Raw genomic sequence first — 72,089 nt, 5'->3', positions numbered from 1 at the left:
GTAGGAAAAACACCTTTGTAAGTCCACCTTGAGTCTAAAAAAAAAAAGTTATTCAAAGCCACTTTGGTGTCTTCATTATCTTCAAAAGTCCTGAGGTTGAAGATAGCTGTAATTGCTTGATTGTTTAATCCAGAACTTCAATCTCTATTTGTTTTAACCATTCTACATGCATATTATTTCTAATTGATAAAAAGACTGTATCAGAAGAACCTCCAAAATTAAGACAAATAATAACAACAGCAACATACAAGCTTGTCCTGATTCTTTGCTCAGTACAAAATAAGTGGAGATTATAGGAAAGACAGAAATATTTTTTCCTAAGAAATCCATATTTATGTTGAATAGTCATTGGAAGGGTTAAGCACAAATTTCTGAGACATAGTGAGAATTTATTGGAAAATTGAGGTTCAGGAAAGTGGAAAGCAAAGAATAATGTAGGCAAACCATAGATATTGGATATGATACCAGTAATGCAGAGTCAGGTGTAGGAAGTAAAGAGAAAGAGAAGTCAAATAAGATAATAGAGAGTTGGATTTGATTAGGAAAGATGGCAGTATCTGCTTACATAAAGATCCTGCAAATTTAGACAGACCGCAATAAAACAGTCTTTCTTCTCCAGTATTACCTACAAAATGAAGCATTTCCTTGGGGGAGAAGTAATGTGATAGACGTGAATTTCTTCACAGGTTTTCAGTGCCTTTTTCCTTTCAGTATCATTTTTAGTCCATAGAGAGCTGTCTGATGTTTGATGAAGTTTTTGTTATGAGTACAGTTGTGAAATGAAAAGAAAGAACCTTGATAATCATTTTGCAAGAGACCTGTGTGTGACAGTTACATGAAGCAGTGAGTGATGGACTCTGAAAAAATGGATGAAGAAAAATGGGAGTTGATGAGCTCTTTCAGTCTTCTAAAGAATTTTTCTTGTGAAAAGGAATAATTCTTCACGTAAGTATCTGAGAATGAAATTATTTCAGATAAGGCCTATGCCTTTTGACATATTGAAGTATCCCTAATTCCATAAAATGTGAATTAGAAAATCATATTTAAGTAGGCAACTGAATTGAGATAAAATAGAGTTGAAATGAAATGCAATTGTCTATAATGAGAAAAGTGGTTGCCCTAACAGCAGATGACTACTTCAAGTCAAATGACTAACAAATTATGTTAGTTAAAGTGTAGGACTGGAATGCATATTGTGGAATATCAAAATCCCTTGAAAAGTTTCTTAATATGCCTTGCTCTTGTTCATATCCTACAAAAGATTATAGGAAAGACAAAAATGATAACATTTCTTAGTATAATTTTTAATTGAAAAACTACTACTCAATCCTACTAGGATTTGTTTGTCAAGTCTATAAAATTAAGACATGAGTAAGGAGTTATACTGCCATATATTTCTACAGTGTTTAATGTGCTTCAGAAGAAAATAACCTATAGCAATATCGTTATTCTTGTCATAGTGTATATAGAAAAAAAAATAATTACTTTATTATTCTCTACAGAACCTGAGGACATGTGTAAAGTAGAAAATAAATCAAATTGAATATTGAAGTACCTATACTTTTTAATCATTTTTGATCCAGGAATGTAAGCATACTGTTAGAGTTTCAGAAAATTAAAAAAAAAAAAAAAAAGACTAGAGAGAATTAATCACAACTGACTAGATTTTTTTTCTAAAAACACCAACTTTAAAGTAGATTTACACTGAAATCATATTAAACCTTAAAAATTTATACTTCATCTTTATCTCTTAAAAGCACTAACAATTTTATTCTCGGTTTTGTTGTAGGTTTTTTGTTTGTTTTCCTTATGGCTTTGGTGTCATCTAGATATCCCTCTTAGTTAATATTTCATCATGACAAACTTGGCCTTGGATAGGAGTTAAGCCTGACCTTTCAGAAGTCTCTTCAGATCCTACCCCTCAATGTCAAATATTCTGGCATCATCTACTTGTTTCATAGTCACTTTTATGTTTCTCCTTTTTAATGCTTTATGTTTCCTTACATGTTTTCCTTCTCTCTGCTCCTGCTGTTTCTATTATCTCTGGTCCAACAGGTTCCCAGCTGTAGTTTTCTTTGTTTCCTCTATTTGTCTAGTAGCTCCTTTGAATCAGTCCCAGTATTTTTGGATTGTTCTTATGGTATTTGGTGTCCTTTTAATCAATGCCTTTCTTTTTTTAAAAGCAAGATGTTCTCCGAATTGACCTGAAGAGTTCTTTTTTCCTACTGTGACTAAACAGCTAAGTAATTTTCCACTTTTCTAAAGGTTTGCAGTACTGCTGTCTATCATTTCAGTGATAATATAATAGACTCAGAATATATATTAAAAAAAGACAGAAATAAGGTAGCCATTCAATTAAAGACAAAAAGAATGATAGTGAAATAATATTTGTTTAACCGTTTTGGAACTTAGAGATTGTGCAATGGATTTTGACTTACGGTAAAACATTTTTTCTTTTGTTAACAGAAATCAGAAATTCTAATATATATATAGTGTTTGTCTCAGAAACTCATATGGACATAGACAGACCTTTCATTCATCTACTGCTGAGCTGGGAAGTGTATTCTCTCTAAAACATGTAGAGAACTGTTACCTCAAAGGTTCAAAACAGTGCCTTATAAAAGGACCTTCTAAATTCCTTTAAACTCAGAATGTCCTAATCTATATTCCGTTCCCTTCCTTTCAAATAAAATAAGGTTGAGGAACTAGGTATTTAAATGTGATTTGATTTGAATATCAGATTACCGAGTTAGGAAAAAAAGACCTCATGCAGAGAATATGCTGCTGCCAGTATGCTTAATAGCTAGGCCTAAAAAAGAATCCTGTAATTTTATACAGATATATGTCTTCCTAATATAAAATTTTCAAAATATTTTTAAAATATTTTTCTGGAATTTGCTATTCTGTGTTCTTTTAACTCTACAGAATATTTCAAACTTCATTTAATAACCATTTTACTTTATCCCTTCTGGTTTTCTCAGAATGTTTTAACTTTAATATTTCAAATTATCTCACCTGTCTAGAGAAAAGCACCAACCTGCAAGGCAACCAGACCTAATACATTCATGAATGGGCAGATTAATTTCAACACATGAAGTTGCAGTCGTGAACTACCTGCAAACTGGTTGTGCTGTATAGCAATTACACTGCTCTTTCTTGCTGTTGATGAACATTGTTTTCAAATCATTCTGTCACCTCATTCCTCCAATCTCAGTAAAACACTGTCAGTCAAACATAAAAAAGACTAAATAAAATGTACAAACTGAGAAAAATAATTGAAGTAATAAGAGCATGTCTGGTTGGAAAATTCCTGCCTCTTTTTTTCCTTTTTTCTCTCTGGTTGGGATTTTTTGAGGTGATACACAACTTCCCCAAATCTGTCAAAATTCATATTTTTATTTCGCAATTTTCTTTGTCTAGAGTTAAATAATCTAGAATTTAAATGTTACTGTATATTAAACAGAGGTATTTCTATTCAAGACAGTTTGGTACCAAATCTAAATTATTCTGGAGCTTTCAATATAGTGCTGTTACTCATCTTCCTCTTTGGTGTCTGTAGTCAGCTGCGTAGCAAAGAAGCCAGAATCATAGGCTCAGAATAGAAAATGAAGGTGCAAGACACCACATCTAAAGCTCCCATGAAGCGCTGGTAGTTCAGAAAGACAGGCCTCTAGTATCTCAAACTTATGATCTACCTTGTTTATAATTTCCCAATATAAATTCACTTCAACAAAATATGAGCTTAGTCTTACTACTACGAGAAGTGTGAATTTTTGGTAGCATTACCATTCAACTTTAAAAATCAGTGCTAGTGTGGATGTCTCTCTGGTCAGCTGTTCTCATCTCCTCAGAATGAAAGAACAGAGCACTGTGTTGTCCCTTCCTGGCATACTTTACAAAACAGTATTTCAGTAGCGCTTCATGGCTAATTGTATCAAAGGCAGCTGCAAGACCCAAACAAATTAGCTGAAGCCTAAACTCACTGCCATTGCCAAGAGGAGATAAGCAGACAATAAAACATTGAAATTCTCCTGACATATGAGCTGATTAAGGTTAAGGATTCTAGGTATCAGCAGGAACTGAGATAATGATATCTATGCCTGTAGATTATTTCTTTCTATATGGTCCCCCTAGAGAGGACCTGGGGTATTGATTTACTAACCTGGGGATTCAAAAAGGCTGCCAGTTTCCCTTGGAACTCAATCAAAAGTTGAGGCATATTTCCAGATGTGAATCAGAAACTAAGTAAAGAAAAACTGCCAAAAAAACCCCCCGAAAACAACCCAGCAGAGCAAGTTCTGCATTTGTCTTAAACAAGTTTAGCCTTCATCAAGAAACAAGTGGGAAAATGTCTCACAATAACTTGATTCAAGATCTGCTGCTAATGTAACCCTATATGAAAAAAGGAAAGAATTGCCTATGCTATAATAGCCAGTTGATTGGAATTTCCCATATATTCCCATGAAGCTGGTTTTCTTACACAAGGAACAGATGTGGTTTGACATTTCAAAATCTACTTGATACATCAGTGAAGAGAGCTATTATACCTTACTCCATCCCATTTCACATTGCAAGTAGATTATTTCTATTATATAAACTTCCTTCAAAGCTATTAAGAATATTACTATTACACGGTACTAAATGTTTTTATATGACATATTATCAGTAGCTTGGTTTTGATATTCTGTCTGTGACTTGACTGTCAATAGTGCTACATTTCACCCACAGTTTTACCCAAAGAGAAGCTGGTTTTAACCATGTTAGTAAACATCCTCCATGGTATTGGAAAACTAAGGGCACATTTCAAATATTCATATACATGTTATTTACAGTGTTCATTTGGGCGCAAGAGGAAACAGGCGAAAGGAAGGATTTGGCCAAGAATGTCTGTGTGTGAATCAGCGCATTCAGGTAACCAAGACGACCATCAAGGCACAGCTGAAATGCAAGGAGCAGGTTATTCCATCACCCCACCAGCACTGCTGGGCTGACAGACATGGGGACACAGCTCTGTTAGGCTCAGCTCACCCTGGCAGAAGGGCGGTGCTGCCTGCCCCGATAGATCAAAGGGCTCAGGGCACCCACAGCTCATATCAAGGCTGTGCCTCAGCGACCTCTCCCAGCACAAGGCTCAAACCTGCCTGTGAGAGTGTGTCATCTCTACATGGGAATTCTACTTCTCAAAAGGGACAGAGGATGAGCAGCAGTAGGCATAATACATGGAGTTTTCCCACACTGACATTCTTAGCAGCAAGGTACAAGTTCACTTTGAGCGAGACTCCCTCCTCTTCACCAAATCTCAGGATTTTAACTTTTTGCTCCCAACACTCTGTTCACAGAGTCTGCATCTAATTCTGCACCTTGAAGGTTCCTGTGTGCCACCATTATGAGTGAAGTCAGACAAGTCCTTGTGGATCTGTGACAATTTTCATCTCTGGAATACATACGCATGCTTAATTAAACAGGGAATGCACTACCTAGAATCTCAATAGCTATACAAATTCTCTTCAAGACACAGAAATGTTTCCTTTTCAGCTAGACTACATCAGTATGAGCTCAAACTATGTGAATAATTTATCCCAAAAATATGCTTATGTGTCATCAATCTAAAGTAAAATATAGTTTAGAACAGAAAGTGAGATTTAAGTTTATTATTATCTTCTCTCACCAAGTTATCTGATGTTGAAAAACTCCCTCAATACTCCCGGGTTTCCAGGGTTTATTATTTTAATTGATGACAAGGCTAACACAATGCATGTTTTCAGAATGAAAAGTCTTCCTGAATAAGTGGCAATATCACTGGAAAACTCAAAGGTCTAAAACTCAGAGAAAGTTAATCAGAAATTCAAATGATTTCTCGCTGTTGATGTCAATGTAGGATTTAGAAATTGAAGGTGCAATAGTGAGTACATCAGTGCATTAGAAAAAAAATATGTGGGAGTGTTCTTAAAAAGTGAAATTAATTCCTATTTGTGGTTATCTACCTGAAAAGAAATAAAACTTGATATACAATATATATTATGTATATAAAATGTATGTTTCAGATATTGCATTTAGATAATATATTATATCTAAGAACCACAGGACAATAAAATGGATTTTATTGTCCTGTGGTTCTTATATAACCTGGAGAACTTAACCAACTCTCATAAAAATGTAGGTAAAATTTAAATATACATGACACAGACGGATTAAATGGATGACCTTTAAAAAACAATATTCCTACACTTTTTTTTAAGCTTGTCTGCATTCCTCCTTCCAAATCTTCGACACTACAAGAAATTTTTATTTCTTTAACTCCTCAGGTTGTCTTGATCATGAAGAATTATCTTTGATTCTGACCCATAAACACTAGTCTATATAAATATATATATATGTACAATGTATATATTATATTTTTAGGTAAAATACTTCAGTACCTGAGGCAGCTATTTCTGGAGAACAGCTATGAGCAAACATGTTTATGATTGATCAGTAGAAAAAATAAAATTGAGTGCTTGTTTTCTAGGATTAAAAATTCAAGTGCTTATTCACAAACACACACGTGCAGAATTTAACCAAGGTTTTATTTTAAAGTGATGGTTCTATCTTGGTTGTAAATATTACTACATCTTCCTGAACTGTCATAAAATTTATCTTCTTGGCAAATCAAAAAGGTTAGCAAAATTAAGTATCAAATGTTCTAGCCTTTGACTCTAGAACCTGAAATAGAATATCAATCAACACAATTGATATTTCACTTGTATTAAAGAACCAGAGCCTTAACCCACAATAAGATTTTGAGCTATTCTTTCATTAATATATAACTCAGCAATATTTTATTTTTTTTACTGAGAGAAATATCTATTTTTAGCTGATGGTGAATGGTAATCTAACAAACTCTGTTTCCAGAGGTTCATTATCATCCTTGCTGATATCACTGTTCATCCTTTTACAAAGCAGGTGAGTAAATATTCCATTGCCTGTAGTCCATACCTCACTTCAGAGGAGAGGATAGAAAATTCAGTTTTTGCAAAATTGAAGAAAACAAAACTTGTAAGGAATAAAATGTGTTTCTTTTTCACTAAAAGATTCTAAAAGACAGAATGAAAAAAAGGAAAATCAAGCTTTCGGTGTTGACAGCATGGTTTGACTAAGAAAAACAATTCTAACAGCAAACAATTCTTATTGTATCTTAATCTTTTGGTAAAATTATAGATGCATATATGAACTACATTTTTAACTGAAAATTACAATTTTGTGCATATGTGCATTTGATTTTAGAGTGAAACATTAAAAATTAATATCTTCCACTAATTTCTTGACCTATGAGCTCAGGATGACTTACTCTGGAGTGACGGCAATCCGGTATCGCATGCCTGAGTCATCAACAGCTGGTCACCACGACATTATTTCTGAGTTACCTGTAATGCTATGTCAAGGGAACATTTTAAATATCAGAGTCTAAAGGAGATTGCAATGTCTGTTTCCTCTATGCAAGTGGAATTTTTTTTCCCTTTACTTTTCTATCTTCCACAGGCAATGAGAAAGTCATTTCTGCAATCCTGTACTGTCACACTTTCCCTGAGGTAGATTTGGAGGTAAGACTGAAGAAATAGAACTTAGTCCCTGTATTCTGTGCCACATCTTCTTGACAATGAGGTCAGATAAAGGATGCATTATTATGAAATATTAATTAATACGGAATGTTGCCCACCTCCCCAGATAGGGAACTTCTGTGACAGTAATAGGCACCTACCCAAATCCTGTCTGAGAAGACCCAAGATTTAAGAAAAAGATACCTCTCTTCAGGTGATAAATTTGGGTGTTTTTGTGGACACTGTGTGATTTTCTATAGTATTTTGAGGGCTTTTCAGTTTCAGACTAATGTAATTATTAAAGTATAGCGTTGCTAAGGCAACCTCCTAGAACATTCCTTCCCTGAGGTCCACAGAAAATCCCAAGGAGCAAATACAGTAGTTAATTCCTACCTACTGTGTAGTAAAAGTTTATTTTTTTCTGGAATATAATGTATTTTTTCACATCTTTGAGCTCATTTACTTGCATAGAAAAATAAGGAGGAAAAAAAATTTCTCCTTAACATTCAGGAACATGTATCACATACTATCATGTCCCTGAATGTTCTCTATTGTAAAAATCATATATCTCTTCTGACCTTGTTGTCTTTGTTTTGTTACATAAATTATTCAGTTTTGACATGCTCTATAGGTCAGACGCTGAACAAAAACCACTTCAGAGACTTAAAAAATCAGGAGGAATTTTGCTTTCCTCCCCCCACTCCTGCAATCTGTTCAAATACAGGTTACTGCAGAAGTTGATTAAATACACAATATCCAAATAAAGTATGCACTTTGGAATGAATTAAGTCTGTGCTAAAGCTAGAATACTCTAGGGGTTTGAAACTCAAAGAAGGAAAATTAGCCTGGAAAAGATATTCTCTTCATGGATAGGAAAAAAATAATTAGAATTATCATTAGTAAACCAGCTCAAAGGATAGTACCTAAGTTAGGTAATCTCATATGGTTTCTGGCATGCATTTGCCTGTCAGAAACACACCTTTACTTTTTTATCACACATAATTTTTTTTATTTAACCAGTCCAAGCACCATAGCTCATTCAATACGTGACATTTCAGTTTGCTTATTTTAAACGAAGCACAGTGGAAAACAGATTTTTATTGAACTACCAAGAGACTGCAATACATAGAGATTCATTTTAGTGACTTTGCAGAGGTCTTTTTTATCCATCTCTCCTCCCCTTACACTCTTTTATCTGCTGCTCAGGAGAAAAAATTCATTTAGGAAAGAGAATTTAGGTTTTACTTCCACATTAGTTTTAACATGCCCATTAAAGTCTATGGTACATTAAATACATTACGAGTTTGAAAATAGTAGATTGTAGCCTCAATGAACTCCTGTACAAGGCAGTATAGGCATGTAGATTTGCTAGCTGCAATTAGCTTTGTTATTTTATTCCTCTATTTTATCATCTGACACTTCTCAAACTGTCACCACTCCTAGTATCTTTAGTGCCATACTTTTTTTAGGACAGACTCATAAACGATACATAACCTTACAGGGCTTATTAACAGACTTTTCCCAGACCTTTCCCCTCCACATTCCAATTAGGCAATTCCTTGTCTGTATTTTTCATGCCTCCACTGTAAAAGAAATAAAATTTAGCCAGTATGCTGGAAATCAAGTATGCTAATTTACACAAATTCTAGAAAGTACTAGTTGCTTGGATGTTTTTGTAGAGGGTAAGGAGAAAAAGCTCTAATATTTCCAAACTCCTGATCTTCTATTTATGACGTTTTTATTCTATTTATTTTATTATCTATTTTTTTTTCTAATGTTATTTTCTTTCCCTCATATTCTTGATAAGAACACAAATCATTTAGCTTTTCTGCTATCACAGATTCAATTCAGATAAAAGGCAGACAAAGTAAACTATAAAATTGTTGTTCAAGTGAAAATTTAAGCAAAGTAATAGAAAGATGTTAAAGGTATCCACTTCCTTCATATATATATATGTATATATTAATCTCTAATTTGAATTTCCATCCTGCGATTTTTGAGGGTGCCTTCACCCTCCCTGCCTTCTCTCTTTATTTTCTACACAAAGGAAAGAGCCAAAAGAAAAGAATTTTTTTTTAAATTTATGAATATTTGCAATTACATTCATTCCAAAAGCTGAAAAATCTGAAATTTGACATAATTGGCCATGTAAAGGAAAGATGTAGTGAATTAACTAGAAGATAGTTATTCTTCTCTACCCAAAGAACATTATACTTAACTAGCAAACATATTCTATTATTCTACCTAGGAGTACGACCAAATTCCTTGAGTGTTTTGGTTTTATTGTTGATTGTTGCTATTGATTTTGCTTGGGTTTTGGGATTTTTTTTTTTCATCTTGGTTTGGCTTGTTTTTTTGCCTTTACATTCCATTTCATTCCCCTACTTATTCTATTGAAATCATGATCTGGGATGTGCAACATCCCAATAACAGCCAAAAGTAGGTTTAACCTTAATAAGCAATATATTATCAGCACAACCAAGAAAAATAAACTGAACAGATTAAAAAAGTTGAACAAGAATTACCTTGACAAAGTTATGCTGAAAACTGCAGATACTACAGTAATTTAATGGATAGAGCAGGGCCTATGTTCAAAGAGAAATTTTTTAAACATTTTTTAGAAGTTCAAAATAGCATTTCTCAGCAGTTGGAAACCCTCATGGCACCCTTCACCCTCATGGCACCTAAAAGTTTTATCTCTTATATAATCTGAGCTTTGCAAAGCCAAGGTATAAGATTTGGAAATGAGAATTTAAGTTTTATTCTTCTAGGTTTATCACTCCATAAAATCTGTACACTACATCAGCGACCTTGTTGCTTCACTAATTTTTGTGTATATGGAACTTAAACATCTCATATGAAAGTTCTGAGAACAGATGCTAAATGAATTATCATGACGAGTTAATTATTTATTTTAAATGGAAAGTGCTTCTGTCCCCAAAATACAAACAAACAAAAAAAGCAGGATTACAACTTTTAAAATTTGTATCCGTGTTGTTGGATAAGTTTAATGAAGTGGTACGAATTTTACAAGAGATATCAAAGAAAACTAAATTATTTCAAGGATTATGAGAATTAAGGAAATGCTGAAAATGAGAAAAATGGAAATAGTGTTTTATGTATGCTGCAAGTGTGTGTCAGTAATAAACAGGGAAGAAGTTTAAAATATTTTCTCTGAGATATATATATAGACAGTGCTCCTTCTTCGGCAAAGGTAGTTTATAGTTAGAGTTAAGTGGTTTTTACCTATAAATTTCAGCTTTATGAAACCTACTATATAAGCTCAATTTTATTGCATGCAAGATAGAATCATAAAAAGTATATGACATCAGCTCAAAAGCCAGCAGGTTTAAAGTTACTGACTAAAAGCAAGTGACATAAAATGTTGAATGAGAAACCTCTCGAATTTTTTAAAAAAACTCCAAACTTGACTGGAAAAAAAAAAGCTGGTATTGATTATCTCATTCAAATTTCAGAGGTGATATTTTTTGATCCTGGGTCTTAGATAAAAGAGTGCAGTCCAAATCTTTACCCTGACCCAGGTGATGCACAGTGCTTCACCTTGAGCAAGGTTTACTTGCAAGAGAAGGAAACCCATTCAGGGAGTTTCTGGTTCTAAATTATGTCAAAATTTGAAATTATTTTTCCAATTCTTCTTCTTTAGTGCCACTTTGCTTAATTCTCAGGAAAATACCGTGAGGGTTACCTCATTCAGCTACTTGAGATAGTTTGCATTGGAAATGCTTGGCAGTCAAACGATGCAAGACATGCAATAATGTAAACACTTGATATTTCAACTTCTGATTGTTTAGGGCTTTCAAACTGTTGCCTAATGAAATCTGACATCTGCTCATATGATGAGGATGGGAAATGACAATTTTTAAACAGCTGTGCCTATATTTTGCTGAATGGTTCTCTGTTGCTATTTACCTTCACTGTGGAGTTTTGGTGATCACGTCTCCTATTAAGCCCTTCTATACATCAGTTTCAAAGACACCAGGGCTGTGTATAATCTCCTCAGACATATCTGCCCATGTCACAATTCTCTCTAGAGGGTCTTCATTTCAGCAACAAACAGGAAAGGATGAATCTTACAGTTACAGCTAAGGATCCTCATCTCCCCTTTCATTCTTTAAGATGAAGATATGGATGCTCTTCCTGGAGTTTCCACAAAAATCTATATCTTCCAGTAGAATGATGCACATCAATCTTTTTATTGGACTCTTCAAACATTTTCTTCTAAAGCTACAGAAATGAGATTTATATTATGTTGAGGATTGCTTTGACCATTTTCTATGGTAGAGAGAACAAGTATTCATACAAATGGAGTTATCTGTTATGTGGATAAATACTACCTGCATGTTAAAGCACTTGACCTAGCAGGAAAAATCTTACTGTTCCTATAAGAACCAGCAATTTTAATGACAAGTAATCTTTAAAGTCTTTTTCGAACATGAAATGGAAGATCCCTTACCTATAAAAATATCTTCTCTGAGAAAAGAGAAGATGAATTCATGAAACAAAAACAAGACAGTAGGTTTCTTATAGGTCATAAAATATGATTTTAAAAAAATAATTAAATGGGTAGAACATATAACTTATTTTCAGAATACTTGAGGCATCCAGTTGGTAAAAGAATTTTAGATATGACATTAAATTGTTACAGTTAAATGTTGTGGGTTAAACAAAGTAACATGCATATTCCAGGGTGGGGGGAGGAGCACTCTCCTTTAATTTTTCATTTACAGTCCAGCTATAATTCATGTGTCCTTGACTTTTGTTTTCTTAATAATAACATTCCTTTTTTTTTTTTTTTATTTCAGAAAGTGCTTCAATCATTAAGTACCAGTAAACATTACCTAAGTAGATATTACTTTTACCTACTCTGAGAGTCAATGACAGGAAAAAAAAATGGTATCTTTGATAAAGGACAGGTAACACTGTTAGTCAGAGTCTGCTAGAGGAAGCCATACCTGATCTTTAGTCCTACCTGGCAGCAGTGGGCAACCTCATACTGTTCTGAAGGGTCTCAGAAGCTCCCATGTTTCTGACAAAGAGCACAGAAACTCAAGAACACATCAAAGAAGCAGCACCCAGAAACTGCTTTGCAAACTGCTACATCTGTCTCTGATAGGTGTGCTCTGTCCCTGATTGTTATGCAGATTCATACAGACCCAAACCAGCACATACAACGAGACAGTCAGATGTCCTGCTGAACTCAAACCTCTGGTCACACTGCCTGAAAAGGGGCCGTGCAAGAGGAGGCCAGATTTCAAATCAACCTCTAATGAATTCTGAGTGAATCATAAGCTAGTTTATACAATTATCGTATAAATCAGGGCAATGAAATTAGATCTTTGAGACACTTCAGTCTTTCCACTAGGCTCTGTAGGCTTTGGACTGAGTCCCAATAACTCTGAATTTCACCAGCTGTTCTGTTAGAATTGCAATATTCAAACTAATTTGGTCTTTTGTTCCATTGCATTTAGATGCATTTGAACTATTTATAGATGTGGTGCATCTGTACATCTCCAGATCAAATTCATACAGGTAAAATGTTCAGAAGCATAATTTAGATTCAGACTAAAATAGATGGTAAATTTCATTACTGGAAGATTCTGCAAAGCTGGAGATCCTGTTATTGAGAGGAGATATGAAACTGATGTCATATATTAAGTGGCCAAGGGCCAGCGGTCATGCTTGAGTGAGACATATTTCAAAGTATATACAATATTAGCAGCTTTGTGTGACTGCCAAAGGCTCTCCATCCAGATATGTAATTTATACAGAATTCCAAAAGTGCTTTGACTTACACTAAATGTTATAAATGCCTTTATACGTCAATATAATAGAATCCTTCACAGAGAGCATGTATTTTTGAATTATCAGGACTTTAAAACCTTAGTTGCATACCAGCCTTTATGGTACTGCAAAAATGAGGATGTGCCACTAATTGGTTGTTTTCCCCTCTCAAAATTGTTATCCTTTGTTACCCAAACAGTACAGTTCCAATTATTTTTTTGTGTGTGTGTGTCTACTCTTTAGGTTGACTATATTGCTTCCTAAAGCATTGAGGAGTTCTGCACAATTTGTGTTTTCTCGATTGATGATGATTTCTCATTCTGTTTGGACAAACTAGACAAGGATGATCTTTTTCATCAACATGACGTCAACCACCAACTAAATCATAATCTCTCACAACTTGCTATGAAAAAGACAGTTAAGACTGCTTGTCTCAGAAAGACCTGGAATGAAGACTGCCTTCAGTTTTTTTCACCCACGTTTTAAAACTTTTGAATAGAAAGTATTTTTCTTACAAAATTCCTCCATACTTTAAAAAGTTTGTAAGAAACAGGAACACTCCTCAGCTCTCTATTTGGTTTGTTTATCTATTGGACTTTCAAAATAATCCATACCTCCATAGTTATCTCTTCACGATTCCCTGTGTAACTGAGTCCTAAGGAATTTTCTAACATCTGAGGCTTATGGAGTTTGTAAAAGTCTTATTTATTATATATCTGCTCAAGTTCCTTACTTTTCAAAATCTAATTGTTTGTATGGCCTAGCTGCTTCAGGCAAAAATGGTCAGATACAAACTTATGCTATTGAACAAGGACCTAGAAAACGTTTGAAATTAATATATGCTTTACATTTTTAGAATTCTAAAATAAAAGAGTCTAGCTGTGTTTCTGAAAAATCTCTTTCTAAAAATGACAAAAAAAGAAAGGCTTTGGACTCTCTCTTCTCAAACAAGATCACAGGTCTGAATGAACAGAATTAAATGAAATTAATGAACAGAAAAATTGGAACCAAATCCCTGGATGCCATTCTGCTGGTGCAGAGTTTGGAGCAGGAAAGGCAAAGTAAGCATTGCAGCAAGTCATTCTCTATTGGTGGATTCAGGTCTTGTCATTAGGACTTTGCACTTTAAGACTTTCATATGTTTTATAAGGAAATCAATTGAAAGAATTTAATGACAATGAAATTTTTTCCCATTATGAAATTATTCAATGCTGGCTCATTATCTTCTCAGAAATATCAGGAAGCAAGTTTGGAAGCTTTTGCACATCTCTATTAAGCAAATTTCTCTGCATTGCCCTCCAGAGTCTACCCCACTGAAAAAACTTTTGCAGCATTATTGTCTTAAGTACATATTTATCACACAAAGAATGGATCTGAAAAAAACAAGAAAGAGGAAAATTAACATCAAGGGGAATTTTACAGTGTTTGCTGTTATTGTGAATTAATTAAGACCCAGGTCCAAGACAGAACCTCAAGCTGAGTTATCTAGTAATGGAAAAAGAGTCCAATTTGCAAGGGGTTCTGAAGATTATCCAGAGTAATCAGAATGGCATACAGTGTTGTTTCTTTTATGCAAGAACTTTAAATATTCTTCCATAGTGACCAGGCTGAACTTAAGTGCCGAGTGTCTTTTTCTTACATTACCTGTTGGTAAATACAAAGCGAAAATAAATTGTGAGAGGTTTTGGTTCTTGCAGCAGCAATGCAGGGAGAGGAGGGGAAATAGAGTACAAAAAGATAAGAAAGATTAATAGTCAAGTCATTGAAAATGATTAAGGACAGCAAAGGAGAAGAGCAGAAAGTGCAGTGATAAAAACAGAATGATGATAACAATCTGTATTTTCTGTCTTTCTTCTCTAAGATTGGAGACTGTTAACTGCAATCATACATTTAATTAACCTTCCACTTTATCCCATTATTTACATAGAAGTACATATTTCACTTCACTTGATGTTGACAGTAATTTATATATACATGTAATTATAAATTAGTATGGAATTATTGCATAATTATTTACTTGTTTAAACATAATGAAACAATGTTTAATATTCAAAAAGATGCAATTTCCCCTTTCTAATGGAAAAAAATATTGGCAATATTTCTGCTTTTTTAAGGAAAGATTTCTGCTTTACTGACATTGGAAATACCAGACATAAGAAAGTAGCTCTGACAAATATATTAAGATTTACATTTATATATTTAGACCTGTAAAGGAAACCTGTATTTAGCATGAATGCATATGTGTGTGTGAATATGTAAATGGTTTGCATCATTAAAATTAAATTAGTGGTTAATAAGACTTCCAAATGAACTGCAGTTACAAACCTCTAATTCAAAAGCACTGTATATTAAGGTAAAAAAATACAAGCCCAAAGTCAATGAAAATAATGTGATTTATAGATTGATTTTACTCCCAAATATTCTCCAAAACACTTGAATTATTTCCATGTACAGACTCAGACCTCCATAGCTCGTGAATATGGGTTCTTAATTTCAAAGATTTAAGAGCCCGTACATCAACATCCGATTGCAATAACTGTGTGGAGGTGGGAAAACTGGTGTGAACCTTGAAGCTGATGACTGCCCCATGTGCTCGTTCAGCAGCTACTTTGTTTATAGTGAAGACTCTCTACTGTATTGCTAACAAATTCAAATACCTCGACAAACAGTAAGGGGGCCAGAAACAAAAAGTGATTTTGAAAAAAAAAATTGAGTTAATCTGCATCTGAACTTACTGTTCAAATAAGAAAACTGGTTTGAAATATTTATATTTAACTTTATTTTTCATCAGAAAATTTGTAACTCTACACAGGCGTTTTTTTTTAAAGGATTAGTTCTACAATTACTACCTTCAATGGATATATTGACCTCAGCAGAGTATACAATTGAAGATAGACCTTATTCTGGGAATAGTATTTACTGTTAAATTGGTGGGACAATGACAGCTCACATCGTGTGATAGGGAGCAAGATAAAATGAACTCATAAAGCAGCATGAGACATGTTAGAGAAAACCAATGTAGTTCTCTGAGTGTTCACCTGGTATCCTGAAATCTTTTGGACTATTCTTGCTCTTAAATCCATGTCCTTTCCTTGTCTCAAAGCTTCACTCCTTTTTTTCCAGTCAATTTCTATGTAATTTCTGTGTCTCTTCCCAGTTTTATTTTTTTGCTTTACATATATCCATAAAAAACCTTTGCTGCAACTGAATGTGAAATTGCTAGGAAAATTCATGTCAGGTCTGGTATCATAAACCTTAACCACTTGGTACCATGAATATTCTCTAGTGAAAGGTAAACAAGTGAAATTTTGATTTGGTTTGATAATCTTTTGGTTTTGGAAGCTCATAGCTCTATTCCTAACAAGTGGCCTGTTTTTGACTGTAGCCACATCTAGTGATGAGTTCAAAAGGATGTGGACTTGAAAAAAAAGCTACCCTGAACTTGGAACATCTGTTGAGCTTTTAATGCTAAGAATTTAAAAAATAAAATAAAATTTAAAAAAAAATAGTCTTATTGCATTTAATATAATTAACAAAGCAGGAACAACTTTTCTAGTATAGAAAATAGGAAACACTAAAAAAAATTTTTGATTAGTAGTTAACAGACTGTAGGTTTAACCCTTGAGAAAGTTAAGTAGCATTCAGCTGCTCACCCACTACCCTGCCTCCACTGGGATAGCAGAAGAGAAATAGAAGAGAAAAAGCAAGAAATCTTATGATTCCAGATAAAAATTATTTAATAAAGAAGAAGATATGGAAGAATGAAGAAAGAAAATAAAACAAAAACAATGATACAAAGGCAGTCACTCATCACCTTTCAAGAGTAGACTAATTCTCTCTCAAGTAAAAGATGGCAAACCACCCTGATACCTCCTCTTTTTCATTTCATTTCCAAGGATGGTGTTATGTGGCATGAAATGTCTGGTTTGTTTGGGCTATCTTCCTGATTGTGTACCCTCACAAAATCTTCCATATCCCCCTGTTCACAGGAGAAGTGCTGCAGAGTAACAAAAGCCTTGATGCTGAACAAGTGCTGTTCAGCAACAACTGAAATACTGGTGTGCTATCAGCATTGCTTTAGGCACAAATCTTATAACCCATTACCATATGAGCTGTGTGAAAAAAATTAACTCCACCCCAGACAGACATAATTATAATTTGCTTAGGAAATATACACATTTTGGGGCACATTGTAAAATAATTTGCAAACTAGAAAACTATATTGATTTTGATAACAGTGCAACAAATACTAGTTGACAGAACAGAAATTGTGGCAGTCTTCTTGTGGCTGACTGTAATACTGACTTGCATTTCATCAGATCACTCCACTGAGAGTAGTTGTCTTAGGTCTCATGAGAAAAATTATCAGAATATGTCTCATTATAGTAGTACTTATATTACTACTTGCTGTGATTTTTGATCTTAGAATCCTCAAAATTTTCTTTAGAATAAAAATATATGTTCATATACTTATATGTATGCATACACACATGCATCCTCATACTCACTCATACATACAGGCATACATATTTATATATAAAAACTATAAATCTCCTAAGATTCACCCAGAAACTCAAAATTTATTCAAGGATACTGCAGATCATGTTTTGTCATTTGAAATGCAACTAAAGAGTTTAAAAGTAGTTTTACAATAATGTTCTGAAGAAGCAAAAAAATTGTGATGGATTTGCATGAGTGTCAGCAGATTAGAACTTAATTCAGTAGTATTTGTATGACATTCAACTGGCCAAATGATTAAAATTCTGAGATAATCCAATAGAATAAATTATCAGAGGATTATAAGTATCAAGAGTGTACTGGGAGGAAATTTTGACTTATGAGAAGCCATGATGCCTAAGCATTTTAGAGCCTGACTAATCTGTGTTGTCATCATTAAAAGGTGTATCATTGGAAGAATTTTAACAGATGTCAATCCTCTTAATTTTCTATCTCACTGCTTTTAACAACTTACCTTGATTTTAACTACTGTTGCATTGTCAGTGACTAATGAATCCAATGACATCACTAAGAAATTGTGGGGAGTTTTATATTTCATTTTCTTTTAAATTCTTGAATATACTACGTGAATTCCATTTCCTTTCATAGAGCACAAAACTCAATCCTCTACTTGTGTGCAATCCCTAAAGCTTTCATTGGAGTAACCATGCCACTTTAGTGGAAATAATTGTTCATACACAGAGTTATTACAGATGCCATCTGGGGTAGTAGCAGAAAATGACATGATTTCAATGATGGACAAGAATGTGCTACAGGACAGGTGAAAATATAAATGTAGTATAACATTGTGAGTAATTTGCTTGAAGTGCTAAAGATCCTCTGCTATAAATTTCCTAGCCAAGGTTAGAAGGACCTGGCTATGTTTGGCTACCTTCAGCTGCTGGTATGGAAACCAGCTGCAAGAAAAACATATGATTTAAATACATTTTAAATGGGTATTAATTTCAGTGCTCTATGGTGTGTTATTTCAGAGATGAGTAGTGGTGTTCCCTGGTGATTTTCCACCATTATAAATCCCCATGTCTGAGAACAAGTAGATTGCAACGAATGACACATTCAACATAAAGTGAGAACTCTACCTGCTGTTACAGCTGGTAAAAAAGAAAAACAACTAATTTATCTAATTTTTTCCCCACATATCTTAAAAGATGAACAACTGACCTAAATCTTATGATAAAAGAGGCATTTTCTTAAAGGTAGATTTTTTTATTTGCAAGCCAGCTGGTACTGTAGCTCTGAAATATTATTTTTACTTCATTACGATTCTTAAGTACTTAATTTCCTTTGAAAACCTATATTCCCTTTAGGACCTGGCAGAAGAATCAGGCTAAATTCTTTGGTAGGCAAAAAGAGCAAAGAATTTATCCTACCAAAGCAAAAAGTATAGAAGAGGTGCTTTTTGAAGATAGAAGTATTTTGGGGATCCTTAGATACTTCTCTCCTTGACCTGAATACTCGTTCTTGCTGGTAGAAAGATTAAAAGGTTGAAAGAGATATGGAAACTCTGTCCAGTACTTATCTCCATGCCTATTTTTTTCTCTTTCTCCAGTAGTGCTGAGATATGTTACAAAGCAAAGTTTACTCTAAGTCACTGGGGTAGACATACCCTACAGCCACTTTGCACAGATGAATTTAATGAAATGTTTTGCCAAATAGCTTATCACCCTTCAGGAAAATGGGACTGATGAACTCTATGACTTTGGCATTGCAAACATCAAATGTTCAAAAGCATGCATCAGGTAATCTTCATAATAGGAGTTGCAAAAATTTTATGGTATTCACAAGCAATATTTTTCAATTTTTCAGAATATTAAAAGTCATGTTTTCCAGCCCAAGTCCTTATTTAAAAAAATGTATTTGCATGTACAGTAATGAATACCATATATTATTATGGATTAGATGAAATGTTGTTCTAAGAAAGATGTTAAATATGTTAAGGCTTATGATAAAGTCACAAAAAATGATGAAGAGAAATCAGTGTTTCTACTTGTTTTCTGTTTCACAAGAGTTAATTCTGATATGTTATCTTTAAACAGTATTGCTTTTCTGGAAGTTAAGAATTATGTGAGTCATTGGATTCAACATGAAATTATTTCTAAGGACTTCAAACAAAACTTTTAAAATAGTAGTCTGGTATTTTTATTAATTTGAGAGTATTAAAAGCAAAAGAATAGAAATACCATTTTCTTCCTCTCACACCAGAAAATAAGTTGAAGGCAGAATTTTGGGACTGCATTACTACAAGAGAAGAAAATATGAGAATGACATTTGAAATATCATATCAATCACTGCTGTTGGAGTTTTTCTATCCATCGTCATACTTGATATTCAGACCCCAGGGAAACAACAGAACAGTACAGTTTGTGTTGCTTAGCCAACATAAAGGAAATAAATAATCTGAAGCTTACAGATGGTTTTGTTCTTCATGCAGCAGGTTTCCACTGTATTCACTGCACTGTTGTTGACAAGAATCAGGGTGAAATTTTGATGAAGATTGAATCAGTGTGTAAAACCAGTGACTTGTTACAACTTCTCCTTCTAGTGCATGCTTGAGAATAAAGATATTTTTAAATTTTTATTGATATGATGGAAGAACATATTATTTTCAAAAGTATAATCCAATTCTATTTTTTTTTAACAGTAGGCTAATTGTAATGAAATTTACTACTCATCCAGCAGCTGTGTAAAAAGCAATACATTGACAAAACATCACTGCACAAGAAAAAGTAGCAGTATAATTAAACCACCATATGTAGTAGCAGCTAGCTTAAAATTGTCTGTCTTCCTTTTACTCTCTTTTTAAAAGCATTTCCACAGCGTTTCTTTGGTAGTAATTGTATTCACCATTACTGACAGTAACTCTGCATCAGTACAGAATGTACATGAATGCTATTTCTTTGAATGCTTCTTCCTTTGATCACTGCTCCTCTAAATAATATAGGAAATTACCAAGATTCTTTTCTTTAGCATCAATTTATCACAAAGAAAGCACCATTGCTTCTTGCTGCTTTTAAGCGATGCATTCCTGTTGAAGACTGATTTTATACCAAAACTATTGCTAAAATACAGCATTACCAGGCTGGAAGAGTAGATTCTCGTACTGTAAATAGAATAGATTTACAAAATTTATTCACTGATCTGCTGACATTAAAAATTTTTTAAAATGTGGAAGCTCATATTGACCTAGCACCTTTGAATTAAAGTATCTCTCAGATACTATAACACTTTTATGTGGTGGTGGGTTTTTTACTATTTTTATTATTTTCTAAACCTCCCCTCCCCCCTGTTTTTAAGACTATTCTCTCACTGCAGAGCTTGAGGAGGGAGACATCTATTTGATATTTTATGGCCCAGTACGTGACATGGAAGCCAAACTTCAACAGCATTTTCAAAGAAAGCTTCTTGTTTGTCTACATTATTTAGCTTTAACTTCTTTGTACAAGAAATTATCCAGTAAATGCCTAGAACTCGAAAATTAAAGCAATTAACTTGAAATCAAAACTGAATAGGAGCTCAATAAGTGAAAAACACAAAGCCAAATAAATAGATAAGCAAGCCTATACAAGGAATTCATGCATTCAAAGCTTCAATCTCTGATTACCAGAATGCAGGAGAACTAAGAAATCTCTGGGAAAAGAAATTCTTCTAGTTCTTGGTATACATGTGTGTTAAATCCAGTATTATGTATTTTCCTTATCGACTGATAAATAAAGTTTCAAAAGCATATGAAAATGCAAAATTTCAAATATAAAGACAAATTAGGTTCATTAATTTTTATTTCTGTCTTTCTCTGGTAAACTTCTAGAAAACTGAAGTGATTAGAAGCCTGTCACTTAAATTCCATTAAGTCTTCTATGAAATTGCACATGTAGTCAGGAACACTACATACTATCATACATCTTCACTGATATTAGGGAATAATGGCCTAAAGATACACTATTTTCAATCTCCACAAAGTTTAAGCGCTGAGTAGTTAAAACATTTTGCTTAAAAATAGAATGGAGGAAATTAATGTTCAACATGACATATAACAATGTCTACTATAAGGAGGCATAGAAAGGAATTTGCCCTTAATTAGAAATTGAACCACCTGATCAGAAATTTATTTTATAGCATTAGTCAGGGTCCTTAACGATCATCTAGCTCCAGCCCCCTGGAAAGGGATACTTTCCAGTGCCAGTTTTGTGGAATCACAAACTTTCCTGAGAGTTCAATTTTTTCTTTGAAATGCTTGAACTGCACCTTTGACTTAAGGTACATGAGAGAATTTCATTGGTTTAGTAAAAGTGCTTATATCATCTGCATACCGCTGAGACAATGCAGAGGAAACACAGTTTAGCTCTGTATCTAAGCTGACAAAAAAAATCTCTCAGAAATTTGGAATTAAATGTGGCCAAGGATGTAATGGAAAACAAGAAGAGCTGCTTCAAGTACTTCAATACAGAAGGAAAACAAAGGATCACAAAATAAAGGATTATGTGAGACCAGGGCTAAATGGAAGTAACAGGGAATGCAGAGAAAGCAGAGCAAACAAATGTCTTCTTTGCATCATTCTTCAAAGACAAGACCAGCCTTCAGGGATCTCTGACACAGGAGACCAGGGTAAAGAATATTGGAAAACTTTCATTTGTTCAAGGAAAAGTGAAAAGAGAACGCCTGGGAGAACTTGACATCCACAAGTCATTCATACACTGTTGTTTTTCTCTTAATAGCACAGAAGGTCTTGACAACATGGAAAGATGTAGTCCTAAAGAATTAGGATTTTAAAAGTACTTACAAATGTTTGTACTTCCCGTATGCTTTGTATTTATTCAGTTAAAATTCAGACCATGCAGACACTAGAGACATCAAAGACAAGTGGTATTGGACAGCAGGACAAGCAGGTAACACCTTGGGATGATGACCTAATACACCTTTGGGTACTGCAAGTGATAGAACATCTTCCAGAAAGAACAGAACCCAGAAGCTTCAGCACTGGCTTTCATACAGGTTTGATGTCATCTGTGCATAAAAGACTAATAATAATAAAAATGTATTTTCCCTTCTCACTGATCAGGTCCTTCAGTTGAGGTAGCAGCTTGTAACAGGCCCTTCTTAAATAAAAGTTTAAAGAAAAAGGTTGACAATTTATTTTTTAATTTTTAATATGCTGTCATATGTGACAAGCTACAACGTTAACAAAGGCAAATAGAGTTTTCAGTTCTCATATGTGTAATATTATCAGAAAGACATTTCAGATGTGTCCTCATAGCACTTTCCATACACAAAATATAAGGACCCCACATGATAACTCAAGTACATGCCATAATGATCTGAAAAATTTTAGCCTGTTTGTCCAGAGGAAAAAACCAAACTCCCTGCCATTTATATCATAGATGTAAAAATGATCACGATGTGTCTGTGTACTAAATAGTAAAGTTCCACTTTCTAGGAAAACAGGCAATTGTTGCTTTTGGATCATCCCCATATTTAAAAATGACCAGGATTAAAGATATTTCCTAACACGTGTCCTGGTATAAGTTCCCGTTCATATGTAGCGCATTTGCTATAATATCATACAAAAGAAAAAATCCACAGTGAAATAATGGGAAAATAGAATTATTATATCTAAACAGAAGAGTAATATAAATATTAACAAAAGGAAAGCTGGAAAATTAAAAAAAAAATTCATACCTTTTTGAGGGATTTTAAATTACATTTGCCTATGTTCTTGTATTTTGTTTGACTTTCTCCTAGAAGTCCCACAGAGTATTATGAAAGGATGGTACATAAATATTTCCATAGGACTTAAAAGTGATCTTGAAATAGCTGCAATTAAACTAATAATAAAAAAAAACCCTGTTAGGATCCTATATTGTCTGCCCAGAACTATCATGGGTAGTAATACAGATGATGCATTAGTTACTTAATTTAAAAGAGGCTTCCATTTTTTTGTGAGACAGAAACTTTCACAATACAAGACTAGGATCTGTTCTGTCTGAGGCCCCTAAAGAGTCTCTTTGCTATAGATGTCATGATTGTCACCAAAACCTGATTGTACCTACACAAGTGTGGTCTTACTCCCTTTCATAGCAGCAGTAGAGTTCCCAGCAACATACGAGGCAGGAGTTGAGATAGGACCCAAGCACTGCCTTTGTGGTGTTATCTTCCCTCAGTTCCTGCTACCTGTTAAGAAAATCTTGAACTTTAATGTCCATAAATCCCACAGAACTCTTTCCTACATAGGAAGACAAAATTTGATTAAGCATGTGGCAGTGATATACAAAGGCTTTTCCTAAATGTGCAAACCCTGGAATCAGCATAGCTCTGGACTGGGCCTCTCCCAACAAATATTTGTCCACAGTCATTGAGAGAATTTAATTTCTGAGAATGAGATTATTAATGTCAGCAAAGGGTATTTAAAATCAAAGATAAACAGTGTAAGAGGTCCTTTCTGCAGAATAACTCTGCTGACAACAATAATTGACAAAAACAAATTAATTTTTCTAGGTCAGATGTCGCCCTCCCACGAGACACCAAGGATATATGATTATAATTCTGTAAATTGTAGAGTGAATAAGACAGGGAAACCTGATATTTCATCTAAATAAGATTTTTGGTATCTCCTCCTTCCATGGGTGTGAAGTAGCTTCAGTTCAAACACCTTCAATAACCTTGATTTTCCATGTCAACAATCTACATTATTTGAGGTCCAAGACATACTATATGTCCTTAAATGGAAAGCTCCTTTAGCCGTGTGTCTGGTCAAAAGGTGCCACCTGCACTCTGTTTGGAGTGATGTGAATGTCTAGAGAAGATAATGATTATAAACTAATCTTAGGAAAGAGCATGAAGTATCATGTTGAACATATAAAACATAGAATATTGAGTTGAAAGAGTTCTAAAATATGATTTTATGACAGACTTCTGGAAATGGTGACTCCAAAACATTCTGAATAGCTTTTATTTGTGCCAACACATCAGTTTATAAGGTTAAGGAAGGCTAGGGTGAACACTGCTTTTTAGCTGCTCTGAGCACTTTATCTTTTTCCTTTAATATGACTCACACCAAGTACTAGATTCTCTTATTTAATTCCTTATTAGCAGCAGTGAATGATGAAAAGTACAGTGGCTTCCACAGGCATTTCAGAACTGACAGTTCTATTTTTTGTGGACAAGATAAATTATTACTGATAAAATTTTGACTTTCATCTTAGTCAGATTTTCTAAAAGTGTGCTAAAAATAATTTGAGTAATTTGGGAGCTTCACTCCAAGTTTGAATAGGATTCAAACAATTTCTGGATTATGCTTTGCTTGTTTTACACAACTCTTCTCCATAGGTACAATATATGCTGAAACATGATTCCAGATTGTGAACTTTAACAAAAGATCACTAGGATTAAGTTATCAGTGTAGTTAACAGTGATATAAGTATAGGGATGAAATAAAATTTTGTATGGTATGCCATTTTGTTTGGTTTCATTCCTCCAGTCTAACCTAAAAAATGTGTTACTTTACTGATGTACTTTCGTTTGAATTATAGTGAGGTACATACAGGTCTCCAAGTATTGACACTGAGAAATTGCAATTATTATTGAGTTGGACTTGGACATATTTCATTACACTGATATTTATTTCTCTCTCATGAACTGCAATATATAGCTGTCTTCTTCAACTCAAAACACACCAAAGTTTCTAAAGAACTCAAGACCATTACTGAAGTCACATTGCAATAACTCTAATAAATTGCACCTGTGAACTCCTCTCTGGTTTATTTATATACTGTATCACAGGTTATTAACAGAAAATAACCCACTGAGATACAACATTCTTGTTTACAGTGAGATGCTGGTAGTGACAGCAGGAATATAAAACATAAAATCAACAGGGAGCATAGAACTAATAAAAAGACAAGGGTCTATAAAGCAGGGAAAAAACCCAAAGCCAACTGTGAAGGCAAAAATAAAATAAAATAAACTTCCATCATAAAACAATCAAAAATCTGCAGTATATTTATAGATACTAGGGAGCACAATTACCCACTGAGCTTGAATACTTATGGCTGTCAGGAAATCTGTGAGTTATTCAGAATCAAAATTTGACCAGCAGAACATATATTTCAAAAAGTTGGTTAAGTCTATTTCACTATAGCAAATAAAAAGAGAAGAGAGAAAGAGACAGAGAGAAGAGAAGAGAAGAGAAGAGAAGAGAAGAGAAGAGAAGAGAAGAGAAGAGAAGAGAAGAGAAGAGAAGAGAAGAGAAGAGAAGAGAAGAGAAGAGAAGATTATTTTTTAAAAAATTGACACAGAATATTTTTAAACTCTTTGGACTTATTATTCCCCTTAAAATTGTTTACAGATGAACATCTAGTATCTTTAAAAGTATCCTATACATACCATGGATGTATAGATGTGATAGATCCTATGAACACTAAGAATATATACCAGAATACTAAGCATTTTTTTGCTCAGTACCAAAATTTCTCTTTGTGATACCAAGAGAAAAATCATCTAAGACAAGAATGGTAATCTGAAAGTGGCGAGGATATGATGATTATTTTATATATCGTATTATATTCTGTGGGATGTGCTCTATGGAGACCAGCAGAGCTCCTTGCCATTCTACAATCCTCCACATCAGTTTTTACTTTTTGTGTGCTTCACTATACCTGCATTTGTTTGATGGTGCCTTATTTTCAAAGGGACAGAGGGATTTTTCAAATAAAGAGAAAATAAAGGGTTTTTTTGGGTTTTTTTTTTTAAAAAAGAAAGATAATAGGTTGGGAGCATCTCTTGCTACACCTGACAGTGGAAAACAAGAAATACTACAATTTTTAGCACTCATTAGTTAACAAATTCAAAAGTGACATCTATCAAACTAAATGAAAGGCACAAATATTTCCTAGCTATAAGTACTATATGTACAGTTTGGAAAACTGCACAAAATGCTGGTAGGGTTGAAAAAGGCTAAACTTTGGTGTAAGACACACAATTACATCCTCATCTCATGTGGAAGTGCACCTTCCCATTTATGTCATAGTGAAATATACTTTTCTGGGATAAAACCAGTTTACAAATCACTCAGTCCCAGACAACACTGCCAGGCACAGAGTATCAGAGCCCTGAGGTGTGAAGATGGGTCAAAAAGCTCACATTTGTCACCAGGAGAAAAATAGAAATATCAGTAGGTTAGATAAAATTGTTTCTGGCTAGCTCTTGAAAATCCAGTGTTGCTTCTTCTCTGAACCAAGGCTCTCTGGTTCATATAATGAACTCTGAAATTATTTCCTCACCCTCAGACCTATTTCATTATCCATGCACAGAATTGCTACAGAATCGCTCTGTAAACCTTAGAAAAGTAAACTTTATCTACCCTTACCAGCAGGATGTGGCATATATCAGTTGACATGGAGTCATGCAGCATCCTTTCCCATTACTGTGGACTCTTCAGGAGTGTGAAGGTTTTACAATGTAAATATTATTATTCCTGATTCTGCTTCTGGTTCTGGGTGTCCATCATAAAACACAATAAACTCATTTCAGTCAGTACAGGTACTGTTGTCTGGGATTGTCACTAACCCACTGCAGTAATTCTCCACAGTGTGCAGCAAGGTTAAATGAAATCACTCAGCTTTCCAAGAGCTGCATATCTTGTGGGGTAATTTCACTGAGGGTCTACTCCAGCTGGTATTCTGCACCTCTAGCAAGGTGTTTTCCTTGTAGCTCTTTGGGGTTTTTTTCACTTTTTTTTTTTCAGATCTTTTATATAATTCTTTTTCCCCCTTCTTCATTCTGAACAAAATACTTCACAGTGTTGTTGAGAAGGTTGAAGTACACAACCCTCTGTGCTATTTTTTTCAGCTGAAGGGAATTATCATTGTTACAAATAACTTCACTTTATGTATCAGCTTCATGTTTACCCCTTCTAATGAGCAGAGATTTCTGATTTATTCACTTCTTTGTGGGTTTAAAGTCATTGACTATAACAGTTGCAGTGGAAGTGATATATAGCCTGTAAGTAATACGCATCCCTTGTGAGGTTTTCCAAGGAGAATATCAGTTTTCTTGTATGTTTTTGAGGAAAATCTTGCCCTAATATTTACTAAAAAATAGTAGGCAACAATTCTTTGCACTATTTCCTGTGCACCTCTATGCAACCCATCTGTATTGGGCTAATTAACATTCACAATCTAAGAATTAAATATCAAGATTATTAGAATCATCTGACTTTTTTGCCACTCTACCAAACACCCTACTGTTATCAGCAGATCTTGGAAATTAACTGATCTGCCTTAGGGTAAGGTTAATATGCAGTGTAACCTGCACTTTATTCCACCTCATCCTATATATATTGCTCTGAATGTAAAATTGTGAATTTATCAGTAATATTTCTATTTGTATAAAAAAGAAACAAACTAAGCATATTTTTGTCTGTTGTTTCTTAAACAGTGATGTAAATTGAACTTTAACTGCCAAATCAGAAGTGGCCACCTAATCTACAATGCAAAGTTATTTTAATTTATAATAGACATTTTTGCTTAGCTCATATGTATCTGATGTATTTAAAAGAAAATAGAGTAAGAAAAAAAAAAAGCAAAACCATTTACAAAAGAGTACAAAGGTCCCTGAAGGCACAACATCTCATTTCCAATTCAGTTGGCAAGAATACTAATTACATTATCACGTATTCAGCAGCATTCAGCAAAGTTTATTCACTCATCCTTAAGACCTGAGATGTCTGGCAGGTCACTGGCAATAAGCACTACCTTGAGAATCTCAAATGATGGTATACAAAGAAAATTGGATGTAGAGCTGCTGGAAAAAGAATCTCTCACAAAGAAGCAAAACCTCTGAGATTTCAGTCTTTGCCAGCTTCATGACTGAGTGAAAAAATGCATTTGTCTCCATGAACTAAACTAAACAAACAAGCCCAAAACTTTCACAAGCACAAAAGAGAAAGAAGAAAAAAAAAGGAGAGGAAAATATACAGGATGATCTGCAAATCATAAAACATGAGATTACAAAGGATATAGATGAATCAGGAGTCAACGTGACAAACAGGAAGCTTCATCTCACAATCTTGTACTCTATAATGTGTGTGATACAATCAATTTCACTGATTCTGAAATAAGAAAACGAAATTCCAAAATGATTTCTAATTTTTTGTTTCCTTTTTTTACCAGTAAGTTTGGCATTAAACTAAAGCCTGCATATTTCACAGGATGACAGGAAAAATCAGGAAAAGGGGTGATATTTACTATTAGGAATAGGATCTACAACAATGTGCTATTTAAACACAACAGAAACAAATTAAGACTCAAATAATAAGTTTAAACAGCAGTCATACTGGATGGCATCCTGTCCCTCAGGTATGTCAAAGGGCACCACTCAGCTTGGTGTCATCTGGAAATGTGCTGAGACTGAATTCACTTCCTCAGTCTAGGTCATTCATGAAGAAATTAAATAACACTGCTCCAAATACAGATCTCTGAGGGACACCAATTGTCACTTTGTCCATTGGGACTCTGAACCATTGACCACTACTCCCTGCATGCAATCATCCAGCTGCTTTCTCATCCAGCATCCACTTATCAAATCCATCTCTCTACAATTTAAAGACAAGAATGTTGAGGGGACTGTGTCCAAAACTTTACAGAAGTCCAGACAAATGACCTCTGTAGGCCTTTCCTTGTCCACTCCACGGAATAAGGCCACTGGCTTGGTCAGGCAGGGCCTGCCATTGGTGAAGACACACTGGCTGCCTCAAGTCACCTTCCTGTCCCCTATATGCCTTATCACAGTTTCCAGGAGGATCTGTTTCATGATCTTCCCAAAAACAGAAGTGAGGTTGACAGCTCAGTATTTCCCAGGACCTTCCTTTCTGTCCTTTTGAAAGATGATGGTATCTTTACAAATCATTATTTTGCATCATTTATGTATCATTATTTTTCCAGTTACCTGGGACTTCACCTGATTGCCAAGAATTTTCCAATACCATGAAATGTGGCTAGGCATGACATCAGGAATGTCCCTTCAGAGTATGCAAAGCCTCTCTTTGGATCCTATAGACTTATGCATATTCAGGTTCTTCAGGTGGTCATGAACCTGATATTTACTTGCAGTGGGAAGCAGGTCACGCCCTTAGTCCTCGTTCTGCTGCATATCCATTCAAGAGATGTGGGATGAGATGCCGCCAATGAAGACTGAGACTGTTTATTGGGGGGCTAAAGTTTCTTTGACCTTCCTTTTCTGGTTAGCATACCTGTAGAAGTCCTCCCAGTTTTTCTCCATGTCTCTTTCCAGGTTCAGCTGCATCTTCCATTTGCCTTCCTCAACTCATCTCTGGAGAACTGAGCTTCATCTCTATACTCTTCCCAGGCTACCTGTCCTTGTCTCTACTCTCTGTGCACTTGCTTCTTTCTCTTTAGTTTGACCAAGTGTTCCCTACTCACCTGTGCCAGTCTTACCACCCTTGTTTGAGTTCTTGTTCCTGGTGATTGCTAGCTCTTGCACTCTGTGGAAGGTTTCCTCAAAGATCTGCCAGCTGCGTTACACTCCCTTGTCCCTGAGGGCATTCTGACAGGGGATCTCATTGACTATCTCCTTGGAAAGCTGGGATTTTGCTTTCCTGCAGTTCAGGTGCCTAACTTTATTCCTTACCTGATTCATATCCCTGAGGACTGCAAATTCTACCAATGCATGATCACTGCAGCCCAGGCTGTCTCCTTCAGTCTTTATGTCCCTGATTAGTTCATTTATATTGGTTTTCATCACATCCAGTATTGCATCCACACTTTTAGGGCTGTCTATTACCTGGCTAAAGAAGTTATTCTCCTTTCATTCCAGGAGTTTTCTGGATTACTTACATCTCACTGTGCTGCTCTTCTGGCAGATGTCAGGATGGTTGAAATTCCTCAGTAGGAAGAGTCTGAAAGCATGATACTTCCAGCTACAGGACACTGCAAGTGTGCTGCAGTGTGACTAGAACATTTCAGAAATACTGGCAAAAAGCACTCAGTAATGACCACATAAAAAGTTCCTCAGAAACATCTTCTCTAACATGACTCAGTTGCCATGCTCAAACAGTCAAGCACTATCCCTTTAAAGCACAACACTATCTAAAAAGGTCGCTTTCTACTGTCTCAGTGATACTGTGCTCCTTCACATTGTCACTGATTATAGAGTACTATTTTCCATCCAATGAAATGTAGCAAAAGTGGCTTTTTGTTTGGTTTGGTTTGGTTTTCAGTGGTTGTTATGTTGGGTTATTTTTTTTCATTTAAGTTCTGTGAACATTAATTTGGTCATGTAAAAATTTACATAGTTCAGATTAACATCTTCCTCCAAACAATTCAGAGTGGTCAGTTTGCTGGATTTGTACTTACTGTTATTTATCACTCTGTTAACTTTTGCTGCCTTAGAAGTGAATGGTTTGGTTTTCTTGGGGTTTTCTATATCCATGGTAATTTTTTTTTTTTTTAATATTTTCATTGGTAGATGTTTCCCTGAGTTGCAAAAACCAGTAGTCTGGACCTTAATATTAATTTCATTTAGTTTAATTGACCTATACAGTATCTCTACATTAACCCATTACTGTCACTAGACAGTATTTGAATGCGTTTTCCAATGTTTGAACAACAGGTTCAGATTTGTTACTCCATACTCCACTCTCTCCCTCAAAATCCCTAATGTACCATAACTTAGCTATAGCCTTCTTTCCTTACTATCTTTGCAACTTCATCTCTCAGTATTAGATCACTCTAACTTGATTATCAACAACTGTAGGATCTTTAAGCATTTTTTCTAGTGTTCATTAAATTTTATCATTAATGATTTTCACAGCCATGCAGTATAAGGTAAATTTGCTAAATGGAATAGAGTGAATTTTTCAAACAGATCTCAATAGGGATATTGTGCCTTCATAACTGACAACTGAAGAGGCGATGAAGCAGAACCGAAACCAAGTGCCGTTTTATGACTTTGCTGTATATTACTAACAATAACACCAGAGCTGAGGAAACAGCCACTGTATTTCAATGGGGTTATTTGAGGAGTGAGCTACTGTCAGTGTAACGGCAGCAGTGTCAAATTCATGGACGATGTTTACACCGTGCTACATTGTTATGCTAAGTGCAGTAAATTTCCATCAAGATTACTTCCATGGGAGAATGCAGAATGAAGTATCCTACAAAGTCAAAGTGTGTTTAAATTCAACTTTTTGATCTCTTCTGAAAGCCCAGTAAGGATCTGGAACAGAAGAAATCTCATTTCCAGGCTACCAGTTCAGTCTGTGTACAGGTGGGCACAACTCTGTTGATCTTGCAGTGGTTTTGATACAGCTGTTTGGCATTAATGAGTCTGCTAGAAGTGACATTGTCAAGAAAACAAAGTGGCATTTTAATATATTCTCATTTCCTTCTGGCTGTCCATCTAGCTTACAGTCTTCTGACATTGATTCAGAATAGGACCAACACTCGTGTGAACAGTGCTGTCATGGCCAGGATGGCCTGCCCTGCATTATCAAGTTTGTGCAAGGACAGCGGGATGCCGTCCCAAACAGAGAAACTACTACATTAATATACTAGGCTGTAGAATTGACAGATCACTGCTTCTAGGAGGGGATGCAGAATGCCTTTTTCTCATCTATAACCTTTATACTTTGAAAGTTAAGAGTCTTCCCAAAGTGTATCATATTAGGAGTAGAAATATTTCTAAAAGAATCAAACAAACCAAACCAAACTACTTTGTTTTTAAAAGATTTAAGCCAAAAAAATCATTCACAGATATAAGTTATCATTCACTGATATAAGTTAATTAACTTTATAGGTCTTTATAAAGAAATATCTACAGATCATACTTTATGAGCAATCCCAACATATACATTCTTGCAATACTCTCTGCCTCACAGACACTCACACACACACACACACAAAAAAAGAACATTTTGTGCGTTTGCGCATACCGATTGTGTCCTTTCTAACTCAGGCCTTTAGAAATTACTCAATTCACAGCTAGAGACTATTTCCATACAGACCACATTTGATTAATGAGGCCAGCTCACATTAGTCACAGTTCTTTCAAGAAAAACTTTGATACAGACCATCTGTTGGAATCTAGTAAAACTATACACGCATGCAGGCTAAAGCATTAAGCAAAGTATCCAAAGAGAGATTAAGAACACAAAAACAGGCTGTGTTCTGAATTAGTTCCTCTAATCTGCTCAAAAGTGATTTGACATCAATAAAAGCAAAACCAGGGTGATTTGCTTTCCACTGCTTCTCAAATATACTTTCAGATGCTGCAGTTTTTCCCAGATATTCAATAAAATGGGATTTTTTTTTTAGTACTGTGTTAAAGGTATGTAGGCTTTTTTGTTAAAAAAAAAAAGATTGGAAATCTCCAGCTTCATGCCTTAAATTTCCTTGCCAGTCAATATAAGTGAAGGCGGATGTGAACTGCCACATGCTTTATAGAAGTCACTTTCCTGTCTTCCTGTGGCAGGTACCCTTCATAAAAGTCATGACCCAGCTAACAGTCTCCAGGTTCCTGTGAATCCTGGCAATTTGACTGTCATCTTATAGTGAGAAGCCTACTCATTTTGGTCTGCTATAAGCTTTTAGAAGAAGTACACTATGCCTGGAAACATGTTGAGGATGGAGGGGGAAATGAAAAAAGGAACTTTTTATGTGGCCCATGATTTTCTGCGTTGGGCCTTCTATAAGACAAACTTATAGAACTCCACCAGAAGAGTCAATAGTGCACATGCTACACATGGATATCCAGGAGTGAGAGCAAAAAACCAGAGTTTTTGGCCTTTCGTACACAACAGTTGGAATGCTACCAGTAACGTGGAAGACACTCTTACATTTTATGTAAAAACTGATGAGACAGTTTGGGTGTGAGTTTGCTTGTGTACAAAGTATAAAAGCAGAGAATCAACAAATATTTGGTTTTTCCCTTTCAGTCCTCAAAGGTTCTGCAAGTAGCTTATGACTTTTCAATTGGAATCACCTTGAGTATTCCTATAAAAACTTTAATTCCTATAATCAGGTCATTTCTGAACAATGTATTATGAGTGCCCAATTTTGAATTACCAGATAAATAGCTTGGTTGTGAATATTCATGAAGGCTACAGGGACAAGGTTCTGTTCTTAAACTTACTAGCTCTTGAAATCAAGCTCATTATTTTCTGTGAGCATTTTTCAATCAGTGAAAATTCTGATTAGTATAATAGTTCGGACAAGAAGAATTAAAATAATATGAATGCACTGAACAGATGTTCCATGTAAATTTTGATCATTATTCCTGTATGGCATTGTTTCTGCATCACACAATCGTAGTTTACTGTGGAAATGCTGGTTTTTTGGGTTTTTTTGTTCCTGTCTTCCAGATGCTAGTACCTGCAATGAAATGAACTAGATGCTTGGCTGTCATCCTTGACATTTTTGTTCAAATAAAACCAACATCTAAAACCTCCTTTAGGATATATCTGTTACATGGGACAGCTGGTGGAATAAAAGGGAAAAATGGTTGGAGAGATACAGTATCTAGAATGAGACTGAAGAATTATGTGTTGAGCATAAGATTTCCCAACATTTTAAAAGTAATATGTCATGGAAAGTACATAACAATAATCAAACCTGAAGAGAAAGAGAGAAAAACAACATGGAAATCTATCTAAGAAACAGCTGTGGCTTGGGTAACCAGGAGGATTTAGATTTATAAAAGTTACAAATCCTTTAAACAAATGGTGGGCATACCTTTCAGCTGTATAAATACACCCACTTTTCCTGCCTGTTTCTTCCACTCATAAGTTAATTCTTTTTATGTGTCTTGCATCTTAGTAAAACAAAACACCATATATTACTGCTTCTATTATTCTTAATTATGTTTCTTCCTTTCTGCTTGAACATCTACTATTACACTCTTATTGAGGAGGGTAACAAGGGAAAAAAGTACTAGACTTGACACAATTAGTTAGAGTAAGATTCTTAAAAAAGTATTTCTCCAACATTCTTGGCAACATTGGAAATGAGCTAAGGCTGATTCAGAGAGGAGGACCTGGGTAGATCATACCACTGCACCATGTCAGACACAAAAGTAAATTCTTAATATATCCACTGTATTTCAAAAGCGAGCAAATATCACGTGACTAAAAATACAGAGAGGTCAGTGCAGACACCTGTTTCTATTCCACGACAGAAAAGGAATATTAAATGTAATCACTAATGCTGAAATGACCTGTAGTCCCCTGTGCTTATAGTACACATGCAAAGAATGAGCAGCTATAGTTTTGTTTTTCTCCTTACCTCCTCCATACCCTCTTAAATTCTGTATGCTCCTATACAGTAATTTTTCAATGCTGATCCTCATTTTAGGGAATTTCCTGAGCTCATATGGCAGCTGCTTTCCCAAAACCAATTCTTCAATGTATTCAGATAAGAACGGACTGGTTCAGAGAGTTCAGGTAGTTTCAGAAATTCTCTACAAAGCTATAGATAATTTTCCTTGATAGCATTCAGTCCCAGTATGCTTGATAATATGAGAGACGCAGTATGCTTTGCCTTATTAAGATTTCCCATGTGGCAAGACAAATTTCATACTTTACAATAAAAATACATAGATGATTTGTACCTCTTGGGTGCTTTTATTTGGTCATCTCACTTCTTGCCTGAATGGCTTAAAGCAGATGCCTGAATGACAGCGTCATATTTCAGGCACTGGCTTCAGACATTCAGTTGTCTCAAGCACTCTTCAGCCTTATAGTCATCTTTTTTGGAAGGAAGCTTAGAATCACCTTCAACTTCTCATTCATTGCATTGTTCCATATTGCTATCTTGATAATTAGACAGTAGTTTATATAATTATGTGTCTCCACAAGATCTCCAAATGTATTCCAGCTGATTTTGAGCATCTATTCTCTTCTTAAATGACCATTTTTGTCCTATAGAACTGATGCTTTGCAAATCTGTGTCTACTTTCTCTATAGTAATATAGTCCATGGCTAAGAATCTAGGAAAAAATAAATGAAATTTCTTACAAGTGTGTAAAATATTTAAAATCTTTGGTTTCACTATTTATTATGAAATATGGATTTATAGGACCTTTCTGATAATATAGAGATGCATTTTTTATTCCAACTATGGCTCTTGACAAAACTATACTAGATGTAAGGTGAATAAAATATGGCTTTAACAGATAAATTTATATAAATATAGGATTGTAAGATCCACACAAAGCTAGTTTTCTAGCTATAGTACTATAGTACTATATTTACTTTACCTTACAAGGTTTTGTTAGTGGGGTGGCCCCTATGAGAAGAGACTAAGGGTTGTGTTGGATATAGCTGATTCCAGACAGCTCCAAAATAGCCCTATGCTGACCAACACAAAAGGTAAAAAATGCACCTGTGAGAGACAGCGGTTTATTAGGAAAAATGATCTAAAAAAATCAGAAAATTTTTGCTCATAGGCAAAGTAAGGAAGTATGTACTTGACAAGTGGACAGTGATGTGGATTGAGAACTGCCTGAATGGCAGGTCCCAGAGGGTCATAATCAGTGGCACTGGGTCTTGGTGAAAGCTTGCAGCTAGCAGTGTCCCCCAGTGCTCAATACTGAGTCCAATCTTTAATTTATTCACCAATGCCTTGGAAGTTTCAAATTCCTGCTCAACAAGTTCGCTGGTGACACAAATCTGGGAGGAGTGGCTGATACCCCAGAGGGCTGTGCAGCCCTGCAGAAGGACCTCAGCAGGCTGGAGAGATGGGCAGAGAACTGTCTGAGACTCAGCAGAGGCAAGTGCAGGGTCCTGCCCCTGGGCAGGAATAACCACATGGACCAGCACAGCCTGGGGCTGACCTGCTGGGAAGTAGCTCTCTGGAGAAGGACCTGGGGGTGCTGGTGGACAGCAGACTACCCCTGAGCCAGCAGTGTGTCCTGGTGGGCAAGAAGGACAATGGGATCCTGGGCTGCATTAGGAAGAGCACTGCCAGCAGGTCAAGGGAGGTGATCGTGCCCCTGGTGTGGCCACATATGGAGTGCTTTGTCCAGCTCTGGATTCCTCAGTACACAAGAGAAATGTAGTAGCTGGAGAGAATGCAATAGGGTGTGTCAAAGATGAAAAAAGGACTGAAACGTCTCTCTTATCAGGTAAAGCTCCAAGATTTGAGCTTCTTCAACTACAAGATACAAATGAGAGGGGACCTCAACGATATATGTGTGTCTGAAGGGAGGGTGTCAAGAGAATGGATCCTGGTTCTTCTCGGTGGTGCCAAGTAATAGGAAAAGAGACAATGGGCAAAAACTGATGCTGTGGAAGTTCCACCTGAATTTGAGGAAGAACATTTTTATTGTGTGAGTGACCAAATGGTGAGGGAGTATCCCTCACCAAACAAATTCTATAATTATTTGGACAAAATACTGTACAATGTGCAGTAGGATGACCCTATTTGAACACGGAGATCAGACCAGAGGACCCACTATGACCTTTTCCAACTGGAGCCATTCTGTGCTTCTGTGAGCAAAATGTGGGAGAAAGAGCCCTGTAATGCATCAAGGTCATTAAGGAAGGATGGGGAGAAGGAGTGAAGAAGCTTCTAACATCAGAGACTTCACTGCAGTCTGCAAAGAATATACAGTGAAGCAGATTGTGCCCCCGCACCCAGTGGATGACCCTCTGCTGCAGCAGGAGGCAATGCCTGAAAGAAACTAATGCCCATGGAAAACTGAAATTAGAATTGCCTCCTGAGAGAAAATGCAGCCTGTAGAGAGAAGGCTATGTAGAAGAATATATTCTGACAGAATCCAGGTCCTAGGGTGGATTAACACTTAATCTTTTCAGAAGTCTATTCCTGGAGAATTGTAGTCCATGGAATAGACCTATGCTGAAGCAGAGAAAATGTGTGAAGTAGGAAGAGTGGCACCAATGCTGTGGTTTGGACTGACTGAATAGCCCACTTTCCATTCCCCCTGTAGTGCTCAGGGTGACAAGAAATAGAATAGACAGGAACAAAGTTAAAATTCATGTAGACTTTAGCAAAATAATGAAAATCCATTTTCCTTATAAGTGAGATGTAGGTATTGATATGATTAGAACTAATCTGACTATGGACTTCCAGCATTGCACAGAAACAGGAGGGAAGCCCAAATTTATTTCTATTTTATTAATTTTTTTCATGATTGTTGTGTTAGACAAACTAAAATTACTACAGAAAGTGTGTTGTTGCTATTCTAAAACAGAAAAGACAGAAAAATCACAAGAAAATTTGCATACAAAAATTTTGCCTAAGAACTTGAATGCCTGTGCTGGTATAAACAGTAAACTGAACATAAAATACAATCCATATGCAATCATATTTTTTTTTTTAATAAGTAGCATTTTAAGGAAACTTATCAATAGGAATATCCACTCTTTTTGGTTTTTTTATATGTCCCTGTGTTTGATGGACAGCGTCTTCTGATGTTAAAAGGAAACCAGAAACTAAGATAAGTAATAAGAAGTATATATATGTTCATACATTCAACTGTTTGAACAAGTAGAGATGTATTTGAAAAAAGTACACAAAACATGAAAATGCTCAATCCTGATGTAGCACCAATCACTGCAACTTGAATTCATCTTTTATGTTCCAAGGGAAGACTTTCATTTAAGGAGAGTGTTCTAAAGAACTGAAATCTTTGAGTCACTGTATCATTCTGTTGTCTCACTGAGCTCGTTATTTGAACTCTGTCTTCTTGGAGTTAGAAACAAGGTATCAGGTCTGCAAAATTCCTAAAATTCCCAACTTCACTTTTCTTTCACTGTGAAATAAGGTCCTTTAAAGAATAAAATCAAAAGGAAATTATCACGTCAAATTTTCTTTTGAAGTTCACTCTGTGATACTGTTAGACTATGGCCTTGAAACTCTGTTTTTGTAGGAGAATAGTGGCATTGGTGATGGTGGATAATTTTATCCAATAACAATGCTACTAATGCTTATCACCAGAGTGTGCTCACCATGGTATGGTTTGGCTTTTACGGCTGTTCAGCACTGTTATAATGAACTCCAGACATCTTATCTAGCTTAGAATATATTGCGTCCTTCTATTAAATTGCATCTGCCAGACAGCTGTCTATTCACAATGAGTAGTGTAATTCAGTAACTCTTAGATCTTACTCTCCTTCAGGCTATTGTTTCTTCCACTGACCTGTCAGGGAAAAATAATCAAAATCTAACTGACTGACAATTCTCTCAATAAAAATGTTTGTTTTGGTGGAAGCCACCAGTGAAAAAATTTGAAGAGAATTTCCTATTCACAACCAGTCTCCGTGTAGGACTATTGCACTGAAGAGACTGCAGGTTAAATTAACATCAAAAACAGGGAAATGTACAGAAAGAAAGAAAATTTACTTTCATAATAAACATATTGTAGTGAAAACTAAGGCTGTGATATCTAAAATTACTTTGTGTTCATTGATATTTGCTTTGGGAATAACCAGTGTACACAACAGCCAATTCCTAGAATGTATTTATTTGGTCATAAATACCCATGGAACTAAACAGATTCGTGAAAAATCAAGATATGGTCCTGTAGGGTATTCATTTATGAAACACTCAAATTTTACATATGTATTCTCCTAGTATTTCCTTTATAACAGAACAAGTCACAAAATAAGAAATTGTGCAATCAGAGATGTAATATATGTTTGCTGACAAACAAAACATGCACAAGTACAAACACAGAATTTTTTTAACAAGGATGTAGACTTTCTTTGCGTGAAGAGACCAGGAACTAGTAAGAATGAGAATGCATTGTCTGTTTCCAATCAAATAGACATAGAACTGGAAAGAAGTCCTAGAAGCTGATGTCACTTTAAAAAGTTAACAAGCCTCATCTGTGTAGTCAGTGTTACTCTTGGGCTGTATTTTGCTGTTTCCACCTGTCTCTCATTTTTCTCTTTCAAACAGTAACATGGAGTATTGATGAAAGATGTGAAAAAATTGTTCTTTCACTTCATCTCACTTATTCAGTTTGCCATATGGGGTACAAGCATATTTGGGGTGAAAAAAATGTACTCCTTCATTAAAAGTATAGGATGGTGTTTCATGGTAATCAGAAAGAGCCAATGAAATCCAGCTGAAATTATGAAACTAATGGTAGATAGAAATTATAAGAAAAATATATTCTCAGAAATAGTCAAGAAAGAACCCTTTAGGGTAAATCTAAAATTCATAGTAATCCTTTCCATGTATAGTTTTGGTTTCCATGGATTCATAAAAGGAAACACTTTGCATTCTGCAAGCAAAGCGATTAGACTCTTTTATGCCACTGAAAACAATGATGCCCATATAATCTAAGCTATTATAAACCAAACTGTGAGTATGAGTAATAGTGTCCCTGAATCTCACTGGAATGCATACTCAGCTGCCTTTTTTGCAATAAAAAATATGCTGTAAAGGGGAGAATCTACAATAAGTGGGTAGATTTAAACTACGGTTAAGTCTTCAAAAAATCTAATTACCTCTGGGAAATGTTGCAAGACTGATCTCTTTCTGCAGGCATTTCCTCATTCATAAATCTATTTTAATTATGGTCCATGGGCAAAAGTGCAAACTTGGCCCTGATCCACAGCCGTGCTCACTGCTGTCACTTTGGGAGGTTCATGGAAAGATCAAGGATAGTAACTGTAGCAACTAAATATTTAGTCATTATTATTCCTTCAGTACCCTATGGTTACACTCAGCATCATTAATAAGTGAATGTGCTCATTGTTAGCTTACTGGTTTTGCTCCTTTTTTCTCTCAATATCACTTTTTCTTTCTCCTTAGGGAACTTTCCCTCTTCTTTAGGAAGCTGCCCCTTACTATTCTTTTGGGATTTTTTTCAGCACATTGGTGAAAACTGGGTCTGAAGAAGAATTATTGCAATTGTTTAACACTGAAAATGAAATGTCATTAATTGTTCTGGTTGTTATCAGGAATCAACAGGATATTACAACAATTCACTGTTTTTTGAATGTACCATTTTATAAGGCTACAGATAAAAGTTGATACTGTCATATTGTCATACTGTCATATATTCCACATGATATGCTTTATGGGGAGTGAATTACCTATTGAACCTTATGGTTAGAAACATATTTTTCTTAAATAATTGACAGATCTAAATGTATACAGTGAGCAACATAAATATGCCACATACTTTTGCTAAAAAAAATGCAGATTTTAACAATACTGCTTCCAAATGTAATTTAGAAGATTTTGTGAATAAGCTATCTTTACCAGATGCAGGAAGTTTAACAAGGGAGAGTGCTGAATTCTGTGATGGAGCAATTCTGGATATATGTTCAGACTGGGGAGAGACAGGCTGGAGAGGAGCACTGAGGAAAGCAACCTGGGAGTCCTAGTTGATAGCAAGCTGAATATGAGTCAGCAATGACTGGCAGCCAGAAATCCAACAAGTAGCCCCAGGTAGCCAGCCCTGTCCTGGACTGCATCAGACACAGCATCACCAAACAGCTGAGGGAGGTGATTGCCCCACTCTGCTCCGAGCCTCTTGAGGTGTGACCTTACCTCAGGTGTACAAAACATGTACAGTTTTGACCACCACAACATAAGAAGGACATTAAGCTATTACAGAGAATTCTAAGGAGGGCTATAAAGATGATGAAGAGCCTTGAGGTGAAGCTTTTCGAGGTGTGACTTCTGTTCATTCTGGAGGAGACTGAGGAGAGACCTCACTGCAGTTACAGCTTCCTCATGAGGGGAAGAGGAGGGGCAGGCTCTGAGCTCTGTTCTCTGGTGACTGAGGGAATGGTCTGAAACTGTGTCAGAAAATGTTTAGGTTGGATATTAGGAAAAGGTTCTTCATCCAGAGGGTGTTTGGACACTGGGACAGGCTGCCCAGGGAAGTGGTCACAGCACCAGCCTGACAGAGCTCAAGAAGAGTTTGGACAATGGTCTCAGGCCCATAGTGTGATTTTTGAGTTTTTTTCTGTGCAGGGCCAGCAGTTGGACTGGATGATCCTTGGGAGTCCTTTCTAACTCAGGGTATTCTATGATTTAACGTCAATAGTGTTTAAGTTCAACTCACTTCAGCCTATGGGGCCAAAATTCAGTCTCTTTGAAGACTAATGATTTGCCATCTGGTTCAAGTTGAGGAGGAGATAAAACACAGACCATGAACTATCTTATATTTAGGCCCTTTTGATACTCTTGAGAGATAGTCAGTGACTTGTTTGAAGCCACATGTCCATGTCTAATTCCATGCTTTGGCCTAAATCCCTTACTCAGTACTGGATTACTTTTTTTAATCTTGTGATCACATTTCTTGACCAATGTCTTGGCATTGTTACACTCCTTTATTTGAAGCTCAGGTGACAGACTACTTTAATCTCCGGTAACTGCTTGTTTTCTAACTCAGATAGTGAATACCTAAATCATCCTCAAAGTCCTGATGAACATAATTTTAATTCAATCTTTACAATTTTTTTTAGAAACAATTATTTAAAAGGTACTAGAAAGTGTTTTTGAAGTATGAGTAGCAATAAAATTTAAATTTATCTATAAATCTAATTAAATTATAAAATAATCAATTATTCTCACTGCAACCTGAGTGGGTTGTTTTTTCTGGGAACCAATTATATATAAGGGAAGAGACTTATTTCAAGAAATAATACTTTGAAAGTAAATAATTTTGCATGAGTGGCATAATGAACTTTTCATGTTGGCATCTTGAGGACATTTATGTGCTCAGGAGGGTCTGCGAAAAATATTTCTCTATGACGAATTCTTAATTTATGTAGCTAAATCTACTTACATGGAATTTTAGAACGAAATGAGTAGACTGTTTTCGTTGTGTATCATATTTTTGTAAATCTTGAAGCAGGCACTCCTCATTTTTTTTTTCCAAATAAGGCAGACTAAATCCAGTGGGAACAACCTGAAACTTTTCAGTTTGTTTGCTTTTCGTGAAAACTGTTGCCCTTAGACACAAGAATTAAGAAATAAAGGAATATTCCAGCAGTAAAATTCTTTTCAACTTGCAATTTCATAATGCTATTTCATGTGCTTGTTATTTAATGAACATTCACCAGCTATCTTCCAAAACTAATTATTTTTGCTATGACAGAAGGGGAAAGGAGAAAAAATACTACTAAATTCCAGGAACATGAAACTTTTCAAACTAAAAGTCTTCTCCAGTCTGTTATAATGGTAAATATCAGGCAGACAAAATGAATAAATTAATAAAATACAAGAAGTATCTTTTGGGCTTGTATTTCTTCTTGTACCTTGAAGACAATTTAAGAAAGCAACCATAAGTCATAAATAAGACATTAAATGAACTCTGTGACAACCTTCTTAATCTGTTACTGTACTTCAGCCTCGTAATAATTTCTTTTATTGGTTTATGTTTACGCTGGATTTGGCTGGGGTAATTCCCTTCACAGTAGCTGGTATGCATGAATTTTGGATTTGTGCTGAAAATAGTGTTGATAATACAGGGATATTTTTGTTGTAGCTGAGCAGCTCTCAAAGAGAGTCAAGGCCTTTTTTGCTTCTCATCTCCCCACTAGTTAGCAGGCTTGGAGGAGGGACTGGGAGGGGACACAGTCAGGACAGCTGACCCCAGGTTCCAAAGGGGATATCCCACAAAACATGTCATCACGCTCGCTACATAAATCTGGGAGAAGATGAAGGGAGGGTGGGTGCTCAGAGGGATGGTGTTTGACTTCCCAAGTAACTATTGCACATGATAGGGATGGCTGAACACCTGCCTGCACATGGGAAGTGGTGACTGGATTTCTTGTTTTGCTTTGCTTGCTTTGCTTGTTTTGCTTTGCTTTTCCTTTCCCTATTAATATGTCTTTATCTCAACCCAAAACTGTCGCTTTGCTTACACTGCTGCTTCTCTGGCACACTCCACCATGGGAGAGTGAGTGAGCAGCTCTATGGGGTTGAGGTTGTGGTGCTGGCTGGGATTGAACCTCGAAAACTTTTTGTTGTTTTATTTTATTTATTTACTTTATTTATTTATTTATTTATCTAAAAGTATGCTTCTGTAAATAACATGAAAAAGAAAAGTTACAGCAAACATTAACAACATTTAAGGTATGTGAAAGTAGTATTATAAAATTATATACACTGGAGATTTAATTAATTTCTATTCCTTTTTACCAAGATAGGACGGTATCACCATAATTAGTCAGTTATATTGTGGTACTCAGAGATTTTTAAAATTTAGACAAAGACTTTTTCTGTAGACCCTAAAGTAAATTAAATCTTATCTCTTAACTTTATATCTTCTTCTTTAGTTTCCTTTCTATTTGATGTCTTAGTTTTACTTAACCCTAGATAAAGATCTAAGTAGAAATATACTTCTGTCTTAACTTCTTTTTAGATCTTGTAAAAGGTTTCAGCCCTTCTAGCTCCAACTTTTATCATATCTTGCCACATTTTCATGAATCACACCTTTGAGTTCTTTATATGCCTTTCCAGATAAAAGCCTTCACACGGAGAAAATTAAAATATGTGTTTTAAACATTGTATTGCTTATGAGATTTGTATGTTCTATCCATTTTGTCAGAAAGAAAGGATCAAGTACTAGTTTGCACTTGTCAGTACCTTGCAAGTTTAGATGTTTATTAGCTGTACATTTGTATTTGATGATTTCAATGAATTATTATTTGAATAATATTAGTATAGTAAGAGACTGTTCTCTGGAATTGCAGATCTTCTAATACTATTACTCAATCTGAAAAGTAACACATTATTTGAAGAAAATCAAAATTATTCCTGATGTACACAATTGTTGAATTTGAACTAATATGTCAAAAAAAAATCACAGTATCATGAATTAATGGGACCAAAATTCCACTCTTTCTTATGGTGAACAAGCAATTTAAGAATGAAATACTGACTTCCTGAACTTTTTGTGTTTGCTCTTGCAAACATACAATAAAATTCTCCTGTAATGTTTCAATACATTTTCTGCTGGAAAAAGCGGTACTGATAAGGTTCTGCTGTCCTTGAGTACTCAGATATACCTTCCTGATCATTGTGTGAAAATTGCATATACAATATAAGTGTCAGCACAAAAAATACTTCTTGCAGAATACACCAATTTAAAACCATTATCTTATATTACAACTCTGAGATATTATCTTCTTCCTACTTTTTTAAACTCTGAATTATAAAACACCATGAAAAAATACATAGCAGCTCATAACTTTCTGTCCTATTAGGAAGACTGTAACAACAAATCCGACGTTCTTCAATTTCTTCCAATTAACAATAAGAAATGTTCATTACATTGTTTTTCTGAATTTCCTAAGCTTTCCTGATAACATTTCATCACGTGACATGTAAGCAGTGTGTGTACTTGCATTTTGTTTACGAGATTTTCTGTTTAGATCTTGCTAATGCTCTTGTTTTAATAACAAGAAGATTTTGATTCCTGCTCAGTGAATTTTCCCTTTCCTTTGTCTAATCTGCATATGAGAGATTAAAGCGATTTCTTTGCAATGACAACAAAGAGAACATAATATTCCATACCTAAGGACTAAGGATTAAAGGAATGTGCTAATTCTATTTGTGAGGAAAAAAAGAAGTAATTTTCCTGCTCTAGTGTGTATATGTCTCAACATGATTACTTCAAATCAACGACTCAGTGTGTTTCCTGTATTTGGCCAAATCATTATTTTTTTACTGAAAAACTGATTTTTCACTAGCAACAAAAGTTAAATACTTTCACATAAATTACATATTGCTTTAAACCCTATGAAATACAATGTAGCTGGACTGAATAGAATTTAACAAGCCTACATAAATTGCTGAGTCCTTCAAAGATTCAACCTCTGTTAGAGACAGAACCTATGAAATCTCTAAAATCATTAATTTCTCAATATTTCTTGTCCAAAGCCAACCAATACCCAATGCAGAAGGCTAGTGCTATGAACCATCATTTAACACTGCTAATTATCTGTCAGTCCATCAACACTGATATGTTTCTTCAAAAACATAATTTTGTAAGTACTTAGGTCTCACTTTAATCAAAGACTCTTTTTTTAATATTTTGAGTTTATACATAAGTATTTTCCAGTTTTCATCTTCCTTATGTTTCATTGTGGAAAGATTTTTTTTTTTTAAGTCAAAATTGATATAAGCATGATGGTCAATTTCAATGCTATCATTCAAGACAAATTGGATTTCCTTAGGAACAAATAAATGATCTTGTATCAAAAAACTTCCAAATACTCTTCTGTTATTTCATCTAATATTGCTGTATATTTAGTGCTGCTGTTTGTGTCACCTAGAAGTGACAGTGTAGTAGCATAGAGTAAGAAAGGTTAAGAACCAAGAACTGATCAGGCAAGCAATAAAAAAAGAAGGAACCTTCTGAACATCTGTACTATTCACACATGAAATATCACTAGATGGCCAGTTCTAATTACCTTCATTTCACATTGAAGTCACACCCATTTTTGATAATTTCAGTCTGGTTTCTACCAATGCTTCTGTTCATTATTGATATAGGCAGCTTCTAGTGACAGTTTCTGTCACCTCTCAAGTCCAGGATTCAGTTCATTAATTTGCTTCAGAAAAAAGGGAAAGTGAGGCTGGTCATGACCTAGGCAAACCTCATCAGGCTGTATGGGTCCTGGCAGCCCATGTGCTGTGCCATGTTTGCTTCACTTTCTGGCCCAAAAAGGCAGATTTTGTTTCCCGTGGCGAGAAGTCGCGTAGTTCCTTCCCTTGATACATAAAATGCATGTGGGTATCTCTTTAATGTCAGTTTTAATTAATGGGATTAGCACAGGCACCTCCAGTAGTTGTTGCACAGAGTAACCGCAGGTTTTCACAGACTGGTGTTGGTGTTGGATTTGTAAACATTTCAAAATTTTACTCTTAAATCTTTAATGAAAATGATTGGCTAAAGTTTAAAAGAATGTACATTTATGTTCATATACAAACATACAAAATTCATGAGGATTCTTTTCTGGCAATGAATGTAATCTGTATGTTTGTCACAGAGTTAATAACAGGAGTACTTACATAACCACTGGTGTCCCATTCCTTGAGGTATAGAAGCATCCAAATTTATAATTTAATTTTCCTTATCTTAAAATTAAACTTATGTAATTATAATATTTTATTTCATGACATAAGAACAGTTAACACATTCAAACAAACACAATTTTTTATTCCATTGAGTTTTATTAAATATTAAGACAGGGATTATCTTTTTTAATTTCTTGTATTTAATTTTTAAATATAAACCCAAGAAAATACATATGCAAATTTATTAGTATAAAAATATATTTTTCATTCCTTATTTCTAGTCCCTGAGAAATAAAACAATTTCCAAAGGTAATTATGTTTGTGTAGCAAAGTCTACACAATATATTAAATTTCAGTTGCTACAGGTGATGCCCAAGAAGAAATGGATAGAAGAACCACCAAAGATAAGTGAAAAATATCCTGCAGCATCAATGCAGTTAATAAAATTTCTATCCTGCTGGGGTACTTCTGAAACAAATAAACTGCCCTGTGTATGGAAGTACCCTAAAGACCGGCAGCAAAGTTTCCCAGTAAGATTTCAGTGCACATAACACAGTGTTCCTCCTCCCCTTACTTTCTCACACCTTCCTGTAGACCAACCTAAATGGGTAGGTAGGATTGAAACTGCCTTCTAAGAAACTGGAGGTCAAGTTCAAGTTCCTTTATGATTTGCATGAATGTGTTGAATATATTCTAAACATGGAACCCCATAATAATATGAAATAGAAAATGTACTGTGTTCTAAGTCTATTTTGCATGTTTTACTGTGAATCTAGCAGCAACTTGTATCTAGACTAGTTAGAAATATGATTACAGTAGAGATTCTAAACAAATTAAACAAACTGAGGCTAAATAGATGGGCAATATCATGTATTATGCAGCTTAGTTTCCAGCACTGCTATAGAGCTGCCTGAAGATAGAAGACTGATCCAGTAGTATGTCTTTTAGTTTTTATTATTATCCTCTACATTAAATATTATGCCACTGAAACTTTATTATATACACAAAAAAAGCTGGAACTTAGTAATCTATGTTGGAAAAAGTACAACCTATCCCAGCTTGTTTCATATTATGTTGTAAGTAACATATAGAATGCTAACCATGACCTGTATCCTCCATGATTATTTGTGGTATTCACAGGGACTTTCATCAGCAGGGTCATAACATAATGAAATGGATATAAGTTAATTTCACCATGTATTTTGCAGAACAAAAAGAAATATAAAGTTTGTTTAGTAAAGAAACTACTCTGCCCTCAGTGGGGAATGACCCCAGGGAAGTGATTTGCAGTTCTCTGCTGTCTTAAATAATGGGTCTTTCTTGTGTTTATTAGTCAAACTATTTTGTCAAATTCTGAGCATAAATTAATTTCTTATTAAAATTTATCTCTTCCCATGGCTAGAAGCTGAGTAGCCTGTTTCTCTAACGACACAAAAAAAAATAGATCTGACCAATAATTTCAGAATTCAAGACTTAAAGAAACCTCACATAGGCCATGCACATCAACGAGCACTTAGCACTCCACTGCGGTGTCAATTTGCTACTTTTTTCATTTTTCACTCTTTCCACTTACAGACTGACAAACCAGTTTAGATAGACACAGGTGTACACTGCCTCTTGGCTTGGATAAGCAGTCTGAATAATCTATCAAACATAATTCTGACACAAGTTAGGACCATAAAACTACCCTGGAAAACAACAAAAAAACCCCACAGGTAATACCATAGCAATGCTGAAATAACAAGAAAAAGCACATAACAATATTATAAGTCTGACATTCCAAAAAATTAGTCTTATCCCTAGAAAAGGACTGTGAAAAATAAAGCACATATTATGTTCAGAATGTAACCAGCCAAATAATTCTTTAAAGGACTGTATTTGTATATTGATTTTCTAGTGGACTTTATCCTTGGGAATGAGACAGTTTGTATCCTTTTATCCTAGAAAATGTAAAAAATAATCTTTGAAAATATTTCACTTCTTTCTTCAGGTATTTGCTATAGCTTTGTTTCTTTCTTTTTTATTTATTTTTATTTTCTCTTTATTTCCCCCCTCCCATTTTGTTTTTCTTTAATAAAAATGGTGGAGTAAAAAGTGAGTTTACAGTGTCCAGCAGAGCTGTTTTAGCAAGCACAGTTAGCATCTGTAGGTGACCAGCTGAGAGATTAATAAAGCTATTTGAAATAGGAAATTTAAAACCATAGGGATAGCACTATATGGGTGTCATACCTATATAAAGAAGAAACTGGCACATCCGGTGGGTTTTACATAGGGGAAGGAACAAGGAAATGCTTTAGTACATAAAGTGGATTGCTTTCAATGCAGCTGCTGAAATTTTTCAAAGCTTTCTTTAACAACTCCTATGTCATCTCTTTTCTATTTATTTGTACTGTGAGAATGCTGTAAGAACAAAGCAAATTTTATTAGCTTTATGTTGACTTTCTGCTGTGCTTATATTTTGTAAGAAAGGAAGAATCTGATAGGAAAAAATGCCATTCATAAACTTTTCCAGATGAGGAAAATCCTGAATCCTGCGTGATCCCTTTTTGGTAGGTCCAGCCACTTCACCTACTCTACTTCCACATCTCCTCTTCCTTTTGGTCACACAGTAGGGCTCTCCTGAGTTGGAAAAGGATGTATCAAGCTCCCATTGCTTTAAGCAAAATTCCCTGTGGTAATATGCATGATGCTGAAAACATGTAAGTATATTTCTCAAAGGAAAATGACTCGTTGATTTCTAAAATTTGAATTTAACTTTGTAAATAGAGTGTTGTGAAAGTTCATTGACTGCTCTTTGCATAGCACTAAAGCAATAAACGTGCACTAAGTACTAATTATCACAATTACCATTAGATAAAGAAGAAACAGAAATATTCAAAAGCTAGAAATACCCTGCCCTAAGTTTTCAATGTCGCTACCAATCTAATATTATTCCAAAAATCCTTGTAATTCAACACAAAAATTATAAATTCCTATTTCTAAAGAACCTATAAAATTTAACATCAAAATAAACAAACTCTTAGTTAGTAACTCCAACCCCAATGAGTTCTAGTGGATCTTTTTGCAGAATTACACTGTCTGAAATCTTAAGTTAATTCAGATAAGCAGAGTCATTAATAATGAAATCTGGGGTGCTCTTTAAAACCTTTTTTTTCATAATATTTTTCTCTAAATAATATATTGCTACCCAAATAGCTGTGCAAAGACTTTGGCCTAGTTCCCAAAACAGTGAGGTTTTAAGGGTTTCTATACATCAGTGCTGATTTTCTTATTGGTGGAGACACAGGGCAAGCTATATGAGGCCATGAGTCACTGCTGTTGCAGGAGGAACCAATTTGCAGGACCTATCTGTGGACATGCACTGCATAGTTTATGTGAGGAGGAAAGCTTGATAATTTATGGACTAACTTGCTAAATTATGGTTGAATAAGATTTGATCTATATCTAGAGTTGAATGGTTTGTATCTCATATGGGTAAGAAACTTGTCCACAAAGTAAAAGAGCTGTCAGTTTGGGTCATCAGAAATACAAACACAATACATACTTGTGTTGTAGAAGTTATATGGACGTGCTGAACAGCATAAAAATTACTGTCTGTAAGGCTGAAATTACTCTTCTTCACTTATTGATGATTTTGTCATACCTTTACCTAGAGCGTTCTGTAGGCCCCAAAAATCTGAAGTCTGATATTCTTGAGATTAACATTGGCATTTTATGCTTTGAAGGAAGGCAAGCTTGTACATGTAAAAAAACATAGAAATCTAAAGACAGCTTGCAAAGCCACAGAAAACAAAAACTCTGTGTGGGCATTGGTTTCTGTACAGCTTTGTTTTTCAGACAAAAACCTACACTTTAAAAATGACTATATTTATGCTAAATATGATCCAGATTATTGCAGGTGGCAACTCACAGAGACAGGGAAATGAAGGGTTGTAATTATAGTTATAATTATGCATAATGATATGCACACTGCTGCCTTAATACACAGATCCCTCATTGTGCAAATGGGGCACAAAACACCTCTGTCTCCTTTGGGACAGAGAGAATTTCATCTTGAATGGATCCTTTGAGAAACACTTGGGAGATATGTAAATAAATACTGGACCATTTATTTACCAAAATGGACATTATGGTCTTTTTTTTCATACTAAAATTAATGCCATAGCATAGTCTCCTTGAGAACATGACATAACAGGAAGGATAATTTGTCAAGTCCCAAGGTGACTTTTCAGACATTGTGTAAAAAAAAAAAATTCTGTGCTGTAGGGATAAGGAGGCATAAATGAGGCAGGGAAGCCAAATGGAACTCATCCTACACAATATGGCATGTCTGATTTAGAAAGTGAATTTTCACCTTTGCTGTCAGATTCTGCTCATATGAAAACAATGTGTTGAATTTTTAGATATTTTCTCTCTCCTGCCTGAATGCTGGAACTTTTGCAGCTTTTTTATCATAAAACATTTTCCTTTGGCAAAGATGATATGTGTCTATCATTATGTTGCAGTGGTTCCAATGGCTGCTCAGGATTAGAGCACATTTGAAAGTTCAGTGGGTGTGCAAAAAACCAGAAATGCGTCCTCCTAAAAACTCACAATCTCATATTACTTTTGAAAGAAAAAGCACACCATAACTTTGACTGCTAGGGACTACACATCATCACTATACAAGGAGCTGTGGTTGCTTAAAATGGAGGAAATTCTGGTAGAATTTGATCAAAACTGTTTTTCTCTACAGTTATGTTGCTCAAGACCATATTTCATATTAGGCTGGTAAAGGAGATTGTGCCTTGATATATCAGGCATAAATATAATGTGGAAAGCAAGGGACATCTTTATAACAGCTGTAACTAACACTTGTTTGACAACATGCTTCCTGAAATATTCCAACCTCTCAGGTAATACGTGAAATTGTCACCTCATTGGAGGTGGTGAACCTCACAAAATTTAATCAAGATTTGTTGGATTTAAGGGAGACTTTTCACAATGCAATGTGCCTCACAAAGTCAATATCCCATGCATGCTGAGTGTGATTGCACATGTCATATCTGATTGGCAGTACCTAGGGTAAGATTTTACCTATAAGGGGAAGCAGTGAGCTCAGACAGAATAGAAAGTAGCATATACTTCCATTAAAAATCCTACAGAATCTCAGTAAACTATCTGGAAAATCTCATCTTATAGCATTTGTACTTTTAGACAGTGTAGCACCTTCAAATGAAGATCCAACTGCCATGAGCTTTAATAAAATATAACTGTTAAAAGACACATACTAAGAAAGTTGAAATGTAAAAGACATCATGTTCATTATTAGGAAGAGAGAAAAGTCTTTGAGTCAGCAGAGATAGGGAGAACCCTTTTTAATATTCACAGAATATACACAATGTCATAGTGGGAAACAAAAAAAAGCTAATTTTGCTAGTTTAATTTAATTTCATGATTGCTGATGTATTTTTTTCTTGCTGCACCTTTCTTATGTGTTGTCACCAATGTGAGCTGATAGGTAACCACTGCAAGATTGCTCATTTTCTCTCTTTTCAAAAATAAAGACAACCTGGAAACCTGGTCTTCCAGCTGTTAAAGAGTAAAAAGATCACCATCTGCTGAGATGACTTGGTGTAACAATCTCCATTTAGTTTGTCCTTCCAAAGTCAAGAGTGTGATTATTCTATAATTCTCGCACCTGATTAATTCTTAACTATGAACATAATTACACTCTCCAGAAGGTAAATCACTCTTATAAATCAGCTGCTGCTGACAGTTCCCTCTTCTACACACTGCAGTAAAGTCAGTCTCAGATTGTAGAAACAGATGATTGTTAAAACACATATTTTGCAGAGGCTCTACTCATTAATGAATTCTAGGTAAAATGATACTGCAAGGAAAAAAAAAAGTAAAAAAGGACAGAGTATGGCATTTATGAATCCTTCAGCTACTGCAGAAATATTTTTTATGACCACAATGAACAAAGAAAGCAGTGCCTGCATATACAGTCATACTGCAACAAGCTGACGTGAAGAGACAGCTTGACATTTATGAACTCTAATCTAATATTAAATTGCCAAAGGTGCACTTGGAACTGTGACTGACTTCAAACAACAAATCAAATAAAAATAAATCAAGTGAAAAAATTGCATAATACATATTTTTCATATTGCCTCCCTCACCCCATCCCTGATTTACCAAAGATATTTTTTCCTAGTTCTAGTTACTGATCACTTTATGCCCTAATACATAATTTGTAATATTACCATTTGACTGCAGTTCCCAATTGTATGAAAAGCACTCCAAGGGACTTCTCTTCACCTGCAGGAAAAGTCAATATTTAATACATTTCTCATAGAATTTCTCCAGTTTTTCTCAAGCAGCTATATAACCCAAGCTTTGTTAAGAAATCAGAAACTTTTAGAGCAGATTTCCTGAAACATCTAAGACAAGAAAAACTACATTGTCCCATCATACACAGAGCAACAGCTCTCATTGTCTAATCCTAAATGGTTTGAAACCTTGATACATTTGAATCCTGAGTAACGCCTTTGCAAGTCACAGAGGGGCAAATTAACATGACATAATTATAAGAATTGAATTGGTTCTAGGCTTGAAATTAATTTTTATTTTCCATAGGAGAATATGTATGAACTTTCCTGAATTACCTTATATTTTTTTACCCACAGTATCAGTAAATTGCATGAAGTGATTCAGATGAATGCAATATATATCACCTCTGCCAAATAAATACTCCAATCTACTGATGATATGAATTATTATTTCAGGAAGGATAGAAAAAAGTATGTTAAATCTTTTATTCCTTAGCTTTTGATGTATTATTCACTTTATTGCATTTTTCTTTTTCTGTAGAAAGCTAAATAGTAGATTTTAAACTCTCTTTGGGTACAGAAGAAATTACTATCACATGTACTCTTAATTATTTCTGATTCCTTTTCCTCTTTCTTTTGCATGTCTGGTTTCCCTAGTGAAATGAAAAAAATACTATAAGATAATGAAATCTTTGAAAAATATATTTTCAAATAACTGGGCTAGAATTACCCGTAAAATCAGTGACACTACATCAGGGATGAATTTATTATCTTACATTTGTTCTTTGTGTGTAAGTCCACTATCTCAAATCCACAGTTTGAAAAGGAAATGTAAAATAAATGTCCTATGTTTTCAGTTAAATCTAGAGCATAGAGAAAAATTGCAGTTGAGGCTTGATATAAAAGCAACAGATTAAAGGAGATATTTTTATAGAGTGAAATAAAACTCATTTTAAAAATTTAAACTTTCCAAACTTTATTTTCTGTCTTTTTATCATAGTTCTATTTGAACTCCTTTAATTGGCTAAGGGATGAAAGTTTAAGGTAAAAGAGTGAAAAATCTTCTATTATCTGTGTAGGATAGGTTGCCACCAACCTTATCATGTTCTGGAGGACACCTTCTTTACTTCCACTTTGCTTTCCTTCAACTTTCATTCTGTACAGTCTTGTCTCAGATCTACTGCTGAAAGCTAACCAAAGTTTTCATAGCTTGCTTAATTCAGAATTGCCTTGTATATATGATACCAGAGCTAAATCTCCACTTCACTGTACATACACATTTAGATTATATGTGGATTTACTTAGATTTTTAGTCATAACTGGTCCTTAAGATCGCTCTCAATTGGACAGACAGGCTCTGCATAGCACATGTTGAAGGAATTGTGAATGTGTTATCCTTTTATGATGATGTCCTTCAGCTTTGTTCCCAGTTCTGTGTAATCTCTAAAGTCTCCCAATGTCCCATAATACCCAAAAGCAAAAGGGAAACTTGTGATGACTCTTCTATGAGATTCTTAAATCTGATGTTTAACATGCACTTTTCCTAATATAGACAGAATACAGGGGGTTTTAGTTCTGTTTGTTTGTTTGTTTTCTCTCTTAGAAAAGGAGAAGTCATTTTGCAAAGCAATTTTACTGATAACATTTTTCTTTGTAGCTAAGATTTTGGCTCTCTGCTCAACTCAAACATCTGTGTATGGGAAGTTTCTATCAAACCAACATACTTATTCTCAAGAAGGGTCACAGAATCACAGAGGGGTTGATGTCGGCAGGGAGCTCTGGAGGTTATTTATTCCAACCCCCTTGCTGAAACAAGTTCTCCCAGAGCAGATTGCACAGAGTCACATCCAGAGAGGATTTGAGTATTTCCAGAGAAGGAAACTCCAAAACCTCTTTAGGCAGTCTGCTCTAGGGTTCTGTCAACCTCAATGCAGAGAAGAATTTCCTCATGTTTAGATGGAAGTTCCTGTGTGCCAGTCTGCACCCTTTGCTCTCTAATCTGTTGCTTAGGACCACCATAAAGAGTCTATCCCCATCCTCTTGACATCCACCTTTAAGATAACTTTATGCATTGATAAGATCTCATCTCTGTCATCTTTTTCCAGGCTAAAAAGATCTGTTCTCCCAATCTTTCCTCATAAGACAGATGTTCCAGTTTCTTAATGATCTTCATAATCCTCTTAACCATTGCCAGTAGTTCCTTGTCTTTCTTGAATCTTAGGGCCCAGAACTCAACACAGTCGTACAGATGTGGCCTCATAAGGCAGAATACAGTTTTCTACTCTGCCTTCTAGAGACCTCAATGATGTTGACTTACTGGCTAGAGAAGCTGAAATTCCTTTGTTCTGCACTTCAGGTGTCCTGCTGCTGACCAGTTATCCCTCACCAATCATCTCTTGCAAACCCTTTGCATCAAACTGGTAGAAGTGGGATGGTTTGAAATTCTCCTTCCCTGTTTATTCCAGTTTGAAGTCTCCATCACCAGCTTGGCAAACTTATGACCAAATATGCCCCCCTCTTCCCCCACTTCTCTGACAGATGGACCCTGTCAGTCCCCTTTAGACCAGGTCTCTCAAAGTGAGTCCCATGATCTAAGCAGCCAAACCCCTGACTGTGGCACCAGTCCTGAACTCATTTGTTGATTCTTCAGATTCAACTGGCCCCTTCAAAACTCTTCCCTTTGATTAGGAGGTTTGATGAAAAACCCACATGTATTCCAGAGGCCTTTACTACCACTCCTAAGGTTCTGTAATCCTTCTTGGTGCTGCTTGGACTGCTCATGGCTGTATCACTGGCCCCCTCATATGAGCTCCCTCTAAGCATCACACTTCTCTAGAGAACATCATACTTATTTATTCTAGAGTGTTTGGATTTCTCTTTCTACAAATTTTTCATGTTTACACTAAAAAGGGCATAACTGTAACATAGAAAAGAGATATTGGTAAAAAGCTAGAAAACAAGTGTAGTTTTGATGCTAATGCAATCTGTGATTCCAAATGGAAACTACTGAAGTTAATACATTCTTGAAAGTTGCCAGTCTCTTTCTACTCACATGGAACTCTTCCATCTGCTTTCATCAAGGGAATGAGTTTTTTTAAGTTCTTAAAGCCAGGTTTTAGAAATCAGTTAGGAAAATGTAATAATTAGTGAGATTTGTCTCATATATATATAAATACTTAGATGACATAGGTGTGTTGTAGCTCTGTCTTTCAACAGCACTTCTTTCATTTAAGTGTCTGTATATGCAATAAAAGCAAAACATGCATAAATGTAATGTAGCCAAATTCCCACAACATTTGAAATTAAGTAGGTCTAGGATTAATACGGACAGATGCACTCCTGAGAAGCTCAAGATTCCATACACATTATTTTTGCAAAGGGAGATATTCGGTTCAAGGTTTTAATGCAGGCCTATCTTTCACTACAAGGCAAAGCAAGGTGAGCAAATCTCTTATCCTGCTTATGCTCTTGCACACTGCAGTGGTTGAATCACATTTTATAAACCATACCTGATTTATTTTAAAGCTCTAAGGTACTGTATGTTCTGCATTCACTTGACAGATGGATATTGGTATTTGTTCTCATCTGCCTGAACACTAGCTGAAGCATAGGAAAAACTGGTAATGATATTAAAGCTGAGCTGTGCTGATTAAGATCCTATTCAAACCTCTGATGAAATGTAATATCATGTTTCACAAATTCCACTTCTGATTTTTTTATTCTGATGTTGGTATATCATTTGTTGACACTGAGTAGCTAAAATAAAAATTAATACAGTAGACATACTATGAAAGTATATCCAGATAACTTATTCCTCAAATAAGTTAGTTCTAAAGAATAGCTGAGAAACTAATACACAAAGGGGAATATACAGGAAAGGTAAAATGTAGGTATGTACAGAAAATTTAGAATTAATGGAAGTTTTATCTAGTTTCTGGTGCTAAGGAAGTTGTTACACTCAGAACTTCAAATGAAAGCGTGTCTTTCAAGGAAAATATGAGAACAAACCTCAGACACAGAGGTGTCTTCCCCACAGGGAAGGTTTGTAACAAAGAGGAACTTCAGAAATAGAAGGTCAAATTCTGCCCTAGACTGCCTAAAGTGTTTTTCTAATAAGGGAGACCAGTATTACACTATGTTTAAATCTCAATAACTGAGAAAGCATGTTATAATGGGTAGTGTAGTAGGCAATTAACATCCTTTCCCATAACCAAACAATATAGGATATCCATGGGCAATTCAGGAAAAATTCTAGGTATCACTCTGCAGGCAAATCAGATACTGCCTTTTATTATGTTAATTTCCTTTTACTAGAAGTTAGTTCAGTTGGTTAGAGCAAGGTGCTAATAACACCAAGGCTGTGAGTTTGATCCCTGTATGTGCCACTCACTTAAGAGTTTGGGCTTGATGATCCTTGTGGGTCCCTTTAAACTCAGAATATTCTGTGATGGCTCCAGCAAAGCAGGTGGTACAATCACACAGTAGAAAAGTCTAGCATATTCTTAATGACTAGTTTAGGATAAAGTGCTTTAGTTTAGTAGAGTGTAACTGAAATATGGATACTCTTTCCATTGTGGTGACTGCTGTAGACAGGGTCATGTGTAGACAAGGACAAAGTAGTCCTCGATGAGTAGTAATTTTTTTCACATGCTGCAGCAAGGGTCATCAGACCTCAGCTGTCAATGTTGTCAAACGAGATGTTCAGTATAAAATGAGGATAATTAAAGCTTGCTTTTCAGTTTTTTAAGAACTCGAAGAACTCTGAGAATTACAGGTTAGTACAAGATTTTATTATTTTGTTTAGCCATATATTTTTGGCACTTAATAGTAGTTACTAAATCAGCCACTCAGAAACTGATGACATCCTTATCATCAGATTTGCACAAAAATTATCAGGGACACAAGATCCCAGTTTATGCATGAATTTTATTGGGAAATTTATACTACAAATCAATATACATTATACATTATAGAAGAAATCCCACATTAACTGCAAATTTCTTTTCCTTTGCTTCCAGCACTCACATCAGAGTTTGATTAGACCTAGTGGGAACAGTCTTCTATGACACATGATGCAAACACACATTGAAACAAAGCAACTGCAAACACAGTCAGAAAAAAAAAAGAGAAAAAAAAGAATTTCTGATACAGAAAATACACTTTCCTACTGAGAAATTAAAAAAAAAAAACTTGAAAAAACAAAAACTCTAGTAAAGCCTTTACTCTCATATTCAGGTCAACCTAGTCAGATAATTACATAACATTGCTAGGTTTCATTTCTGTACTTCTCCCTCTTCTCATACATATTCACTGCTCTCTCTCCAGCTATCCAAGCCAGTAAAATGTGCCATTCTCCTATTTCCCACAAGAATCCTTTTCCAGACAGATCACTTAGTCTTTCTGAAACACCATGCAAAAACATATGTAAAAACATGATTCTGGGAAGACCTGGTAATTTTTCCAGGTGTGTTCAAAACTAAACTTTTAAATTAATATCTTAACAGTTTAAGAAACTTATAGGCACCTAACTCCTATAGTTTGTCTGCCTACCTGTGAGATAAATTATTCTAAAGCCTACAAAAACACCACAGCTGAAGTCGCTGCAAATATTAATGTATGAGATTGCATAGTGTCAATCTGTGAAAGTGTAGGTTGCAAACTGAAATATTGAGAAGCAAATAAAATAAGTAAAATAAATTTATATTCCATAACAATACTTTTGGCTTGTGGAAGAAAAGAAACCTGACATTTCTTAATCCCAATGCTGGAATTTAGTCACATGAGTATTCTATAGGATCACTGTAGAGACCTCAAAACAAGACTTTAAAAATTTATTTGTATTTTTCCATAATAAATGTTGACTTATGTGATTACAATTTCTCCAGAATATACTAGAGAAAGAAGTGAGTCTAAAGCAAAATTATCTATCTTCAGAGACTTGTGGGGAGAATTGGAGTAAGAGGTAGGGAGGTGGAAAGAAAGACACAGAGGGAGAGATTCTTTAGGTGTAGAAATGGTTTTCTTTCCATAGTTTGTGAGAGGAATGCAAGAATCACATTGGTACTTCATTTTGCTATCCAGGAGCCAAATGAAAATGTGAATATCTAACCTGGACTTTTATCATCTCTACAAACCATAAATCTTTTTGCTTCAATTGTGTGGTTAAAAGTTGAGGAGGAAAAGGTAGTGAGCTGCACAGCTGATAGTTTAATGAATCTCTACTATTAGAGACTTACATCTTTTTATTGTATAAATGTTAATAAACATCTTTTTAGTTCAACACCTAAAGGTCTCTCTGTTCATTTGCAGAAGGTATCCACAAATTCTGTACTGACCTTCTGTGCCTTTTCACTGCTGTATGCTCTGGTATGTGTCTCTTACTACTATGCTTTGTACTATATCCACAGTATATGAGAGACATTTTAATCATGCACAAAATAATTCACATATAAAACAGAAATCAGGTGGGAAAATGAGTCTAGGCAGATAGATTCTAGTCTGAGGTAGACAGCTTCTGAAGTATAATTCTGCATTGCCACATTTTCAATGTCGTTGCCTGGTTTATTATTGATTAATACTGGAGCACTTCTTAACAAAATAATTGGGCACAACATAAAACTGCCTTTCTACCAACAAAAATGTGAGATATAGGTTACATTAGTGACAACACTGCATAAATGAACTTCAGAGACAGATAAAGACGTAATCATACACTTTAGAATACACTGTATATGTGAAGTATTCTAATACAACTATACTTAACAGTCAAGCATTTTCTGAGTTTATTTAAAAGAAATAGAAATGTGTAAAAAAAAAAAATCAATTTTGTCCTTGGTTGCTCTGTATGCCTAAAGGGCAACAACAGTAAATCTGAACAATTTTTTTTAATGCCACGATATTTCCAAAGGTAAATCCCTTGGTTGTTATTATTGATTTTCAGCAGCCTCTTTTTTTAATTTAAATGTAAATCTTTTCAACTTTACCCTTTGTATGAATCAATAGCAATTTACCTTGCAGTATTATGCTGGCACAAATGTTTAATACATGGATTATGTCCTTTGACTTGCACCTTGCTATAATAAAAACGAGTTTGGAATAGATGAAGATCAGGTTGGATAGTGCTAGTACTCTGGCACAGTAGCTTGCATCTATTTATAAAATGAGGAATAATGATAAAGCAAAACCTCTTCCAATAAACGTTAATTTAAATTGATATATCTGCATATATAAAGATATACAAACTAGAGGTTCTGACTAGCTAACATAAGCAGAAATGCAGTTCTCTGTTCCTTTCTTATCTCTGTTCATTTAAAATTAAAAATTAATTTTACTAGGAATTCTGACAACTGTAAATATTTCACTTAAAAGATTCCCTAACAAATGGAATGGTAAAGTCAAATTCATTTTATGATGCATCTTCGATAGCTGTCCAAAGTTTCAAATGTTATCCAGTGTTTGATACCACTTTTGGGATTTCTTCCTGGTCCCAAAGAACCTCCAAAAAGCTACAAACAGTTATGAATACCTAAGCCTTGCTCTTGTTTTGGAAAATGTCCATTTATGGTTTGCAAAGACAAAACAAATAGTGACATTTTAAAGAACAAGTTATAGAATAGCTAACAGATTTATATGTGAATATTTTTCCCCCAAATCACCTTGTCTAAATAAAAAATATGAATCTTTGAAAACCTATACATGTCCTCGATGATGAATCTGAAAAACACAGTAGTGTTCATTCAGTTCTGGGCTCCACAGCACAACAGCAAATTTCTTATCGATAAACTGGGGCTTTCATTTGTTTGTTTTGTCGGCTCTCTTTTTTTTTTTTCCTTCTCTAAATGAAACTGGAGATACCACCATGTTAATTTCAGGATTCTAATCTGGAATAGCCTCTTTCTCTCATAAAGCTTGCTGAATTTCCCAAGTCTTTTTTGATGTAAAAAATGGGCTGTTTGAAAGAACTCCTCTTGGAAAATGGCAGTTTTCCTTAACATCTGGGGTGTGTTTGTTGTAGCAAACGTAATGTGAGCAAAATGCCATTTTTATAGTAGTTAACTAACATTTTTATTGTTGTTTGAAAGAGAAAACAGTACGTGCAGATTTACCATAGACTTAATTTGAGGGTTTTTTTGCTTTCAATATACTAGTAGACTGTCACCACATATGGCCTTATAACTTCTTTGTCATTTTGTGACTTGTTTCGTAAGAGGATAGAAATGACCAGAAAAAACATCTGAGAACAACATATGCCAAAGTACTCTGGAACAAACCTTTCCAAACATTGTTCCAAACTTTTGCAAACATTGTTATTATTGCTATGAGAAGACGACCAAATAGGGTTGGGAAAACTGAAGCAAGAAAAACTCACCCAAAAAATCCCAAATCAAAACTAGAAAAGAAAGCTAAACATAAGATGGGAAGAGTGAAATTATTTTTCAACTCTTTAGACAAGTTTTAAATTTAATATTTAACCCAATGTTACTGATGTGTTAGAATCCTAAGGTACCACTGAGGTCAAGCACATGTTTCTGCAGGAACAATATCATGGCTCACATGAATAGTATCTTCATTAGCTCACCTGCCCTAGAAAACAACAAGGCTTACATAATCACATGCATAACAAATTCTGTACCCCTTTTTTCTGGCTTGGACCAGGACAGAATTAACTCAGTTTGGTTTGTGGGCAGAATAGTTAGCCAAAAAAAGAAGGAACAATATACAGTAATTTCACGATTATAAGCCGCACTGAGTACAAGCTGCACTTCCGGGTGCCAGCAACTTTTCGTTCTTTGTCCATATATAAGCCGCACCTGATCGTAAGCCACACGTTACAATACAGAGTGTGATAAAAGGTATCTATTCTATCACCATCTGTTGAGGGTGGGGGCAGTGATCCTTATCTCTGCAGCAGATATTCTGCTAATGGGCCATCCATTCAAACCAGGCAGGGCATTGTTCTTTATCTTTTCACAACCCATCCTTCCTCCAGCCAGTCATTTTCTGCTAATGGCCCATTGAGTCCCACTGTGGGACTGATAAAATTACTGCATCCCATTGGAAGTTGCTCCAGCCAGGGAGAAGAGCCCAACATTTCTTACCAAGATAAAAACAGAGGTTTTGGGACACTGAGGTAGCCCCTTTCTCCACTGGGCTCCAGAGGAAAACTGGATTTCTCCACATCATCACTGGACTTCCGGAGGGAAACTGCTCCTTCTGCAGGAGCACTGCTCCAACTGAATCACATCTGTTACTTCAGGAGAATGCAGCCACCATGGAATGGGACTGCTACCAACACCCTACCTGACGGGGTGTCAGGTTGTACTTTGACTTTGTCAGGGTTTGGAGTTTGTTTCTTTGTAGTACTGTATTTCTATTTTAATTTCCCTAGTAAAGAACTGTTATTCCTAATTCCCATATCTTTGCCTGAGAGCTGCTTGATTGCAAAATTATAATAGTTTGGAGGGAGGGGGTTTACATTCTCCATTTCAAAAAGAAGCTCCTGCCTTTCTCAGCAGACACCTGTCCTCCAGACTAAAACAGCATCTTTTTGTTCTTTGTCCATATATAAGCCGCACCTGATTATAAACCGCACTTTGGGTTCGGACCAAAATTTTAGTCAAAATGGTGCGGCTTATAATCGTGAAATTACTGTAGATTTCACAGTCAAAGTTGACATTGTGAAGGACAGTATTAATTTTTTAAACATTTTATAATGTCATCCTGTAACAAAGAATAGCAAAGAATTCTTCTATTTATCATCTGCAATATTCCTTGTCTTCTCCACCTCAACTGCATCATAATTAGACGAGGAAAAATCTGTGAGGATTGAAAAGTATATTTTTTATATGACCTCTGCTATTTTTTCTTAGTCCTTAAATATAAATTATATTTTGTTAATAGTAAAATTTTCCAGAACATGCAGAACCCACTAGTGGTTCAGTTATGAGAGACTTTTAAAGCGTGATTGCAATCACAGAATCACAATCACAGAATATGCTGAGTTTGAAGGGATCTACAAGGATTATCAAGTCCAACTGCTGGCCCTGCACAGGACGACCCAAGAGTCACACCCTGTACCTGGGAGCCTTGTCCAAATGTTTCTTGAACTCAGACTGGTGCTGTGACCACTGCCCTGGGGAGCTGTTCCAGTGACCAAAAATCCTCTGAGTGAAGAACTTTTTCCTGATATCCAACCTAAATCTCCCCCAACAATTTCATTTCCTTGAATTCTGCCTCTGGACATGAGAATGAAGAGATCAGTACTTTATTTTAATAACATATAGCATTTCCCAATATTATCAATAGAAATGAAAAAGTTAGGACCTTCAGAAAGAGTATTATAAAATAAGACTGAATAATAATATAGGAAAGAAAGTATAGGTCCTAAAACCTTTGTAGGAATAAATGACAGAATGTTTTACACCTGTTTGAATTAAGACAGATGTTTTTCATGGTCCATTGCAGAGATAGAGGAAGGGTATAACCCTTGGTTTAATTGTAGATGTGAAAGAAAGCACTGTACACTACCCATATCTGGTCTTAAATCTGAATTACAGACTGTGGAAACTCTGCAGACATGTAAAGTACCTACTTTATTTACCACACAGGATAAGACCAAAGACACTGTTAAATTGGATCGGGTTGCAGGAAGTAAAACTACAAAGGTAAAAAGATCAGCAAACCAGAAAAATGAAACTGAAAGAAGAAAACCCTGTAAAGAGGTAGGGGCTAATAAAAAAAAAGAAAGTCCTCATATAACTTTGCACTAAGCTTTACATTAGCTTTCAATTTTTCATTTAGGAAAGGGAATAATTTGCAATTCATGTGAAAATTAATATTTTCTACAAGTAAAATGTCTAGAATATGAAGAGAAACCACAATAGGCCTGTGCCAAATTTTATAGGAAAAATACATTCTTGTCACTGTATCCTATTTTGATGGTGTAGAAGGCTGTTAACAATATGCAAGTGTTTTATATCGTCAGAATAAAATCAGCGAAGTGCAAGGAACACATAATAAAAGTCAGTAGAGGTAAAAGAGCTGCTGATTTGCTATAGTGTCTTTACTGGGTGGGTTGGGATGCCTGCTGCCTTAAATATTTCAACCAATTTACTGAAATAATCAATGTCTAGTATAATGACATGCAAGAAGATAAAAAACCTATTCTATAACTTGTTCTCTAACTTGTAAATGCATGCAGGGTACAAGATATCTGAAAAGACAGCAGGTATGAGAGCTGTCTAGGGCACATTTAAGAGATTTAATAATTTCTTATGTATCTCAAAAAATTATACTGATTTGGAAAGAAGAAGAAACAAACCCAATTTCAAACTTTCTGTAGGAACAAAACAATAAGATCATATGATAGGACTATATGATATGATAGGATTATAAGATCACCAATACTTAGTGCAAGAATATTACCCACACCCATCTTTCCAAATGTGAAATGTTCAAGTATTCCTAAAGAGATCAAAATCAAAACAAGCGAAGAACATGTGACCAATTTATACAATATCATTTTTATCACTAGAAGCAATTTAAAAAAAATACTAATGTCAAGGTCCAGTAAAGGACTGGGGACAAATACTGAAAATTGCAATCTAGAGGTTTCTACCCAATCTGCCACTGAAGCTTTAATGGTGCTTAGGCTACATCCTTGTCCCACTTTTTGACTGTCCAATGTCTTTGAAGCTGGACTGGTACTTCTGCACCTGCCCACTTGCCTTGGTTTAGGTAATAAAGTACCTAGTCTGTCAGAGTTTGGCTTTCTCTTCAAGTGAAAGCTAAGGATCTATTCATTTCTGTTCTTGGTGTTCAAGAGAAAGTGATGCTGCTGTTGCATTCTCTCAGTTTCATTTTGTTCCAACACAAATCAAAGAAAATTTTAAAAGACAGAAAATATAAAAACTGAGTTGATAAATATGCTGAAGACCTAATATCCTCACATTTTGGAAAGTACATATATAGATCCCTTTATTCAGCAGTAGGTTTTGGCTTATTGACAGGAACTGAGATCTGAACATTTGCATTATTTGAGGAAAAATACAGAATGTCCTTACAACTGTAAATGACTCATGTTCACAGATTTTCAAAACTATTTTTCTATAAGAATGTATTAAGCCAAATCACAGTATTTTTCTAATTCCATGAGGCCTCCCTATTGTTAGAGATAATGTAAATTGTTTTACTACAGAAACTGGTTAAGCCTTTCTTAGATGAATTTGGCTTTCTAGCAGTCTTCAGTAATAAATATCTTTTCTTTTTAATCACCGTAATAATAACTGATTTCAAGACAAACATTAAGCAGCTGGTGAACCCCAGCATTATTCACTATTCTATAAAATATCTAATTATTAAAACATCAAATTCTACAGAATTATTCTTTTACTACTTTTTATTCTCAAAAGGGATATTACTTTTTTATTTGTGTTTTCATTACATGAATTCAGTGTAGACTCTGCTACAAATAATTATTTAAAGCTTTCTCCTGCAAGCAACTTCTTTTAATGTGGAAAAATAAATTAAGAACCAGTCTTCCAATAGCCCAACACTGTCAGAAGAAAGCAGAAGAATAATTTCCCTCAAAACCTAAATTAATGCAGGCAACCACCATGATTTTTATGGCTGTGGGATTTGGAAAAGGGAAAAAGGCTTAGAGAGTGAGAGAAAACATTCCTACAGTGTGGTATATTTATAGAAGTGAAAAAAAATCAAGTCTGCCAAATTTTAGAAATAATGTAATTGGTATAAAAGGGTTAAACATGCTCATGTGACTGGGTACAAAGCCAGGGTAAAATTGTGATACAAAAGAATTGTAAATTAGCTGTTCTAAACTTATTCTAGCATAGAACAGGATACATTCTGAGCACTAAATACTTACAAACTACTGCTGACTAAGATGGTTGCTAAGTGTGTCAAGAAAAAGTACAACTGGTAAATTATATTTTCAGTTTATGTCAGACGTCGTTGATAAAGTCACATGAATCCTCTCAAGTGAGGGGCTTACTTCCCACACACACACACACACAAAGAGAAAAAAGAGCAAAACAAAATCTCTTCATTCAAGGCAAGAAGCTGTCTCCAAAGGATAGTTACAAGAATGCAGACATGCATAAGAAAGAACCATAAATTAGCAGGTGGAAAGAATGGCACATGAAAGGGCTATTAAATGATTTTGTGATAGCTAACTTCTCAGTAGAGTGGAGTGAAACCAAAAGCCCTGTGAAAGCTTTCATGCATGGAGTAGATGTATATTTGAGAGTTTTAGTTTGGGGGTGAGAGGTGAAGGGGGCATTAATTAGAGACTGTTGCCAGGCAAAGTATACGAGGTAAATTCCCCTCTGATGTGGTGTTTCAATGTACAGACAAAAAGTCCACTCACCTCAAAGACATTGCTATAGTCCCTTCATTACTGTATAAACATGGATTGGTCATGCCACTGAAGCTGTTATATATCCTGCAGGTTTTAACAGGAGGAAATCATTACAGAAGCAAGGATAAAGAAGGTGAAAAAAGATGGAAATACATTAAGATGCCAGAATGTAAATAGTTTCCTCTCTCCTGAGTCTCTTACACATATATCTAAAGTAAATGTAGTTGCTTAGTGAAGCCAGTGATCTTATCTCTTGTTTTCAGCAGTCCAATGCAGCCCCAGAGGCACACAAAAAATTAGTGCTCATTGCTGTTATCTTTTCTTACCTAAAGAAAATGCAGCATTGATGAATAAGAAGAAAAATGTTGTGCCTGTCTGATAAGACAGCATCCCTTCCAGCAGTCTGTGTCTGTAAAATGCAAATGAACACATTGGAAAAGAAAGAATTGAAAGTCTTAGTTTTGGGGTAAATTCTTTGAAATTCTGAATATAAAGAATTAAAGGTAGATCACTAAAAGCCTAAAGCTACAATCCTTTGGAAAATCTTATCTAGGACATCGGAAAGATGAAGTGTCCTAAATCAGCGGTACATTCTGAAAATTTTTAGTGTCTTCATTCAATATTCACAAAGCAAAGGTAAAGACAAAGACACACTGGGCCAGCTGTTGGTTTGAAACCAGCATTTTGTTTACTGAGAAGAGCTACATGAACTACCCTTTCAAACTGAACCTCTGGCTTTAGACATAAAGGATTAGAGAGCAGTAGCAAGAATGATTTGCAAAGATGTAGCTGCATGTCTTGACATGCTGTGACTCATTACAGTCAGTTGTATTACTCTTATTTTTATTTCCTGTAAATGTAAGCTTTCATGGAGTTCAAAAGAAAATGCAATCTGAAGAATTTTTTTTTAAAGCATGTGGAAAATAAAAGAGAAACCTTGCTGGAGAAAAAGAGACATCCTTCTTTTTCTGCTATTCACTTTGTATTCACATTTGCTTCTCAGTGAACAGTTTGCTGAAATCCCTAAATTTGTGACCCATGAAGAAATGTTGTCTTACGAACCATCTAATTTTAGGTAACCAGGTAAATATATTGTCTTCTTAGCTACATATAAAGTAGTCATCATTTACAATAATGGTCTAAATTTATATGAATGTTGAATAGTAAAGATACTCTCAAAACTCACAGAAAGTCAAATAGTAACTTGATTTTCTGAAGCATTGAAGGGAGCAGAAACACTTGTTCAAATTCTTCATGCTATTTACTTTAGATGAAGGTGACACAGTAGGTGACTTTACTGTCATTGTAGTTTGTGATGAGTTAGTGAAATGAATTCAGTGACCCATAAGGTCATTCTGAACTCTCAAAGCACAACCAAAATGATTATTTCATTGCACATTCTATACTGGTATGTTAGAATAAAAAAACCACTACAACTTTTTAACCTGCATATTTACCTGCAGAAAACTGATATAATAAAATTATGACTATCTCTACAGAAAGGTTTCTAAGTTCAGTTTTTAAAACTTCTTTATCAATTAATGATGAAAACAATATTTGTGTGTTAGTTTATACATGTCAGCATCTATCATGGAAGATGATGAGAGAGAGCTTTTGGTATATATAAATTCTGTATATGTGTATATAAATATATATATATATGTATCAGCATATGTACTAAATTCTTTATGGGTATAATATAGGAATAAAAGATTGCCATGATTTAGATTCTAGACCAGCTGTAGTTTAAGCCTTTTGCTTGGCACTGCAACTCAGTTATTATTATTTACTTTGTTTATACCTTATGTATTTATTTATTTATAGGCATTTTGCAGCTTTAAGCACCTGAGTATTTCATTGTTCAACACTGACTTATTACTTTGCTGTCAGTGCAATGCACAACATGCTAAGGACATTGAAATTGTTCCTGAAGTACCTTTAACTGTTGGTTCAAGAACAGAAGTAAACAGGTTAGATCATCCTATATGCATTTGTCATGGTCTATTATTATGAACACAGGGGGTCTTTGCAGAAAATTTAAATATAAAATCAAGACGGTTTCAACTGATACAAGATTCTTTGTCTTCAACTTGATCAGCTTTAACCACACCGGATCTGGAACATCATGTTATATCAAAACACAGTTTTTTCTTCTGCTGTATACTATTGAAATAACTACTTGACAAGATAATCCTACAATAATAATAAAAACATCAATAACAATGATCTTTTTGTTTCAAGTCTTTGTTTCAGAATATGTTAGCAGTATGGACACAAAGTTTTTCGAAAGCCACTCAGGCATCTCGTCTTATATGGATTTCTGCAAATATATTGCTTTTAGCATCAGGTCAAATAAAGCAAAAATAAAGAACTGCATATTTATTTCTCTTTAATCTTTAGGAGTTAGCAGTTTTAGGTACTCTCCAGAATTTCTCTTGACTTTTTATATTGTGCACAAAGGATGGCACAAATTTTCTACTTCACTTCTGAATTACAGAACTTGAGATATTACTTATAAGGGACAGTGTTACAGAGACTCGCAATTTTGGACTTACTTATAATGCTTCTAGCTTTTCCAATTATAATTTCTCACAATGCCAAATTCATGTCCCTTTAATTTTATTGTTGATTTTGCCAACCTCGGTGTACAGTCACACGTTGCAGTAGTGACTGTGCTCTAAACTGCCTTCTACATGAATGTCTCATTACCAGCCAAGACCCAAGGTGCAGCTTGGCATCTTTTAGGACAGATCAGTCAGCTGTCCAGAGCCCTCAAGGCTTATCAAAGCTATAGAAAATCCAAATATTGGGATGGCCAAGAAGCAGATTCTCCTGTTTGAGAGTAAAAACAAAGTACTTGATTTCTGGAAATAGAAAGAAACTATGGATAGCCTGCTTTAATGTCTCCTCAGAAAATCTGGTGCTTGCCACCAAGGTAGAAAGACTTGTAGATCAGGTGGAATGTAAAGTGTGATCTATGTGTGCTCATGGAGTGATATGCCCTGAACCATCAACAGGAAAAAGGCCAGACCCACAAAACTGGATGCCATATTCAAAGAAAAATGTCTGCATATTTGCATGTTCACATTGTTTCTTTAATTCATCTGCATTCAAAATTTCCTAGCAGTATGTTTTTACCTGTGTATAACATTATTCTGATCTTTTATTTCTATTTCTATACAGCTATATTTAATCTCAAAAACGTTGGCTAAATCTAGCACTGTGAATGTAGATAGTAACAATTTTAATGAAGTAACAATTTTAATGAAGAAGCAGAGATAACTAAATTTTTGTTCCCCCAAAAGCACATGACATGTGAAAATTATCAAATTATATCAGACCCAAGGGACACTACCTGTCAATAGAACAGTCATATCACAGAAAGCTGGTTGAAGCTCTGGAAACCTTCAGTATAATGAGTTCTCCTCTATAATAAAGGGTGCTGATATCAGTACCAGGATGGCTGCTACAAATCTGAAGGAAACTCTTGCAGTTACACAGATTAAAGTTTCAGAGAAAAAACAGGTTTCAAATCAAGTCCTTAGAGTTCTTTCACTGAAACCTCACATTCAATGTCTTACTGGTCAAGAATTAGAACCTCTAGCATGACACAATTTTGGTGTTATCCAGAAAGTTTGTACTAAAAAAAAGAGCTATTTTTCCTTCATGTTGCTACAGCAAAATCTTGCTTTATTTCCTTCTTGTTCCATTGCAAAGATCTGAAAATAAACACCCCGAGCAATTGGCCTCCAGATAGAATAACTTGTTCTGCAAATATAGTGATATGGTATCACATCAATACTTGTTTGCAGCTCCTGGAGAGGATTATCACATTTAAAGAAAAATAAACCAAAACATGTTTATGTTCTACTCTGCTGCAGCAACCTTTTTCATGGATAAAATGCAGTTCTAGAATATCATCGCGATTTGTAATCCATGTGATGTTAATAGGGTCAAGTAAGGGGCCAAAATATTCGAGTGGAATACAAACCTGTTTTACCATGTAATAATCATCTAGGATTCTATCAGATGTTAGTTTGTTTAGGCTGTTCTGAAAACATCTGATGATCTAGACAGAATTATATTATCAGAAGTGATTTATACAGCTAGAGTCTGATTTATAAGGGTATCTCAATCAGTTGGATTTACAAGAAAAAAAGTAAACTAGAACACAAAAAAAGTACTTCAAATACCTGAAAGTTTATAAAAACGGAAACATATATCTGAGTGGAAGAAAACAAATTAAAGAAATTAAGTGGAGTACATATATTGCATCTACAGTTACTTAGGAAATTTAGTGTCCCAAAGACAACTTTAAGGACTCACACCTGGCATTGAATAAACTTACAGTAATTTCACAATTATAAGCCGCACTGAGTATAAGCCGCACTTCTGGGTTTCAGCAACTTTTTGGTTTTTTGTCCATACATAAGCCGCACCTGATTATAAACCGCATGTTACAATACAGAGTGTGATAAAAGGTATCTGTTCTATCACCATCTGTTGAGGGTGGGGACAGTGATCCTTATCTCAATGGCAGATAATCTGCTAATGGGCCATCCATTGAAACCAGGCAGGGCATTGTTCTTTATCTTTTCATAACCCATCCTTCCTCCAGCCAGTCATTTTCTGCTAATGGCCCATTGAGTCCCACTGTGGGACTGATAAAATTACTGCATCCCATTGGAAGTTGCTCCAGCCAGGGAGAAGAGCCCAATATTTCTTACCAAGATAAAAACAGAGGTTTTGGGACACTAAGGTAGCCCCTTTCTCCACTGGACTCCAGAGGAAAACCGGATTTCTCCACATCACCACTGGACCTCCGGAGGGAAACTGCACCTTCTACAGGAGCACTGCTCCAACTGAATCACATCTGTCACTGCAGGAGGATGCAGCCACCATTTAATGGGACTGCTACCCACACCCTGCCTGACGGGGTGTCAGGTTGTACTCTGACTTTGTCAGGGTTTGGAGTTTGTTTCTTTGTAGTACTGTATTTCTATTTTAATTTCCCTAGAAAAGAACTGTTATTCCTAATTTCCATATTTTTGCCTGAGAGTCCCTTGATTTCAAAATTATAATAATTTGGAGAGAGGGGGTTTACATTCTCCATTTCAAAGAGAAGTTCCTGCCTTTCTCAGCAGACACCTGTCCTCCAAACTAAAACAGCAACTTTTCGTTCTTTGTCCATATATAAGCTGCACCTGATTATAAGCCGCACTTCCAGGTTTGGACCAAAATTTTAGTCAAAATGGTGCGGCTTATAATCGTGAAATTACTGTACATTTTTCATTAATTCTCCTGCAATAAAAACCTTAAGAATTATCATGCTTAAATTCAATTTTAAAACTTTTTTTAGTCACCCAGACCACTCTTCTGGAAACCATACTTAAATATCATGGATTTTGGTGATTAATAGTTACACAAAGCATTTTGGTCACATTATTTCTTTTTAATGTCTTTGGATGTTCTCTTTAAAGTTTGC

This window comes from Catharus ustulatus, chromosome 6 (assembly GCF_009819885.2).
Source record: "Catharus ustulatus isolate bCatUst1 chromosome 6, bCatUst1.pri.v2, whole genome shotgun sequence".
Taxonomy (NCBI): Eukaryota; Metazoa; Chordata; class Aves; order Passeriformes; family Turdidae; genus Catharus; species Catharus ustulatus.
This window is presented reverse-complemented; position numbering follows the sequence as displayed.